Source organism: Vicia villosa, linkage group LG1, assembly GCF_029867415.1.
Source record: "Vicia villosa cultivar HV-30 ecotype Madison, WI linkage group LG1, Vvil1.0, whole genome shotgun sequence".
In the NCBI taxonomy this organism is placed as follows: domain Eukaryota; kingdom Viridiplantae; phylum Streptophyta; class Magnoliopsida; order Fabales; family Fabaceae; genus Vicia; species Vicia villosa.
Genome location: NC_081180.1, coordinates 109234861 through 109291897, shown reverse-complemented (window position 1 = coordinate 109291897; position 57037 = coordinate 109234861). Strand labels below are relative to the sequence as shown.

General features: G+C 36.5%; 4 protein-coding genes and 1 non-coding gene across 5 annotated transcripts in view; 3 read left to right on the top strand and 2 right to left on the bottom strand.

The window, feature by feature from the left end:
* LOC131643817 (uncharacterized) overlaps positions 1-4017 on the bottom strand; it is a 4808-nt gene extending 791 nt beyond the window's left edge. Inside the window, exons 1-4 of the mRNA XM_058914140.1 lie at positions 3864-4017; positions 3210-3773; positions 2812-2967; positions 2304-2666 (exon numbers count right to left, since the gene is read on the bottom strand). Of these exons, the coding sequence (XP_058770123.1) occupies positions 2319-2666; positions 2812-2967; positions 3210-3764 (1059 nt within the window). The 5' untranslated portion in view covers positions 3765-3773; positions 3864-4017 and the 3' untranslated portion in view covers positions 2304-2318. The remainder of the gene's footprint in view (positions 1-2303; positions 2667-2811; positions 2968-3209; positions 3774-3863) is intronic.
* A 19894-nt stretch (positions 4018-23911) lies between these two features.
* LOC131651232 (protein MAIN-LIKE 1-like) lies at positions 23912-25113 on the top strand. Its single transcript, XM_058920898.1, has 3 exons — positions 23912-24109; positions 24188-24865; positions 25048-25113. The coding sequence occupies exons 1-3, from the start codon at positions 23912-23914 to the stop codon at positions 25111-25113; spliced, it is 942 nt and encodes a 313-aa protein (XP_058776881.1).
* A 7177-nt stretch (positions 25114-32290) lies between these two features.
* Positions 32291-32770, top strand: LOC131651223 (uncharacterized mitochondrial protein AtMg00810-like). The gene has a single exon (XM_058920893.1). It carries the CDS (start codon positions 32291-32293, stop codon positions 32768-32770), a length of 480 nt encoding a protein of 159 aa, XP_058776876.1.
* A 1586-nt stretch (positions 32771-34356) lies between these two features.
* LOC131614169 (leghemoglobin 29) lies at positions 34357-36077 on the bottom strand. The gene is made up of 4 exons (XM_058885793.1): positions 35919-36077; positions 35690-35804; positions 34844-34951; positions 34357-34664 (listed from the first exon to the last, which is right to left on the bottom strand). Exons 1-4 carry the CDS (start codon positions 36011-36013, stop codon positions 34536-34538), a joined length of 447 nt encoding a protein of 148 aa, XP_058741776.1. The 5' UTR covers positions 36014-36077; the 3' UTR covers positions 34357-34535.
* A 15029-nt stretch (positions 36078-51106) lies between these two features.
* LOC131645379 (small nucleolar RNA R71) lies at positions 51107-51213 on the top strand. Its single transcript, XR_009297004.1, has one exon. It is a non-coding gene; the product is annotated as a small nucleolar RNA R71 (small nucleolar RNA).
* The last annotated feature ends 5824 nt before the right edge of the window (positions 51214-57037 follow it).

Sequence of the window (57037 nt, the reverse complement as noted above, 5' to 3'; positions counted from 1 at the left end):
ATATTGGGCCGGTTTGTTCAGCTTTACAAAAATGAATTTTTTTCTTGTATTTTTGAAAATAGATTTTACAAAACCGTTTTTTAAAATATTACAAGTTTTTTTTATATTCGTTTTTTCTAAATTAAATCATTACTTTTGACATCCTATGACATAAACAAACATAAACATAGTCAAAATCGCAATTTTTCAAAAAGTTGTATTTCAAAAATGACTTTTATGAAAATCTATTTGAAATAGCTTCAAAATGGACATTTCAAGGAAAAAATTGACGGGCATGCTTTAGAGATAGCAAGAGAGAACAGGGCCGGTCCTTTGAATTTGGGTGCCTTGGGCAAATCAAAAAAGTGGTGCCCCTATAATTTTAATAATAAATACATAAGAATAAAAGAAATGATTGGATAAAAAACACATTTTCATTTGACATTGTGCAAAAAGAATAGAAATATATATCTTTGAATCAATATTTATACTAATCAAAACATAAACCACTATAAAGAGACTTCTTCTTCTTCTTCTTGATCCCGTCTTTTTTCTTATAAAAAAATTGACCAAACCTCTAAAATTATTTAAATATCACCCTTTTAGCATTTTTTGTTACAAAATCGTTAATAATTTGTTCATAATCAAGGTTCTTCAAAAAATTATTTTTAATGGAAATCAACGCAAGACTATTTAATCTATCTTGTGACATAGTAGACCTCAAATAAGATTTTAATAATTTAAATTTAGAAAAACTTCTTTCAGCAGATGCAACACAGATAGAGATAGTCAATATTACTCTATAATTTATGCGTGCATTAGGAAAACAATTAAAAATCTTTAAAGAACTCAATATCATATAGCTTGATTTTGATTCAACTGTTAAAACTTCTCTAATAACTTTCGATTCTTCAAATAAAACTTCACCATCAAGATCAAGAGAATCGTCATATTTTAAACAAATTTCAAGATGTTTACAACATGCTTTCAAGTTCCTTTCAAATAATGATTTAAGCCTTTCAATACTAAACAAGAATCCAAAAATATTTTCATATGTGTTATACTGCTCAAATCTTGTGTCAAGTGAGCCAATTGTTTGATCTACAGTATATATGAAATAATGATTTCGAAAAGACTCTTCAGTAGACTCAAGATTCAGTTGTTTGGGTGTAGATCGATTTTCATCATAGTGTTGTTTTTCTAATAATTTGACGTTTTTGAATAAACTCACATTCAATCTCTATTTCATTCTCAATCTTTTCAGCACTAGCCTTAGCATTTACAAATCCAAATTCTCTATATTTTTTTCAAATACTTGATCAAACATTTTACTAGTTCTATAGCCACATCAATACACATCTATATTTTATTTATGAGAAATTACATTCTTTAATTAAGTAGTGCCCCTATAATTTTGTTAACCAGGATTTTTGTAATAAAAAATTCTCTTTTAATATATATAGGAGGTGAGAAAAAAACTTTGGTGCCCCTAAAATTATGGGGCCCTGGGCTCCCGCCCCGCGAGCCCGTGCTCAGGGCCACCCCTGAGAGAGAATGGGCATACAACATTAGTTGGAGCTCAAAATCAAAGTTGAGGAATCAGCAAGTTATTGCAGAAAATTGGAGGCAACAAGAGCCCATAACAGGAGAGAGTCCCCGGGTTTAATTTAGGAAAAGAGGGAAAGGTGGTAAACCAATAGTTAGTTATGTTAGTTGTTAGTTAGGGTTGTTTGTATCTGTAATTGTTAAACTGTTTTTCTTTTAGTCATGTTATAAATAAGACTAACTTTTCCTCAGGAGAGCTAGGAAGATTAATGTGAATTGTTGACTAGAGAAACACTCTAGTGTAGGGGGTGATAGCTCCTTTGTGTAACAATTTTCTTTCAATCAATAAAAATCACGGGCGAATAATCCCGTTTCCCTAATCCTTGTATGCTAATGTATGGTGGGATCCTAACAGCAGCACATCAGAAGTTTTTTCCAGCATACTCCCAACAGTGAGATTCTGGGGGAACAGATTTTGTTAGCAATAACTATTCAATCAAGAAACACAGTTCTGGTTCCTTAGTTGTATTTGTTAAAATGTTATTCTTATAAGTTTTAAGCAATGCAGTTAAGTCCCTCTTAACATATACAAAGCTTAAGTTAAAACAGAAAGGCCCACATGACTCAACAAATGAATTTAACTTGTCAGTATATATTGAAATCTCCCACCTAACCTTGACTATGCAACAGAAGTAAGAAATTCTCGACACTATACGACAGACATTTTATATAATTAACTGAAACTGAGTATAATTGTATGCACAAGGAAATTTGCTCACCTCAAGATTGAAAAATCAAACACTTCTGTCTACAAGACTATTTGATTTTGCCAAATTTGCTTCTCTCCATATGGCTTTGACTTCATCTGTTCGGAACCGCTGGGTGAATGTAGAATCCTCCAGTGCAGTCGACGCACCATGGGCAAATTCAAGAAGACCGGTATAAGCTATCATTGCACCATTATCAATGCAGTACCTATCATCAGTAGCAAACAACCTTCCACCACGTTCAGAGCACATTGTTCTCATCATCTCTTGCAAGCGCTCATTGCAACCTACACCTCCAACTATAAGAACGTCTTTTGTGTCACAATGAGCCATGGCACGCTCAGTTATCTCCACCAGCATGGCAAACAGTGTCTCCTGCAACATACTATGAAATATCAATTCTCAAATTCTAATTTATTTATTTATTTATTATTATTATTAATAATAATAATATCTATAATATGAATAGAATACAACTATACATCACAAGAGAAAGGTATCCAAAATAAATTAAACTTGCCTGCAGAGAGTAGCATAAGTCTGCGGGCGTGCATTCATTATTCTTTAGCTTTTCATTAGCAGTTGCTTCAATATAGCTCAATATTCCACTAAAAGATACATCCATCCCTTTGACAACATAAGGAAGGTCTATAAATTGCTCTCCTTTCTTTGCAAGCTGGAGGAAAAGAAAACTATATAAGACAAGTTCATACAGAGCAAATGATGTCTGCATTAGCCAGTTAAGCATGATCAAGCATGACAAGACCATATATTTAGGTACGTTCCATAGACAAATGTCAATAACCACCAGAAACTCACACCCATAATTGTGTGGTCTCGGGTTCGAACCCAAGACAAAGTGTCCAACCTAACAACATCGAAGACATAAACAAGGTAAAACAGAACTAGAAAAGTCACCTGCTCGATGTTATATCCCGGACTAGGATCATTCGAAAGCGTTAACACCCTAGCAAACCGATCCAAACAATTCCCAACAGCAATATCAATAGTCTCCCCAAAAATCCTGTATCTTCCTTCACTATAAGCAATAACCTGAGTATTACCCCCACTAACATACAAAACAACAGGGTCATCAGCACCCGTTACAACTCTACCCATTTCAATATGAGCCACACAATGATTAACACCAACAATCGGTTTCTTCCAAAGCAACGAAAGCACACGAACTACAATAGCAGACACTTGCAATGGAGCTCCCATACCAGGACCTTTGGTGTAACAAATGCAGTCTATATCTTGTGGAGTAACCTGTGCTGTTTCCAAAGCTGATTTGACAAGTGGAAGAACGTGTTGAAAGTGATGTTGTGCTGTTTCTCTTGGTAGAAAACCTTGACCTGGTGGAGTTATGTAAGTGTGGCGTGGATTTGAGAGAATTGTTCCATCTAGGGTTACTATACCAACGCCTATTTTGTTTGCTGAACCTTCAAACCCTATTGCTATCATTTTCTTCATTTTCACTTTCTAGAAGAAATAAACACGAAAATTATTGGTTTTGATTAGAGACTATGTTGTAATTTGAGTGTGTGAGGAAAGGAGGGAAACGATAGTTACCTTGACGGTTACACGGTGGAAGACAGCGAGGGGGACAGTGCTAGTTGTTTACAGGTTGAACGGCGACGGGGACTGAAATGAAACGGATAGTGTTGTTGGCTCCTCAAGTTTTGGAATAGGGGGTTTTGTTCTGTGATTGGGCCTACTAGTGAAAGTCCAAACCCGACAAATTATGGGTTATCTAATTAAGAGAATTTCTTTTTTTTTTTTAATTTCTTTATCCACCTCCCTACTTTCTTGGTCACCCCTGGTGAAATTCCTAAAATACCCCTTGTTTCGGAAATGCATTTCCGAAGTCATTTATTTTATGAGAAAAAAGGTGATTTCGGAAATGTACTTCCAAAAACATATTTTTTTTATGAAAAACACTGATTTCAGAAATGTACATCCGAAATATTGTTTTTTTCCAGAAAATAGGTGAACTCGTAAGTGCATCTCCGAATTCACCCCCCCCCCCTTTGAAGAATTCGGAGATGTACTTCCGAAATAAGGTCTGAGACAGAAGAAAAATAACAAACAACAACGATTCAATTTATTTAAAGGATGAAGATTACATCGATCACATTACATAAGATTAAAGTTACATATTGTTAAGCACAGGTAGGTGAGGATGAATCAACATTTTGATAACGTCAGCTCCCGATCTTTGAAGTTTCGCATCCAACTCGATCGGACCCTTCGAAGAAAATCGGTCGAAAGTTGTCCACAAAACCGCTAAATCTTCGTCGTTCTTGACCTCGAATGGGGTGAACTCAATGTCTCTGTCGTCGGTAAGCGATGGCGAGCGGTACTCAAGCTTGACAACCTTCCGATTTTCTGGATATTGCAATAGCATGTTGAGCGACGTTATCAATTCCGCAAACGGCGTGTTGCGCGAGAAGCGGAATTGGAACGGCATCGGGTAGCCACTGGTGAAGTAGACGAATGCTAGGTGGGGGTAGGTTTGTGTCATTTGTGTTTTGTAGTGTGAAGAGGATGAGAAAGAGTGTGTTGTATTTATAGACTTATTGGAGTAATAATGGTCCACCAAACCTTATCTTGCATTCAGTGGATGTTTCCGAAATAATACCTGACTGTAAAACCAACGTATTTTTTGAATTTTCATGCATTTCCGAAGTCTGAAAAAATCTTTAAAAAATTACTTCGGAGATACATCTCCAAAGCAGGGGCAAATTGGGGTTTTCGCTGGGGTTTTCTTCTTTTTTCACCTTAATAGGTTTTTTCTAACCTTAATGTCCCCAATTTTTGGAGATACATCTCCAAACGTATCATTTTCACATAAAATAAGTTTAAATTGCTGAGTTTCCCTCACTTTGTCAAAATTAGATGCATCTTTATATATGTTTTAGGGTTTTTTTGCAAATGCATCTCGGAATTAACCCTTATTTTTAAATTTTGGTTTTATTTTAGAGATAGATATATAATGGGCTCCAGACCCTCCCTCTTCTACTTCTTCATTTTCTGAAACTTTTGAAAACCCCCGTGGAGGCTCGTGAGCAACATTCTTCCAATGAATTTTTCAAGGAACGACAATACCTCTACTTTAATCTTTCCAATCCCAACTCACTCCACATACTACATTCAACATTTTTCATCCCCATCGACACTTTTTGAGTAAGTTTCTCATTTAACTTATTTTGAGTTTTGATTAATGTATTATGTAAAATAGTTTGTTTTAAATGCATTAGGTAGCAGTCATATTTGAAATAGGTAGTTGTTAGAGACATGCATTATGATTTGGTTGTATTTTGCGTTGTTAGGGCCAGATTGCTTCTATTTCTGCCATTGATGCAAACACGAGCTAATTTGGATATGCATCTTTGAATTGTGTCATTTCTAGTTTTCTGATAGGTATATTTGTTAATGGTTGTTATTTATATGTTTTAAACAAATTCCTGCAGCTGATATTATTATATTTTTTAACAAAATCACGATTGTTTGAAGTCTGTTAACCACGGTAGAAAGATTTTGAAGCTTTATCAGCTTAAGGATGATTGGTTCCAAAGTATCATCTGATACTCCGGTCTTGTCGGAATATGTTCTTCTGGGTACAAGACCATTTAGTCATGGCATGTAGGGGGCTTTTGTTGAGAGATGGCGTAAAGAAACGTCATCTTTACACTTCCTCATTAGCGCGATGATTATTACATTTGATCACGTCATTTGCCTTATCCATCTTCGCATCAGTGGGAAGTTACTTGATCATTCCAGGATCAAATGTGATGAAGCCCAGGAGATGATAGTAATTTATTTGGGAGCTGACTCAATGGATGCACGTATGTAGTGTGAGAGCACCATAGGTGCTCATGCCAAATTTTCATACTTGAAGGAGCTATATGAACAAAACTTGGAGTTGGTTGGTGATGTCGGCAATGATGAACTACATGTTACCTACCATCGGGAGTGTGCTTTGAGGTGTTTCCTCCTAGTCTTAGTTGGCACGTCTAAGTTTGTAGACAAAAATACAATCTACGTCGATGTGGCATACCTTAAGTACTTCATCGACTTATCGACCATTCACGAGTGGAAATTGGTTCGCATGTTTGGTAGACTTGTAATCCAAGCTAAGCAAAGGTTCTCTTCGGATGACAAAGCAAATGACAGGCTCATGCACCTTACTGACGCTAATTTCAATAGCCGATATTAATTTTAAAAGCACTTTTTTACACATATTACTAATATTTGTTTGTTACTCATTTTAAGGGGTGGATCTTATCCCACTTTCACCGCATACACGGGTTTGATAGTGTGATAGAGTATACGAAGGATTGCTCGTGTGCTTGCATGTATTGCCCCCGCAGAGGGAATGATGTTGTGCAGTCGTTCCATGTGTATATTGACCAGACTCAATATGATGAAATCGATTGGACACCATACACCACTCACCAGGACATTATTGCCTCCGACCCCATTTTATATAACCTCGTAATAGAGACTCCAATTGATGGTTGAATACCTATTTCCTAGGAGAATATGGATCAATATATTGGCGTTGGCTTACCTCTAACCGGGGAATGTCTTTTCCTATGTATCCTATGATTGGGCGTGTAGGGAGCGCACTTAGGGCGAGACAAGTCCTAATGGGGGTGATGTATAGGCTACACTCTTCCTAAGGGTTACCACCTTCTCGCCTTTACTAAGCTTTACAAATATATCTCCACAGAGTCCCTCAAGCATGAGGGTTTTAAAAAATGGCCAAATGCTTTTAATTCTATAGCATTTAGGTGTTACGAGTCCCTAAATCTACCGAGTAAGTTCATGTGCTAACCTTGATGACACTTTAAGTTCCTCATGCAAGGTTATATTGAGCCTTGGCGGTGAGACTTCAAGTCTCTTAGGTTATGTTATATTGAGCCTAGTTGATGAGACTTTAACTCCCTCAGGTGAGGTGTATGCCCTCTCAGACAAGCCTTCAGACAAGACTCTAGGTTAAGTGTCTTATGCGAGAATTTAGTTGCGCCTCTTAGGCGAGACTTATATGTCAGATCCCGCTTGAGTAAACTCCAAGTCTCTCAGGCGGGGAGTTTAGATAAGCTTGTTTGATGGGAACTCTTAGTTTTTATTACGAGGTTATATTGAGCCTATCTAATGAGACTTGAAGTGGAGGGATTTTATCAATTCTTGAATTCAACTTTGGTATAAAAGCTCAGTTGGTTCAAGATCATCCTAGTGTAAAACTTCATATAGGTCGTGGTCATCTCAATATTAAACCTCGTTTCAGTTTATAGAATAACCCGTTCAAAACTCCACCTTCATTTGAGATAAGTCTGTATGAAATTTCAGTTTATCTTATAGACTAACCGCTGTAAGCATTGTTCGTGTTTGACGTGAAGACTAATCGCTTCATTCTATTGTTCGTTGTTTTGTTGTAAGTAAACCTAAAACTTCAGTTTTCCTATTATAAGGGGATCCATGAGTTTAACCTTCTAAAAGTTCTCATGAATTTTTGGGTAGAGCGGTAGGTCACTTCCTTTGGACTGAAGCTCTATAAATCTCAAATGTCACATCTCTTACTTTAACTCTTTAATTTCTGCTTATTTTCCATATATTGATTTTTCGTTGAATATTCAGACACCTTATGAGAAAATGCTTTTAAACTCTAATTCTAAAAATAATTTTATTAAACTATCATTTTTCAAACCCCCACAATTTACCTCCCTCTTGTGTATCGAGTCACATGTTCAACAAGCGGCATCAGAACCTAACTCCTATTTAAATACTAATCGTCTCAGGAGGAGGATGACTTTGAACAAATCTTTGAATTATGGAAAGATAGATTTAAAATATTCATTCAAAGTTTTGATTCTGAATTGTGGGAAACTACAATATTCGGCCAGTTTATCCTTACTTATCACATAAATGGAGAAGTAGTAGATAAATCAGATTTCCTTTACACCATAGAGGAAAAGAGAAAGTTTGAAGTTGATTTCAAAAAATAGAATTTATTATCTAAGTATTTAGAATATAATCAATTTGTCTATTTCCATAATTGTAAATCCGCAAAAGAAATGTGGAACAATCTTGAAATTATATATGGAGTTTCTCCAAGTGTCGAACAAGGGAGAATGAACACACGAGGCAAAGAAGACGAATGTTTTATTAATAAATGCTTCTCTAAATTTAGAAATACTAGAAATAATGTTAAAACGCTTTTCACTAATAAATATCTAAGAATTAAGAATTTGAACCTAAAATTTGATCCAATCCTTAAATCGAGAAATGCAAATGTTTATGACTTTCAGGAAAAATCCAAGAAGGAAGAAACTGTCAAGAAGTTGAATGAAGTAATTCAACTACTAAAAGATAAAGGCAGAAGCTCAGGGCTAGAAGAATCCTTAGCCATTTCATCAACAAATTCCTGTGAAAGCAAGACAATTCTAGTAATCTCCTTCGAAAGAACAATCTCGATAGTTGAATGATCCTCGAGGGATTAAACAACTTCATCTAGAAGAGGATGTGAAGAAAAAACTTCATCTAGTGGAATCTCTGAAAGAATAAATAAGGAAGCCTCTATGAATAACAAAAATTCAACATCAAGAAGGAACCTTAAAAATTAACCTTAAGTAGATCCTTCTAAGAATCCTCATCCAACGAAGAAGGTGAAGTTTGATTGAAAGTATCTCTCGAAGAATATGATTATAAGGTAACAAAGTTATCATACAAGAATTTATTTAAATGAAGTGCCAAGTTAATTGAATAAAATGATAATATTAAAACTTATAACTTAGACCTTAAGGATTATCTTGAGTTTCTAGAAAAGAGTAATGAAACACTTAATCATAGAATAACTAATATTAGAAACCTATTTGGAACATGTGAGACTTATGTCTCAATGAAAAAGTAAGTAAAAAATTTGCATGAAAACCTAAGTAAATTTACTAAAGGAAAAGAAAACATCAACTTGATTTTATCAAGTGAAAAGCCTTCCTTAAATAAAACTAGACTAGCGTTTAAGTCTGATAAAACACACAATAAAGAACTGAATAGGAAGAAAGTGAATCGTATTGTTTATAAATGTTCTCATTGTAATAGACTTGTCCATTTAAAGTTGTTTTATTTAGATAAATTAAGAAGGTCTAAAGGAAGTAACCCTAGACCTTTTAGAACTACTAACGAACATGACCCAAGAAAATTTGGGTACCAAAGGTAAAAAGCTAGTTTGTTTTGCAGGTATGCTTTCCAAATTTAACTAAGCCTTAGCACAAATAAGATGAATTTGTGCAAACAAAATAGTATACTCTCGAGTATACAATAGTTTGAATTAATGTTTGAGATCTAAGTATGCTCACTAATTATGTATATTAACGATCATGATCAAGCAAGTGTTCGTTAAGGATGGTCTCAACATATCTAATATGTGATGATCATCTAATCTCTTAGTAGGTTGAGAAGATAAGTCTATAATGAACATATCTATCTCGTTCTGTTTAACCAGCTCTCGTATCAAATGATCTGTAGAGAAGGAAGTGAAACACTATTTTATCGTTCCCTCCAAAGGAGGAGTCTTTATTGAGGTTACTTGGTAACTAAGGTATTATACTATTTAAAGGTTGAACAAATAAGAAAAACTCTGATTAAAAATTTAAATAAGTGTGTTTAGTATTCAATCATCTTTTAAAATACTTTTACTAACAAAATATATGATTTTTTCCAGTGTTTGTCAAGAAAGGGGTCGTAACATTTTGGCCAAGGGTGCAAAAAGAAATAAGACAAGGCTATAGTTCACCACAAAGCCCAAAGATCCAAGAATGTTTAAAATGACTTAAGTCATCGATTGGACTCATGACCTAATAGATTAGATGATCTTAAAAATTCAATCGTCAAATGCTAGTGCACAAACTTATTAATTAGAGACATGGCCTAATAGGTTAGAACATTGAAACTCAGCGCAATGGCTAGCTCCAACGTCCACCTACTTGAATTGAATGTAACTAATCAATTAGAACGCACATCTAATCTATTAGATAATATGTATAAATAGAGGTATGGTTTCCATTCTTTCCTATCTCATCCCATCATATCTCCTGTTCATTGCATTAGTGCTTTTTCATCTCTTCATCATCTCCAAATAGCGCCCAAAAGAGATAGCACCTCTCAAGTATCTCCCTCATACCACTCCGACATCTTCACATTTCAAGAGCAAAAAACTAACTTCAATTGGTACTACACTGATAGAACTATTTTTCATTTCTTACTATTTGAACGAGGGACTCTTCAAAGAATGCACATTTGTTAAAACATTCTCCACAACCGGCTTAGGGGACTTTGTCTTCAAAGTACCTCAAGAGAGATTTCCTCACTTTATGAGATTTTCTACTCCAACCTCTCAAACTCAAAGGTTGTTCTTAGCTCTGAGGTCAAGAAACATCTAATTCAACTAAGCCTCGAAGAATTTGGTGAAGTTAACAACTTTCCCTTCACCAACCAAGCATATGAAGAAAATTAAGAAGGTAATGAATTTAATTATATTTCATGTGCAAATTCCTTTTTGATTGATCAAACCACTTTGATTCCTACTCCCTTCATCATTTGCTTGGCACACTAGATATTTGATTAATTCCCTATACGGTGAATCATGTTCTCTTCCCAAGAAAGAGAAGCTCTAGCCTCATAAACAAATTGAACATACTTTTGATTTGGTTTTTGGCAAACGGAGCTGAGAAAAAATGGGCTAACACTGTGATCTGTCACATGTTAGATAGAAAAAAGAGAAACACAAATTTACCATACAAAGAACTAATCTCAAAGATCATGACATGATATGGCTATGATATGGAGGAGGAATTGGAGATTCAAACGATCAATAATAGGAAATAGAAACTTGAGTTAGACGAGGTATGAAATTAAGGGTAAGGAAATCCTTTCTCTACCTCCAAAGACACCATCACGAGCAAGACAATAAACAACAGACAATGACTATCATTCTTCTTCCTCAAACATCTTTAACAACATTCATGAAGACCATAAATTAATGATAAGGATGCACGAGAGTATAAATTCATAGCTTGGTCACCTCATTGAGAATCACGAGAAAACCAATCACATATCTCCGATTGTGTCTAGTGAGGATGATGATTAAGAGGCAAGCTAGTCTCATGCTTAGTTGTTTTAGTTTCTACTTTGAGTTGTGCTTTTCTTTCCTATTTTCAATTTCCATATTTGTACTCATGTATTTTTCAATAATTTTTTTCCCTTCCTAAATGCTTAACTATGTGATATACATGCTTGCATATTTAAATTTTCCACCTTGCATCTTTACCCGCCTTATTGATTATGACAAAGGGAGATAAATATACTCTCAGAGGGAATAAAGTATACTTTGCACTCATGTGTTAAGAAGTTTAAACACAACAAATTTATCCACATGTATTTTCTTTTACCACCTTCCTTAGAGATGCATTGTCATCATAAATAAAGGGAGAATATGGAACTACGTGCATGTATGCTCAATCAGCAAGTGATCAAATCTAAGCAAGATATGCCTAAAATTGTCAAAACCATGGTTTTGATGATGACAACTCATGAAGATATAATATGAATTTGATGACAACAACACATAAAGACAAGAAAGTTCTAAAGCTGATTCAAGCGGTAAAAATGCACAAGATGGTTGATCAAGCTATTCCTCTGAATAAAGCCAAAGATTTAGCGTTTAACAATCACTAGTAACATCCTCTGATGATGGCGTCTGACTCATAGATATCTCAGGCATCGTATCCACGGAGATTTAAGTGAAGTTCTTATATGATTGGTGTATGCGATAAAATAATTGAAACTTTAGAGTGTGAAAGACATGAAGTGTGAAAGCTCGCTTGGTTGTGTCTGAGTGATCAGTATTTTGTAACAACACAGTGGTGTGTTCATAAAGTAATTTGGTTAAATCACATACTCACTAAAACTCTTTTTAAAGCCACTATATTTCAAAGAAAATCACCTAAAATTGTTTTTTTGCCTAGCTAGGTGAACTAGGAACCGTCAGATTGATTAGGGCAAGTTTTCATACTGTCTAATCGATTAGACCAAGAAACTAATCTATTATGTAAGGTATTAACTATTCTATAGTCAATTATAACAATGTCTTAATAAAAGGTAAAATCTTCCTATCTAAACTTTCCAAAATGGGCTCAAACAATTGATTATTTGTGTCATCTAATCATTTTTAGTAAATACTTGGTCGATTATGTCATTAATTTTTTCCATGGATTGTTTCATTTTTGAACCATCATTTGGCGTATAAATAGACGAGTTCCTTTTCATTAGTAATCATCCACAAACTTGAGATATCTCACCTTTCTCTCTCTTTCTCTCTAAATATTTTCAAGTTCTCTCACATGATTTTGGACATAGCGCTTTAAGAAAGGTTCTTATGTTTGATTGAGGAAGTTGTTATGGAAAGGGTAATATTGTAATTGCACCAAGAGTTCTTTTTTCTCTTGTGTGAATATTTCTTCCTTAAGAAATGTTTGTTTGGGATTAGAGCTAAAATTGTAAAAAGCTCTTTTTGCGGATTAGTGCTAAGTCTCCATTTAGTTTGTGAGTTAATCCACTTAAGGAAAAGTTATCCTTCTGGGTTCTTGAAGATAACCTATGAAAAAATTACTTATCGGTTCTTGAGCTCAGTCCGATATAAAAGCTCAGTTGGTTTGAGATTATCCTGAAGTAACAACTCAGTTCGATTTGTGGTCAGCCAGGTATAAAACCCTCAGTTCGATTTGGATGATAGCTAGTTCAAAACTCTACCTTGGTTTGAGACGAGTCTGTACAAAATATCAATTTAGCTTAGAGACTAATTGCTTGAAGATTTGTTCATGTTTGGTGCGAAGACTAGGGGTGTGCATGGTTGGTTATTTTTAAAAACCAAACCATAACCATTTTAAAACCATTTAAATGGTTTGGATCTATAACCATAATCACATTTTAATCAAAACTGGTTATAAAATCGGTTATATATTTGGTTATGATTATATAACCGGTTTTTAAAAAAAATCCAGTTTTAAAAATTATTAGTTCCGAATTTTTTTTTCAAAAAAAAATAATTTTTTTATGAGAATTAAAATATTTGAATTTGGATATTAACCGGATTATAACCAAATCCAAAATAATTTAACCGGTTAATAACCAATTAATTATATCCGGATTATATGAACGGGTAACCAAACCATTAATTGAAGGATAGAAAAACACTTAGAAAGGGGGGGATTGAATAAGTGTGACTTTAAATCTTGGACGATAAAAATAAATTGCACAATTATTTTTATCCTGGTTCGCTGTTAACGAAGCTACTCCAGTCCACCCCCGCAGAGATGATTTACCTCAACCTGAGGATTTAATCCACTAATCGCACGGATTACAATGGTTTTCCACTTAGTCCGCAACTAAGTCTTCCAGAGTCTTCTGATCACACACTGATCACTCCAGGAACAACTGCTTAGACAACTTCTAAGACTTTTCTAGAGTCTACTGATCAACCTGATCACTCTAGTTACAATCTGCTTAGTTCACTCCTAAGACTTTCCTAGAGTATTCTGATCAACACGATCACTCTAGTTCCTTACAACTTAATGTAATCTATTCAAGAGTTTACAAGTGCTTCTTAAAAGCGATAATCACAACTGTGATATTTCTCTTAATCGTTTAAGCTTAATCTCACTAAAATATTACAACAGCAATGTAGTGAGCTTTGATGAAGATGAAGATTCTGAGTTTAGATTTGAACAGCGTTTCAGCAAGTTTGATATAAGTTGTTTTGGTGCAGAATCGTTAACCTTGCTTCTCATCAGAACTTCATATTTATAGGCGTTGAGAAGATGACCGTTGAGTGCATTTAATGCTTTGCGTGTTCCGTACAGCATCGCATTTAATGTTATACGCTTTTGTCAACTACCTCGAGCCTTGTTCACGCTGTGTCTACTGACGTAGCCTTTAGTAGCTTTTAACGTTCCTTTTGTCAGTCAGCGTAGTCTGCCACCTGTACTTCCTTCTGATCTGATGTTTGTGAATACGACGTTTGAATATCATCAGAGTCAAAACAGCTTGGTGCATAGCATCTTCTGATCTTCTGATCTTGAAGTGCTTCTGTTGCGTGATACCATCTTCTGATCTTCAGTGCTTCTGATCTCATGTTCTTCTGATGCTTCCATAGACCCATGTTCTGATTCTGCTTCGACCATCTTCTGATGTCTTGCCAGACCATGTTCTGATGTTGCATGCTGAACCATTTGAGACACAACTTCTGAGCGCTGAATTATGCGTACTCTTTATATATTTCCTGAAAAGGAAATTGCATTGGATTAGAGTACCATATAATCTTAAGCAAAATTCATATTATTGTTATCATCAAAACTAAGATAATTGATAAGAACAAATCTTGTTCTAACAATCTCCCCCTTTTTGATGATGACAAAAACATATATAAATGATATGAATTTGCGATCAGAAAGAGTAGACGGCAAAAGACAAATTACACAGCTATAGCATAAGCATATGAATATGTCTCCCCCCTGAGATTAACAATCTCCCCCTGAGATAAATAATCTCCCCCTGAAATAAATACTCGAAGAACTTTGATAAAAGACTTCCCTGATTATTTCGGTAGAGACGATCATATAAGCTTCTGCCTTCAGAGAATTCATAGCTTCTGACTTCTGCTTCCATTGGACAGCTTCAGAACTTGAATTTCTTTAGATCCTTAGAACACTCACAGCTTCTGATTCCTGCTTCCATTCAGGACAGCTTCAGAACTTGAATTTCTTTGATCTTCAGAACATTCACAGCTTCTGATTTCTGCTTCCATTCAGGACAGCTTCAGAACTTGAATTTCTTTGATCTTCAGAACATTCACAGCTTCTGATTTCTGCTTCCATTCAGGACAGCTTCAGAACTTTGAATGTCTACCAACATCACTTCATGCTAGATTTGTATCAGAACATTGTTGAATGTACCAGAGCATCATCAGAGCATCTCTACATCCTGAAATGTTACAGAACAAAAACTAAACGACAAAAGTCAGCATGAACGAGTTAGAACATAAAATGTATGTTTGAACACATTATATGTATCAGAGCCATATAGGCTGAAATAATGTATCAGAGCAAATAATGTATCAGAGCCATAACATTATATGTATCAGAGCAAATAGAATTTTGTCAGAACAGGATAGACAATGATATTCAAATTCTATTATCAGTGCTTCTGATTCATTCTTCTTTCTTGCTTCTGATCTCTGAAGCTTGACAGCACTCAGCTTGCTTCAGTTTCCAAGAGCTTATTCCTTTTACAGAATAACGCTTCTTATGGTTTTGCTTCTAGTGTTTGCTTCTGAAGATTCACTTCACTTCTCTGTACCTGCAAAACACTTAAACCATATAGAACTTGCAGTTCTTGTTAGTGAATGTGTGGGAGCCTCTTTACCCAGCAACTGATAGATTTAATCAAATCATTTATCATTTATCTTCTCCCCCTTTTTGTCATAACATCAAAAAGAATATTTAAAAAGATTCAGATGCATAAAACGACAAATAGAATCACTGGAATGTAAATCAAAGAAACTTTTTCATTGATAATCAAAAAGGTTTACAGGACAGGAATGCAGGAAAACAGATGCAACAAGGAAAGGAAAACTACAAAGACCAAAAAACTAAGATCCTAGCCTACGCAAAATCCGCGCCAGAACATCATGAATCCCGTCAGTGCTTGTAGCTTGCCTTGTCATGAAGGAACGAAACTCAGCATTGGCTGCTTCTTGCGCGTCCAAACGAGAAGCCAGCATAGCTTGATTCTGATGAAGAGTTTCCAAGGTCTCCATCAGAGCTGAGGTTTCACCAGAAGAAGAAGCACCAGTATTTCTGCCCAGAGGGACAGCAATCTCAGCAGGGTGATCTTCTGGAAGATCTTCAGCTTGTGCATATTCCATTTCCTCATCTGAGTCTGACTCAGAAGGAGCCTTGGCATATTCTGGTTCAGGCAGCTCAGAAGTTCCATCTTCCAATGCTTGAAGAATAGCTGCTAGGTTTGTTGGAGGAGTAGGACCAGCAACTTCAGCACGATAAACCACTACTGGAAAGACCATGAGAGGTGCTTTTTCAGAAGGGTTCATTCTGAACCAGTTGAACAGCCACTGAAAATCTCCAGTCAGCACAGGAAACCAGAGCACAGAAGACCGGGGTTTCCACACCACGATATCTCTGCAGAGATTTTCTTCTTCCAACTCATCTGCAGGTATCTTCTCTTCAAGAACGCTTCTGTTCCTGATGAGACAGTGGTGGCTGCTTTCACCCACTTCCAACTGACGACCACGAGGACCAGGAGCTTCAGACAAGATCCTTCTCTTAGTGTCAGTAGCCTTCACCAGAAAGTCCTGAAGAAAGGTATCCCAGAGGTTGCTCATAGCATACATATCCAGATGGTTAAGGTAGGCAGCACCCAGGATCTCCAACCAGCCGTTTACATCAGAATGTAAACGCTCCAGAGAGGATTGAGTAGAAGGGGTTGGAGGGATTATGGTGAATCTGAAGTCTGGACGAACAACACTATAGGGATTAGGTGTTCTGGTGGGAAAAGGGTGTGAGAGAGGTGAAGAAATATCGGATGGAAGGGTTGAAGGAGAGGAGATATCAGATGGTGAAGAAGGTGGTTCTGAGAGGATGAATGAGGAGGAAGAGGTGGTGGAGGTCTTTGAAGAGGGGGTTGATTGAGGGGAACCGTCAAGGGGTTGATACACTTTGAGAGGGTCATAGGAGATCCTAACTCTTTTAGGTTTGGTTTCTGGTTCAGCAGATGCCTTTCTCTTTTGTTTCCTATCATTGTCTTGATTCCCAGAGCTTGACGATGGATTCATGATGAATTTTCAGATATTGGAAACTGCTAGGGTTTATGATATGAAAAGAGAGAGAGAGACGAAAAAGAAACCGAATGCAGAGAGAGAGAAATATGAGAGGGAAAAGAAACGTTTGAAGAGTATAAAAAGAAAACTGAAAGAGAGTAAATGATGAAAAGCATTTAATGTTACGTGACTTGAGGAGAGATAATAATGACAAAAGACGTGATTTGCACAGTTACCTAAGTAGACGTCCCCTCAACTGCACGCACGCTTGTCCAGAAATAGTGAACACGTGTTTACCATCTGGATAGCCAGTTATAGCTGTCTTGCTTTTAAAGAGATTCTGAATCAACTTAGACAATAAAACGTTAGTAATAACTGAATCACAATTTCTAATTGATTTCAACCAGAACTTCTTATAAAAGTAATTTCATTTCAGAAGATACTTATATATAAGAGTATCTTATCTTCTCATTCTGGGCTTGTTTCTGAAGATTTATTTTGTCCCGATTATATTAAATCCATCTGGTCTAGGAACAAGATCCCAAACATCATTCCTTGTAAACTGATTCAGTTCTTCTTGCATAGCAATTATCCAGTCTGGATCTTCTAGAGCATGATCAACAGAAGTTGGCTCGATCAAAGATACAAGACCTAATTGACAGTCTGCATTGTTCTTAAGGAATGCTCTTGTTCTGATTGGATCATCCTTCTTTCCAAGAATGACATCTTCTGAATGACCAGAGATGAGTCTGGATGATCTTCTGACAGATGGTTCTTCAGATATGCTTAGATCCTCCAGAGAAGCTGATACTTGATCTTCAGATTCTTTGCTTCTGAGAAGCTCTGCTTCTGATGCGTTGCTTCTTGGCTCAACAACTTCTGATATGTCAATATCACAATCTGCAAAATTATCAAACTGCTTTGGTTTTTCAGAACCAAGCTTATCATCAAACCTGATATTGATTGATTCTTCTACAACCAATGTTTCAGTATTGTATACTCTGTAGCCTTTTGAGCGTTCAGAATATCCAAGAAGGAAACACTTTTGAGCTTTGGAATCAAACTTACCAAGATGATCTTTAGTGTTCAGAATAAAGCATACACATCCAAAAGGATGGAAATATGAAATGTTGGGCTTTCTATTCTTCCACAATTCATAGGGAGTCTTATTTAGAATAGGTCTGATAGAGATTCTATTCTGAATATAGCATGCAGTGTTTATTGCTTCTGCCCAGAAATGCTTAGCCATATTGGTTTCATTGATCATGGTTCTGGCCATTTCTTGCAGAGTCCTATTCTTTCGTTCTACAACCCCATTTTGCTGTGGAGTTCTAGGACAAGAGAAATCATGGGCAATACCATTTTCTTTGAAGAACTCTTCAAAGGATCTGTTCTCAAATTCACCACCATGATCACTTCTGACCTTTATGATTTTACACTCTTTTTCAGATTGAATCTGAATGCAGAAATCAAAGAACACTGAATGAGTCTCATCCTTGTGTTTCAAGAATTTTACCCATGTCCAGCGGCTATAATCATCTACGATGACTAATCCATATTTCTTTCCTCTGACAGATGCTGTTTTGACTGGTCCAAACAGATCAATGTGCAAGAGTTCTAATGGCCTTGAGGTAGAAACAACATTCTTAGACTTGAATGCAGGTTTGGAGAACTTGCCCTTCTGACATGCTTCACAAAGAGCATCTGATTTGAATTTCAGATTAGGGAGTCCTCTGACAAGATTCAGTTTGTTAATCTGAGAGATCTTTCTCAAACTAGCATGACCTAATCTCCTGTGCCAGACCCACTGCTCTTCAGAAACAGACATAAGACAAGTCACCTTCTGACTCATAAGATCTTGCAGATCTGTCTTATAAATGTTGTTCTTCCTCTTGCCTGTAAATAGGATTGAGCCATCCTTCTGATTTACAGCCTTGCAAGACTTTTGATTGAAGATTATATCATAACCATTGTCACTTAATTGACTGATAGATAAGAGGTTATGAGTTAATCCTTCTACAAGAAGTACATTAGAAATGGAAGGAGAGTTACCAGACTTTATAGTTCCAGAGCCAATTATCTTGCCCTTCTGATCTCCTCCAAACTTGACTTCTCCTCCTGACTTAAGCACCAGGTCTTGGAACATAGACCTTCTTCCTGTCATGTGTCGTGAGCATCCAGAGTCCAGGTACCATGACATGTTGTGCTTTGTCCTTCTTGCAGCCAAGGATATCTGCAATAGGAATAATCTTATCCTTAGGTACCCACATTTTCTTGGGTCCTTTCTTGTTAGATTTTCTCAAGTTCTGATTGAACTTGGGTTTGACATTATAAGCAATAGGAGGAACAGCATGATAATTTTTAATATGAGTTTCATGATATTTCCTAGGTTGTGTCACATGCTTCTTGGTGTGTGTTATGTGAAAACTTTGTGCATGTGAAGTGTGCCTAATATCATGAGAGTGGCCATACTTGAACTGATCATACAATGGCTTGTATGTGAGTTTCATTTCATCAACAGGTTCAAGTTTGTATGGGGTTTCACCCTCATAACCAATGCCAACTCTTTTGTTTCCAGATACGGCATATATCATAGAAGCTAGCTGACTTCTGCCAATACTTCTAGATAAGAACTTCCTGAAACTTAAATCATATTCTTTCAGAATATAGTTTAGACTAGGAGTGGATTTTTCTGAATTAGAAGGAGATCCAACATCATTGGATAATTTTAAAAGTTTATCTTTCAATTCATAATTTTCCAATTCAAGCCTCTTTGTTTCAAATTCAAATAGCTTTTTCAGCTTTTTGTATTTAATACAAATCTGAGACTTGGATTCCAGAAGTTCAGTTAATCCGGAAACTAACTCATCTCTAGTAAGTTCAGAAAATACCTCTTCAGAATCTGATTCTGATGTAGATTCTGATCCGTCATCTTCTGTCGCCATCAGCGCACAGTTGGCCTGCTCATCTTCTGAATCATCTTCTGACTCATCCCAGGTTGCCATAAGACCTTTCTTCTTATGAAACTTTTTCTTGGGACTTTCCTTCTGAAGATTTGGACATTCATTCTTGTAGTGTCCAGGCTCATTGCATTCATAGCACATGACCTTCTTCTTGTCAAATCTTCTTTCATCAGAAGATTCTCCACGTTCAAATTTCCTTGAACTTCTGAAGCCTCTGAACTTCCTTTGCTTGGTCTTCCAGAGTTGATTTAGCCTTCTGGAGATCAGGGACAGTTCATCTTCTTCTTCAGATTCTGATTCTTCAGGATCTTCTTCTTTGGCCTGAAAAGCGTTAGTGCATTTCTTGATATTTGATTTTAATGCAATAGACTTACCTTTCTTTTGAGGCTCATTTGCGTCCAGCTCTATTTCATGACTTCTCAAGGCGCTGATAAGCTCTTCCAGAGAAACTTCATTCAGATTCTTTGCAATCTTGAATGCAGTCACCATAGGACCCCATCTTCTGGGTAAGCTTCTGATGATCTTCTTTACGTGATCAGCCTTGGTGTATCCCTTGTCAAGAACTCTCAATCCAGCAGTAAGAGTTTGAAATCTTGAAAACATCTTTTCAATGTCTTCATCATCCTCCATCTTGAAGGCTTCATACTTCTGGATTAAAGCTAGAGCTTTAGTCTCCTTGACTTGAGCATTTCCTTCATGAGTCATTTTCAAGGACTCATATATGTTATAGGCCGTTTCCCTGTTAGATATCTTCTCATACTCAGCATGAGAGATAGCATTCAGCAAAACAGTTCTACATTTATGATGGTTCCTGAAATGCTTCTTTTGATCATCATTCATTTCTTGCCTTGACAGCTTTGCGCCACTGGCATTTACTGGATGTTTGTAACCATCCATCAGAAGATCCCATAGATCACCATCTAGACCCAGAAAGTAACTTTCCAGTTTATCTTTCCAGTATTCAAAGTTTTCACCATCAAATACCGGCGGTCTAGTATAACCATTGTTACCGTTGTATTGCTCAGCAGAGCCAGATGTAGATGCAGGTGTAGGTGTAGACTTTTCACTTTCATCAACCATCTTTTACTGAAGCGTTTTTCTCTTCCTGAATCTTTTCTAAACACGGTTAAGTGCTTGCACCTTAGAACCGGCGCTCTGATGCCAATTGAAGGATAGAAAAACACTTAGAAAGGGGGGGATTGAATAAGTGTGACTTTAAATCTTGGACGATAAAAATAAATTGCACAATTATTTTTATCCTGGTTCGCTGTTAACGAAGCTACTCCAGTCCACCCCCGCAGAGATGATTTACCTCAACCTGAGGATTTAATCCACTAATCGCACGGATTACAATGGTTTTCCACTTAGTCCGCAACTAAGTCTTCCAGAGTCTTCTGATCACACACTGATCACTCCAGGAACAACTGCTTAGACAACTTCTAAGACTTTTCTAGAGTCTACTGATCAACCTGATCACTCTAGTTACAATCTGCTTAGTTCACTCCTAAGACTTTCCTAGAGTATTCTGATCAACACGATCACTCTAGTTCCTTACAACTTAATGTAATCTATTCAAGAGTTTACAAGTGCTTCTTAAAAGCGATAATCACAACTGTGATATTTCTCTTAATCGTTTAAGCTTAATCTCACTAAAATATTACAACAGCAATGTAGTGAGCTTTGATGAAGATGAAGATTCTGAGTTTAGATTTGAACAGCGTTTCAGCAAGTTTGATATAAGTTGTTTTGGTGCGGAATCGTTAACCTTGCTTCTCATCAGAACTTCATATTTATAGGCGTTGAGAAGATGACCGTTGAGTGCATTTAATGCTTTGCGTGTTCCGTACAGCATCGCATTTAATGTTATACGCTTTTGTCAACTACCTCGAGCCTTGTTCACGCTGTGTCTACTGACGTAGCCTTTAGTAGCTTTTAACGTTCCTTTTGTCAGTCAGCGTAGTCTGCCACCTGTACTTCCTTCTGATCTGATGTTTGTGAATACGACGTTTGAATATCATCAGAGTCAAAACAGCTTGGTGCATAGCATCTTCTGATCTTCTGATCTTGAAGTGCTTCTGTTGCGTGATACCATCTTCTGATCTTCAGTGCTTCTGATCTCATGTTCTTCTGATGCTTCCATAGACCCATGTTCTGATTCTGCTTCGACCATCTTCTGATGTCTTGCCAGACCATGTTCTGATGTTGCATGCTGAACCATTTGAGACACAACTTCTGAGCGCTGAATTATGCGTACTCTTTATATATTTCCTGAAAAGGAAATTGCATTGGATTAGAGTACCATATAATCTTAAGCAAAATTCATATTATTGTTATCATCAAAACTAAGATAATTGATAAGAACAAATCTTGTTCTAACATTAATAACTAAACCGGTTAATAACCATTCAAATATATCCGGATATTTAAAATTGGTTTAGGTTTGGTTATGGATTTGGGCATCACAACCGGATATTTTGCACATCCCTAGCGAAGACTAACCGCTTCATTCCACTATTGATTGTTTGGTTGGAAGTAAACCTGAAACTTCATTTTTCCTTATATAAGGGGTTCGTAAGCTTAACCTTCTAAAAGCTCCCAAACATTATTGGAAATTCTCAAGATTAATTCTTTAGGAGAGGAGTATGTCCCTTCCTTTGGACTAAACCTCTATAAATCTTTGGTGCCATCTCCCTTCCCTTAACTATTTATTTTTCACTTATTTTCTTTACAATGATATTCTACTTCATATCTAAACATATTTTTAGAAAATGCTTTTAAACTCTGATTCTAAAAATAACTTTATTTTAAACTATCATTTTTTAAACCACCACAATTTACCCTCTATTTATGCGTTGAGTCACATGTCCAACACTACATTTCCCATACATCGTAAGAAAATGCCATCAACTCCTTTATCATAAAATTACCATTTATCAAAACATAGTTTATTATTATTTATTTTAGATTAAAATCAATTGTGGTAGATGGATATTTCATATAATCATCTAGCTCATTAATTTACGCGTCAATCACTTATGTACATTCCTCCATATTATATTCCTCATGTATAAGTTGATAAGTTGTATCTTTTATTGGTTGATATGGTGGATATTATAATCTTTAGAGGGTTAATATATACAATTCAATCAATTGCATGTTTTTCAAGAAAATATCAATTGGAATGAATATTGAGCTTAATGATCAATTATATATTGAAAACTTGATATATGAAAATAAATTTTTCAACAATTTCAATTAGTTTAATCCTTCAATTTAAATTAGAGATTATTTGGGCCAGGAGAATATTTGAGTAACAGAATCACGAAAATTTTACTTCCCATCCCTACAATTGCTCGTGTACCCCTACAATCAAAAAATTTGGACGAAATTACCCTCATATAAATAAGTAAATTTTTTCTCATTTTCAACTTTTTACTGGTTGTGAAGCAAACACTCTCCATTCTCTCCACGAAATACAAATCGGAACGCTTCAGAAAACTCTTCCAGTTCACAAATCTTTCAAACCGGAACACATTTTGTAAGTATTCCGGTTTACAAAATTTTCACCGGAACGCATTTGAAAATTGTTCTGGTTCGTTGCTTTTCTCACAGGAACGCTTTCCAAAACTCTTCCGGTTCGTTGTCATCCACACCAGAACACTTTTGTAATCTGTTCCGATTCGTTGAAATCCACACTGGAATACATTTGAAAACTGTTCCGGTTTGATTTTTTTGTGATATTTTTTTAATTTTTTTTCAGGAACATGCGTACATTAGGACCAGACGGGAGGCATACTACCCGCCGCCGCCGCGATGAAGCTGGTCCCTCTAACCCACCACAAGATCCAGCACAGCCACCACCGGAGCCACCACAACTAGCTGGATATCCTGGTGGACCATCAGATCTATCTTTACTTGTTCGATACCAAGACCATGTTGCTCGCCGTTTATGGTACGGACAGGTAAGTAAAATTAATTAATTTATTTTAAAAATAATTCATTATTATATTTTCTAATGTGATTTTTTTATTTATTTTCAGGAAAGAGGTCCTAAAAAGGAGCTTAAAGTCGCTGGACATGGGACGAAGCTCCAGGACAGAGTGCCTCAGATGCTCCCACCAGAGATTGAGGTTATCGTGAGTGGGTCAGGTCTGGCTTCTCTTCAGAGAACTAGCCTGACCAAGATAGACGTTAACCTCGTCTCAGCATTTGTGGAGAGATGGCATGTTGAGACATCGTCATTTCACATGCCATTTGGTGAGATGACGATTACATTAGATGATGTTGTCAGCCTGCTGCATTTGTCTATCGGGGGTATGTTCTGGTATCCTCATGAGCATGTCACAGAGGAGATGGTTGTTGATCTTGGCTGCGAGTTTTTGGGAGTGGATAGGGATGTCATGGCTGAGCATGTGCGTTCATGCAGGGGAGCTTATTATTCGCTGCAGTGGTTGTTTGACAGATTCAAGGAGTACCGTGCTGCTGGTAGCTGGGCTTTTGCGACCAGGGAATATCTGATGATGTTGGTAGGTTCTACTATTTTTGCGGACAAGACATTTACTCTGGTCGAGGCCCGGTATTTGCTACTATTTAGAGACCTACGTGGACTTAGTTCCTACAGTTGGGCATCTGCTGCACTGGTCACTCTTTATCGCCACCTTGGGGATGCATCTATGTTTAGTTGCAAGCAGCTCGGTGGATATCCTACTCTGCTACAGGTATTTATGTTATTTTTAATTAATTGTATATTAATTCATATATCCTCTTCTGCAATGCGTCTCAAAGCAGCTCTCGATACTGAACCACGCAAATTATCATAAAATGGACTAATGTGTGCGTGCTCAAGATCATAAAAACTTTTTTGAAACGAAGCTCGAATGTTACCTATTTGTATTTTTAGGTTAGAATTCATAGCTTCCCAAACTTTGACCATGTCACCAAGGCTGTTCCCTATCATCTGCTTTAGCTTCCAATGTGCAGATTCAACCCTAAAATAAACAAAGTATAAATAAATAATACTTTAAAAATTAATACATATTAAAAATACTAAGAATTATGACATACCGATTAGTCGTAGTGTTACCAAAATGAAGCACTCGATTAATCCATGCGCCTACAAATCTTTGCCTATGGGATCAACCAAGTGTTCTTCACGTAATCGAGGAAGTCACTACAAGCAAAGCATGTTTGCTCAAGATATCACTAGCAGCACGCGGCGCCACACAATGTTCGCGACGCGCTGCCAGGAAACGACGCCTTCGCGGCGCCAACAAAGGACGCGGCGCGAACTGAGTAAAATAATTTTCCTTAAGCTTTCTGCCAAACAGTTCGCGGCGCCAACACATGGACGCGGCGCGAACTGGCGATTTCACAGATTCTTAATCGCAAAATGACGGCATACAAACTTGAATCCCAAATTCCTCAACCTCGACCAAATCGATTCAAGTTGATCAAACACCACAAAACAGCCACACAACATATATCATACACACATATAACATATATTATGCATCATCAAACATCATACAACACCAAATTCATGGAGATTCATCAAAACAGATAATTATCAACAAACATCCCCAAAATCCCAACTCTATCATACGACTCAATTGACATGAAATAATATATCTATATCAGTCCTATTATCCATAACCCGATAATAGATGTTAATCGGAAGAGTCCCCCCTTACCTTAGCCAAGAATCTGGACTTTTCCCCTTCTTCTTCATCAAACCCGTAAGCCTTTTTCCCTCAAATTCAGCAAGAATCTCCCATCTTCAAACTCGCTTATATCCCTCATCGAGAACCTCCCTGACACGAATTAATATATCAAATCGAAGGAAATTTCGTGTAGAATCCGAATCTTCGAGAATTACCTAATTTGGAGTTACGAGCCGAGAGTTATGACCCATTTTGTGAAGGCTGCACCATGAATACGAAAATGGCTTTTGTATATGGGTTCTTCTTCTCCCCCTCTTAGGTCTTTCTCCTCTCTTTCTCAATTTTCTCTTATTTTCTTGTTTTATCAAAACATAACATAATTTAGTAATGGGCTTCTTCACACTAACACCCCCACATTACTAACTCCACAAATGGCCCAACACTACATTTTATTATTTCTTCCCCACATAATTCCAATAAAATGTTAATTCAAATTAATTAATTTAAAACTTAATTAAATTAATTAAATAATAAATTTTGGGATGTTACAGCAAGGACACATGGCTAACGATCCACACATCAAGGAGCTAAGGAGAGGATTGAGAGCCAGGGGTCCTAATAGAAAATATTCTGAGGGATATGTTAAATAAACAAATGATTGACAATAATGGGGTGGAATTATTTGGTAGAAAATCCAGATCTTCTCTTCCTCTAAGCTAATAAGTTTTCATTATTTTCATTGTACTTGAGCTGTAATTTCCATAGCAGATTAATGATTCAATACTACTATTTGTATTGCTACATTGAAAGTCAGTGCAAATTATCCTCTTCATTCTCATTTATTATGTGTTGTTAAGTTGAATCATAACACTATGGTATAGAAAATAATTACTATATCAAAACAACTTTAAAAACAATTCTTATTGCAATGTGAATTTGACAAATTAGATTTTTGCTTTATATTTGTATTAAAAAATATTAACATTTAAATCAAGATATTTAAAAAAAGGGATTTGTTCAGAATTATTTGCAAAATTAAACTAAAACCTCATTCTAACATATTCAATATTTTGTATAAATTAAAACAAGTAATGTATAGAAATTGAGGAGAGATAAAGCAAAATCGAATTTATCATGGTTTATCTTCTTTGTCCTTGCTTGCATCCTACTCCAGCCCTAAGTAATATACATTGGATTTTCTTCCACTAACTTGATGGTGCACTCACATCCTAATACCATGTTTTTTCAAAAAAGAAATATTCCTTCAACTACATAATTACTACCAAATTGCTGACATTTTTTTCTAATATTGAACAGCAAACAAAAGTCCTTAAATGATTTGTCCTAGAAATTTGGTGAACACAAGATCTTTAATAATTCTCCATTATTGATCTCTTTAAACGATCTAATTTATGAGATCCTTTAAGTTGTAAGAAATTCCTTCGTATTCCCACAATACCCAACCTTTGAAAAATTCCTTGTTAAAGCTATTGGGCCTCACTGCAGCCCAACTCCAAAGGCCCATATCTTTTCTTTCCTTTTCTGTAATTACATAACTGTCAATATATAAATGTATAAGACCACCTTGTATTCACAATAAGATATTGTACATTCTTTTCAATAATGAATAACTTTTCCTCTTCTCTTCTATTGTCATGCTTCATTCTCTGTTAGTTAACATGGTATCAGGAGCAACTCTCTAAGCGCCATTGCTATCTTCTTCTTCCTTTCTCCTTTCTCTTTCTTCTGCAATGGCCAACCCTTACTCTGATTTCTCGACCAATACGACGAATCCCTACTATCTTCACACCAACGAAAACCTAGCTTTAATTCTCGTTTCCCCTCTTCTTGATTCCAAGAATTATCACACATGGTCTCGTTCTATGAAAATCGCTCTGATCTCCAAGAACAAGCAGCATTTCATCGATGGCAGCCTTCCCAAACCACCACCCACTGATCCTCTTCTTGCGCCATGGACACGATGCAACACAATGGTTCTTGCGTGGCTTTTCCGATCCATCAATGAATCAATTGCAAAATCCGTGCTCTGGATCCAAACTGCTGCTGGCGTCTGGACAAATCTACGCACGAGGTTCTCACAGAGCGATATCTTCCGTATTTCTGATATCCAAGAAGATGTTTATCGTTTCAGGCAAGGCACTCTCACTGTATCTGATTATTTTACGCAGTTCAAAGTGTATTGGGATGAATTGGAATCCTATCGTCCTCTTCAATCTTGTTCGTGCGCCATCCCCTGCACATGTGGTGCGATTTTATCTGTCAGAACGTATCGAGAACAAGACTATGTGATACGATTCCTCAAGGGTCTCAACGAGAAATTTGCAAATTCTAGGTCACAAATCATGATGATGACCCCGCTACCCGATATTGATCGTGCATTTGCTTTGATAATTCCGCAAGAACGCGAAATTGATCCTTCTACGGATTTACCTCCTGCAGATTCCGCTGCCCCTGTTTCTATTTTGCAGGTTAATTCTACTCCTTCTTAGGGAAATGGTAAGCCATGGAACCCTAACTACAAGGGCAAAGCTCCTTCATCAAAACCTAATCGAGTTTTTACTCACTGTGGTTGCACCAATCACACGGTTGACACTTGTTTTGTCAAGCATGGATACCCCCCTGGATTCAAGAACAAGCCCAGAAATCCATCCTCTGCCAACACTGTCTCTGACCAAGGAGCCTCCTCTTCAACAACATCAAGTTATGGCTTTACACAAGATCAGTATGACAGCATCATAGCACTCCTCCAACAATCAAAAATCCAACCTTCCACAAACTCTATCACCAGCACACCTCTTGCCATGACAACAAACTCTACTGTGCAAAGTGGTAAGTCCTCCAATTTCTGGATCCTTGACACAGGAGCAACCGATCACATTACATATAGTCTTACTTACTTTACAAGTTATCACAACATTAACCCTATTTCTGTAACCCTGCCAAATGGCTCACACATCACTGCCACTATATCCGGCAGCATAGACCTTTCTCCATCCCTCACCCTTCACAATGTTTTACACATACCTAGTTTTAATGTTAACCTCATATCTGTAGCCAAATTAACAACTGATCTTAACTGCCACCTCTTATTTCACTCTAATACCTGCCATATTGTGCAGAATCCCTCCCAGCTCACGATTGGTATAACTGATCTTCAGAGAGGACTGTATATCCTTGAGTCTCAGTCCCATCCAGCCCTCTGCAATGCCACTGAGATTGATTTTTACACTCTTTGGCATTCCAGGTTAGGTCATGTATCCGACATAGGTTTAAAATGTATTTCTAGAATTTTTCCTTTCATCAATTGTAAGCCAACTATGGCTCCTTGTGATTCCTGCCATAATGCTAAACAAAAGAGACTTTCTTTCCCTTTAAGCACTACTTCAACTTCTAAAGCTTTTGAACTATTACATGCTGACTTATGGGGTCCTTACTCCACTACTTCTATTCTAGGTCACAAATATTTTTTAACTCTTGTAGATGATTATACTCGATATACATGGGTTGTTTTTCTTAAAACTAAAGATCAAACTAAAGGTAGCTGATCAGTGCATTTTAATGCACGTTCTTCCATGTTTGTACTCAAGCATTTCTTCGGTTTGTTTTATTTATTTTTATGTTTTAATATGTTTTTATATTTTATTTTATTTTTGCACTTATTTGTTTTTCGTATTAATTTTTCAGCATTAACAGCCTGCACGAATAAATTCATAACTGGAGCTTGGAGTATTAGATTAAAGCGTTCTACCAGTCGTTGGAAAGCTAAGAAAAAGATCTACGATTTTTGTTCAGAAGTCAGAAGCAAATTCGGACTCCAACAAGGCCAGAAAACTCGTACAAGCTGCTGCATTATTTTTTGTATTTTGTTTGGGTTAGTTGTATTGGGCCTGGATCACACATTTGACCCAGTTAAGTTGTGAAACGGGTCGTGCTAATTGCTCCTAGGGTAGCAGCCGAAAAAAACAATAGTTTTAGACCATTCACGATTTTTCACGATCATCCATCACTATTCACGGAATTTTCGAAGCTTTTGTACGATCCCATGGCGAACTAATCCTATTGAGTTGATCTGCTGTAATTCGGATTCCAAGACTTGAGGTTAATATTATTTTGCAATATAATTACTATTCATATGAATCTTATTTTGTGTCATTCGTTTGCTTAATCCGAATTATCATAGAATAACATTGTTCATTCGATTGATTTATGTTTCCTGAATTTATATGCGTTATATCGTCTGCTTAATTCGTTATTCCGCTAATTGTTGAACCGTTTGCTTAATCCGGTGAAAGAGGATCATAATTCTTATAATTCCATTCTCGCTTGTTGAATGTTTTTGTGCTTCGAATGTGAATAAAATCCGCAGAATTATATTTATCGATGATAGTAGGAACCGAAACAGCAGATTAGCTTAACTCTATAATCACTTATTTTCAAAACAGCTTATTTTATAATCACTTTTTATAATCTTTTTTTTTCGACCAAACCAACCCCCCCCTTAATCGATTTAGCTTTTAGTTAATAAAAATCAAGAATCCTTGCGATACGACTCGAGCCATTGTCGCTATACTACGTTTTGAAAACTACTCGTTTTGACCCGCGAGCGACAGCGGATCAGTAGCCTAACTGATTTTATAGCATACATTGAAAACCAATTCACAACTACCCTTAAATGCCTTAGAACTGACAATGGCACTGAGTTCTCAACCCTCACACCCTTTCTTCAATCCAAAGGCATTCTCCATCATAAATCCTGCCCTGAAACTCCCCAACAAAATGGTGTTGTGGAAAGAAAACACCAGCACATCTTGAATGTTGCTAGAGCCCTCCACTTTCACTCCAATACACCCCTATCCATGTGGAACTTCTGTGTCCAACACTCTATCCATCTCATAAATAGACTGCCTACCCCCCTTCTCAACTCAAAAACCCCATATGAACTGCTCTTCCATGACCCTCCCTCTTATATGCACCTCAAAGTCTATGGCTGCTTATCATATGCAACATCTATGCAAGCTCATAGAACAAAATTTGACACAAGGGCCAGAAAAGCAGTCTTTTTGGGTTACAAAGATGGAACCAAAGGATTTATCCTCTATGACCTATCCACACATCAGCTCTTTGTATCCAGAAATGTCATCTTTTATGAGTCTTTCTTTCCCTTTAAACTACCTAACCCTCCTCCTATCTCCCATCCTAATCCTTCCAACCCTGTTGTACCTTTAGATGACATTACCTACCCTAATCCCAACCCAACACAAAATCAGCCTAACACTGACATTGTCATTGTTCCAGCCCCTAACAACCCTCCTACTCCTCTTAATCTAATGGATAATGACACAAATCCACCAGTCACTGAGCCAACTGCCACCATAGCTGAAAATGTGCCTACCCCTGAACATCATACTCCTATATTACCCACCAGACAGTCCACTCGACCCTCTAAACCACCCTCTTATCTCTCAGACTACCACTGTCTACAAACCTCAACCTTATCCCCTATTAAAACCACAAATAAACCCTCCACCATTCCTTATCCTTTATGCTCTGTTTTGTCCTACTCTAACTGCACCCCTGCTTACAAACAATTCTGCTGTGCCATATCCTCCAACCCCGAACCTAAAACATTCACACAGGCCAGTAAACTTGATTGTTGGGTTAGTGCTATGGATGTTGAATTACAGGCTCTTGTGGAGAACCAAACTTGGTCCATTGTTGATCTTCCACCTGGTAAAATACCAATTGGTTGCAGATGGGTCTACAAGATAAAATACAATTCTAATGGCTCTATTGACAAGTACAAAGCCCGTTTGGTTGCAAAAGGCTATACACAACTTGAAGGCCTTGATTATTTCGACACATTCTCACCGGTTTCTAAAATTACCACCATCCGTGTTCTTTTGTCTTTGGCAGCAATCAAAGGCTGGCATCTCGCACAGTTAGATGTCAACAACGCTTTCTTACATGGGGATCTCCAAGAGGAGGTCTATATGACACTTCCCCCTGGTTTTACAGCTCAATCATCCTCCAAAGTGTGCAAGCTTCATAAGTCCATCTATGGTTTAAAACAAGCAAGCAGACAATGGTATTTTAAGCTTTCCTCTATTCTTCTTTCCATTGGTTTTATCATGTCTGAAGCTGACCATTCTCTATACACTAAAGCCACTGCACACACATTCACCATTATCCTTGTTTATGTTGATGATCTAGTTCTTGCTGGTGATTCTGTCTCTGAAATAAATTCTGTCAAAACTGCCTTAAACACAACATTCAAAATCAAAGATTTAGGCCACCTCAGGTACTTCCTAGGATTTAAAATTGCAAGAAGCTCTTCTGGAATTTTTCTTAATCAGAGACAAATACACATTAGATCTTCTGCAAGAAACTGGTCTCCTTTCTTCGAAACCTGTCTCCACCCCTTTTGATCCCTCCCTTAAACTCACTATTTCAGAAGGTGCCCCTATGTCTGATCCTACTTCATATAGAAGCCTCATTGGTAGGCTCATCTACCTAACTAACACCAGACCCGATATTTCGTATACTGTCCAACACCTAAGCCAATTCGTATCTCAACCTCTCTTGCCGCATTACAATGCTGCCATTCGTTTATTACGCTATCTGAAAACATCTCCTTCTTCTGGCATTCTCTTATCTGCTACCAGCTCACTCAAACTTAATGCATTTGCTGACTCTGATTGGGCTAGATGCCCAGATTCTCGAAAGTCAATTACAGGTTTTTGTATCTTGCTTGGGTCCTCTTTAGTCTCATGGAAATCGAAGAAACAACAAACAGTTTCTCGATCGTCAACCGAAGCAGAGTACAAATCCCTGGCCAGTCTCACTTGTGAGCTTCAGTGGCTACAACATCTCTTCAAAGACCTTCGTATCACATTTCATTCTCCAGCTTCCGTATACTGTGACAACCGACCTCCATCTACTTAGCCCACAATCCAACTTTCCATGAGCGCACCAAGCATATTGAGCTTGATTGCCATGTTATCCGTGAGAAAATCAACTCAAAATTACTGCATCTTCTGCCTGTTTCAAGCAACAATCAACTAGCCGACGTTTTTACGAAGCCTCTGCATCACCCAGCCTTGTCCTCTATTCTGTCCAAGTTAGGAATTTGCACTCTGCACAGTCCACCTTGAGGGGGGGTGTTAAAGCTATTGGGCCTCACTGCAGCCCAACTCCAAATGCCCATATCTTTTCTTTCCTTTTCTGTAATTACATAACTGTCAATATATAAATGTATAAGGCCACCTTGTATTCCCAATAAGATACTGTACATTCTTTTCAATAATGAATAACTTTTCCTCTTCTCTTCTATTGTCATGCTTCATTCTCTATTAGTTAACATTCCTCCAAGTCCACTTAGAGGTGAAACGATACCCCTTATCTTACCTTTAGATTTTCAACAACTTTTTTGAAATCCTTGATGAAACATGTGTTACAATATCGTATTGTATCCCTATAAACTTAATTATTTTTAAAGAAATATAACTTCAAAAAAGGTTTAATAAATGTTTTTGGGAGAGAAAGTGAGAGAAGAGAGAATGTATAAGTTTCATAATGAATGAAGTGAACGAGGTTTGTATTTATAGTAACAAAGGTTCGATTCAAAAATATGTATAAAAACAATGCAAAAGATTCAAATCTAATTTTTATTAATTCAAATCATTTAAAAAATAAAATACGGGTTTTGTCGAGCGTCAATCAAATTTGATGAATATTGATTTAATTCTGATGAAGATTGAACAAAGTTAATGCAAACTTACACCAGTAAATCAATTCAAACATCTTGTGATGAAATTCAAATGATTCGATTCAGAAGTCATCTGAATCGATTCAATTAATTAGGAAGTTTTACTTTTGAAACAAACACTATGATTAGATTCATTTGACTGGAAAGTTGAAAAAAAGTATTATGCATATAATGTTTTTCCAAAATATATACAAGGTGATATAGACTTCGGCGGAGGGATACATACATAAGAAGAAAAAAAATACCTATGCAACTTAGTAGTCTTTTAGATTTAAAATATAGTTGAGATATGAGTTTTCTATAATAATGCGTTTGCATCTTAGTAGTCTTTTAGATTTAAAATAATTTCTTTTATAAATTACATAAAGTGGAAGTCATTAATTTGATTCAAATTTTAGACAATTTTATTACCCATTGTAATGGTCGATAATATAGATGTTATAAATAATATGGGTGTTGATTATTTATTTCAATATACTAGATTCAAACCATTCCACCTGATTGTTAATAAATGGATGGAATAATTATAATTTATAATCCATAGTTTTTCTTAAACACATAATTTATTTTGAATTTATTTTTATCCTTAAATCATATTTTAAAATTCAAATAAACGACTCTTTTCAAAAGTTTAAAATACATTTTAAAAAATGTTTTAAAAAAATAATAATTAAAGTGGCATACTAGTGACTCTCACTGTATTACAATTATTCTGAAAAGATTTAAACTACGTCTCTTGAAGTACAAATATAAACTCTTGGTATTGAAATAATAATTCAAATGCAAATTTAAAATAACTTATTATACAAACATATTGAGGGTATACCTCAAAGGTTCTTAACAAATTAGTTTCAACAACATTTATTAAAAAAACTTAATTAAAGTTTTAGGAAAATAAATTTTATTTATCGATCTTACTTATATAAGTAATAGATCTAATGTTCAACTCATTTCCTTCATAATTGCAACTGCCAATCCATCATAAGCAATTTCCCAAGCATTACTTAACTCCTCGCTCCATTTATCCCCAACAGCTTCTTTTATTGTTTTTAGCAATGCTTCTTTCACAACCTGCAAAACAACAATATCTTTAGTTTCAAAAATGTAATATTTTAATTTTTTTATAAATTTATAATTTTTAGTATATGTATATAACTAAAGTCGAAAATGTTTATTTATTATGTATTATTCCAGAATAAAGAGTTTTAAAAATGTAATTTTAAAAGTGCATTGTTTATAATATTATGTACCATAAAATGGAGGCCGTGAACTCTTTTTTGAGTGTGAACAACTCCCATTGTAGCATCTCCCAATACTACTTGTCCAGTTGTTTGGAGTTGAGTGGCTGCATCACGCACCTAAAATTTTAAAATTATTATAATCTTATGACATAGGAGTAGTATGATAAAGAAAAATTGCATCAATATAAATAATAATACTAATATTTGAATTTATTGTTTGTACTATTGGTAGTTGTATTTTATAAAAATTATTACTACTCATCATTAAATGTTTTTTCTGAAAATATTTTTAATTAGAGAAAATAAAATAAAATTTAAATACTATATTGATTTTATTATTTACATTATCAATAAAATAATATAAATTTATCTATTTCAGTGGGATGAATCAAAATATGAGCATTCAGTGTTGTAAAATTGCTAATATTGTATTTTAATAACTTTCATCCCTTAACTTTTCACACTATCCTACATGCATCGTATATTTTGTCTCTTTTTTTTTATATATTGTATTGTCTTTGTTGTTTTTTAAATATATTTATATATATATATATACAATAAAGCATGAATTCAACATTAATAATAAAATTAAAATTGTTAATAAACTTTTTTATTAATAAGAATTATTGTTTCATTTTCACAAGTTAATGATATATGATTATGATGTAATGTATATTAATTTTTTTGGTTGGTGAAATTTTTTGTTTCCTTTTATAATATGAAAGTGCAAAAAGGAATATAAATATTGGTTTGTAAAAAAACAAGGTGAGTTCAATAAATTAATTAGAAAATTTAAATATAAAGTATCAACATGATAAATAAAAATATAAAATATATTATTAGGATCTGACTCACCATTCCAAAAACCATTTCAGTATGAGCATTGATACTAGGGTTGGCCAGAGGTACTTCATTGTCGTCTTTTAGAACAGAAAACATGTTTTTGGCAGCAGGTGCTTTCTCCAACATACTATTTTAATAAAATAAAAGTTATTCATGTTTACAAGATTTCTTTTGAAAAAAAAAACTCATAAAATAAAAATATATATAAGTGTAAAAATATATTTGAAACTATAAAACTTACAAGGTGTAGAACAAAACGCTGAAGAGAGGAAGATTTTGATTGAATGCTTCCCATGAGCTATTAACTAAAGCCTCTTGCCTCATAGTAAACTCCATATTTCTTTGTTTTCTTTTGTTTAATTAGAATTCAATATTTTCAATGCTATAACTTTACGCCCATCAAATGTTTATATAGAAGGTTTGGTGAGTGAAAAATGAAGAATTTCTTGTAATGATTTATTTAAGAAATATATTGGTATTTGATTTAGAGATGGCTATTGGCATTGCTAAGAGACAATTACCCTTTAAAATAATAACCACAAAATTTTAATTAATTAAAGTAAAAAATAATTTTAAAAAATTAATACAAACTTTGTCTAATTTTAATTTTTTAAAAAAGTTTCAATTTTCATTTAATTAATGTAAATATTAATCTATTAGAACATGTGAATATTGAATCGCATAACTTTGTTAAAATACTTTTTTTGAATAAAATTATTGTTGCCCTTATTTACACATAATATACTAAATATGTGAGTAAACATGTGTTGTATTTGTGCTATTATTAGGGAATCATATGTCAGTGTTCACCTCGTCTTTTAAAGACATCTCAAATTAAGAAATGACTGAGATTTTAGGGTTTTATGCTAGGATTTTTTTTATGTCAAATATAAGATTTTTTCGAGTGATGATTGAAGTTGGTTCACTTAATATAATCTTTGGTTTTTATAAGTCATCAATGAAAACACCAATTATAGATTATACTAAAGTTAAAATAGATCTAGATTGCAAAGGAAAAAAAATTATAAAACAAATTTTAAGCTTTCATAAAATAAACTTTACCAAATAATATACTTTAAACAATTGGGATTTTCTAAGCTTAATGAACCAAAACCACTTGTAGAATGCAAAATATTTAATAAATTTAGAGAGAATTGCTAATGCACATCCTTAATACTGATGACAAATCTTTAAGTAAACCGATCTTTTTTAAAAAAAAAAAATTTTGACTTGAAAGTTGATCCACTATCATCTTAGTTCTCTTTTAAATTATTTTTCTGAGTCATATTTAATGTTATGCTAATGTAGTAGTTTATCTTTCAGTTAAATTTATTTTATATATTTGTATTGATTTTTCAGTTGTAGTTGATTTGATTAACATTGCATAGTATTTTGTTACAAATTGCTAATTTTGCATTAATAAGCACTAATAAAAGGTATTATATGAAAATTTTAATTTTAACATATTCAATATTAAATAATTTGACTTTCAGTTATTTTACAAATTGAAAAATCAAAGAAAGATAAATGCAGTTTTGAGAGAAAAATGAATCATTTGAATGCGGAATATGAATTACATAGAGAGAGACAAACATGCTTATATAGTTGGAAAAATAATAATCAACTAACTAAGTATAACATACAAGTTGTAATTTTGCTTATGTTGCAAACCACACATACACCACGTTGATACTGCCATTAAAACCCCTTCTTAATTCAGATTTCCTAAGTTTCTCATTCCCAATATCCCTATGAGTCCTTCAAACATTGCTTTGGTTAGAATATCTGCAAGTTGTTACTTAGTCTTGCAATATTCAATTTTCAACCTTTCTTTTTCAATTTGGTCTATTAAGAAATGGTATATTATCTCTATGTGTTTGCTCTTACCATGGCTCATTGGATGGTTTTCTACATCAATTGCAGATTTATTATCCACTAGCAACTTGATCTTCAAAATGTCACTTACATTCGACTCATCCAATAGCATTTCAATCCACTTGACTAGCAACATAAGAGGTTGTGACATACTCTGCCTCACATGATGATAAGGCCATAAACCCTTGCTTCTTTGAGCTCCATAAAATTGAGTTGCTTCAATCATGAATAAATACCCTGTTGTAATTTTCCTATCATATTGATCTCCACTCTAAGCTGAGTTAGAATAATCATAGACTTTGGCCTCCATATTGATTCTCTATTGATGAGGCATGAATATTTCATGAATTTCATTGCCTCTAATGTACCTCAGGATTCTCTTGACTGTAAGCAAATGGCATTACTTTGGTTGCTCCATGAATTTGCATAAATACCTTAATGAGTCTATTATCTCTTTGTATAATATTCCATATGCAATTTCATCCTCTAATTCCTTCCTTAGTTTGATGTTAGTTTCCATTGGTGTAATTTTAGGATTGCAACTACTCATTTTGAACATCTTCAAAATATCTTCTACATATTTCTTCTGATGCAAGAAAACTTCATGCTTTGTGTTCATAATTTCCATAGGAAGTATGCTAAATTCCAAGTTATTATCCATGTTGGACTTTAACTTTTCCAGTTCAACCTCGTTAGAACTTGTCACCAATAGATCATCCATGTAGAGACTTAGGATGATGTAGTCTTGATCATTTGATCCTTGCAAATATACTTCATGCTCAGATGATCGCTTATTAAAAACTAGCTTTAGTAGGAAGCTATCAATCCTCTTTTCCATGATCTAGGTGCTTGCTTCAATCCACACAGTGCCTTTCTTAGCTTGTACACCATTTTATCTTGGCCCTTTACCTTAAAACTTAGTGGTCGATTGACATAAATCTCTTCTTCTAATGGTCTATTGAGAAAGAAGGACTTCACATCCATTTGAAACATTTTCCAACCTCTATATTCTATAATGAACACCAAAATTCTTATTGTTTCAAGTCTGGCCACCAGTGCATAGACTTCATTGAATTTAATTCTAGCCTTATGAAGAAACCCTTTTGCCACCAATCTCGCCTTGTACTTGGAAATTTCACCATTTGTAAACCCACATTACATTTATAGCTTTCTTACCTAGGTGCTTAACTAGTTCCTAAGCTTTATTCTTCCCAATTAGTCTGAGCTCGTCCTTCATGTCACCTTGCCACTTCTTATAATTCATGGCTTGATTATGATCAATTGGCTCTGAATCAACCATCATGGCTTCTTCAATCAGATCACCATTATCACTTATGAGTTGATTAGGGAATCTTTCCTAATCAATTAATATTACTAATTGAGTTCTTGCTTTTGTTGACCTTCCTATTTCTTAAGTTTTTGTAACCTCAATTTATTGTTTATCTTATGGAGTGATATTGACGTGGCTTGGACTTTTGCTTTCCTGTATTGGATTTCTAGGTCCCTTTAACCAATTCCATCATATGCATTCATCAAATTATACATCTATGCTTATTAACACCTTATTATAATTTGGTGATAATGATTTGTAGGCACTTATGGAGTGGTAACCAACCAAGATCATGGCTTGACCTCTATCATCTAGTTTATTTTCTGAGATGCTTAGATACATGTCTATAATACAATGATAAGGCAATTTTAAAGTGTCCAATACTTGGTTTCTAGCCTAACCAAGCTTCATAGGATGCCTTTTTGCCCAATTTCTTTGTTGGACATATTTCAATAATGTGACTGTAGTTGATGTAGCCTCCCCTAGAAATGGTTTAGCGTCTGTTTTTCCTTAAGCGTACTTCTTTCCATGTTTAAGATACTCATATTCTTTCTCTCAATAATTCCATTACATTGAGGTGTGTAGGGTGCTACAACTTCATGCTTGATTCCATCTTTTTCATAAAATTGAGCAAATTAACTTGAGATGTAATCACCACCACCATAAGTTCTAAGCTTATTGATGGCATGTTTGATCGCGACTTTACGTGTCTATAAATCTGATAACTGCAAGTGCACAGTCGTGTCGTGTAGTTTTAAAAGATATCGAATCCACAGGGACTATGAATCGATCTACCGTTATCTAAGGTTACTATGTAAAGCTAGGAGTACTAAAATTTTCGATTGTTCCTAAGGGAAAGTGATTGTGAGAAAATAAAGAATAATAATGAAAGACAGGTATCAGTATGTATTTCGTTTAACTAAAGGTAATCCGAAGGTTCATTGGCTTTTACATAATTAAATTAAAAATCTTTACTAATTCCAATTGATTAAAAATCCTCGTCTCAAACTTTCGCTCTGTTGATTTAGACTACTATCCTAATCCTAATGTACGCTTTCGCCATCCCATTAGATTTTAGAAGAGCTTTTTGAAAACAATGTAATTAATAAAATGCCTATTTTACGAGGTTGTTATCTATTTAAATATCCTAATCTCAAACTTTCGCTCTGTTGACTCGGAGCAAGCTAATACCCCTAACGTACGCTTTCGCTATCCCACTCGAGTGTAAAAACAATTTTTGAAAATAAATAAGTTCCAATTAGTTTTAATACGCTTTCGCCATCCTTAAAACTAATGTCCTATGTCTACTATCCAGTTAAAGGCCTCAAACTTTCGCTCTATTGGTTTTAACCTTTGACCGTCCTAATCCCTCAAACTTTCGCTCTATTGGTTTTAAGACTTACTAATTAAACTAGACATATAAACCAAAAATAAGTGATAATTAATAAAACCTAATTTAAGCCAATTTATTTCGGATCCCTACGGTTAACTTACTTTACATACCGATACCTTTAGTATTTTAGCCAGACATATTAATACGGTTAAACATGCATAAATCGGTTTTGTTCATAATAATAAGCATATTAAATGGCATATAATATAGATATATCATGCAATAGTAATATAAATAAAAGCGGTAAATAAAAACCTGAATTAAATAAATGGCAAATAATTCTTCAAGTATCGAACTTCCACCACAGCTTGGCTGGATCGTTCTTCGGAATTTAAATGGCAGAAAATAAAAACAAGGAAAATAAAGCGATAAATCTAACGTAAGGCTAGATCTATGAAAAGTTCACAACAATTTCCAATGTAGAAATCGTTGTGAGAAAATAGAAGGTTAAATGGAAACAGAATAATGAAAAGCAGTTCGCGGTACAATTTCGGCAGCACTTCGTTGGCAGGAAATCGGACACTTTGGACTGAAGTGGCTGCCTCTATTTATAGGTGAGGCTTTGCAGTTGCTTTGCGTGAAAAACGGGACTTTTTGCAGACCGGGACTTGGAGACGTGCGTCTCCTATTCTTCAGGGAGTGGCCTTGACTGACTTGAGACGTGCGTCTCAAGTGGAGATTCTTTAGGGAGGTGGAGACGTGCGTCTCCCCTTTGCTGAGGTGGCAGAGACGTGCGTCTCTGCTTACTAGTGTGGCCTGGGTTGCTTCCTTCGTGGGCTGGATTGCTCTTTTGGGCCTTTTGGGTCCTAATCGCACCCCTCTTTCGTTTCAGCACCCCTTTTCGTCTCTTAAGCATAAATATTGGTCATTTAAGCTCGATTTTCTTTCCTTTTCGCAAATAGTCGTAATTGAAGTGTAAAACCTGAAACAAAGCAAATACACGCGTAATATCATAATAAACTGACATAATAAATGGAAAATGCTATAAATATCTATGGATTTTAGGCTAAATATACGATATAAAATCGTGTTATCAAATTCCCCCAGACTTGAACCTTTGCTTGTCCTCAAGCAAAATAAGAAGATAAAGATAAATGAAACACACTTCCACCACGTCGTTCAGTCATACTTAGCTACATAGTGTTCTTATTCGGAAGTAATGAATCTTAGCAATAAACCTATAGTAACAACACCAAACAACTCCCAGCATGCATACCAATCCGAATCATGCCATTATAGCTCGACCTATTTGACTTGTCATCATGTTTCACCCTTTTCATTCGCGCGCAATCACATTAAGCCCATTATCTTGACACGCACATAGCAGAGTAGTCGGTTAGTGACTATGATCCTTCTCATGGAGTTCTGGCACAATATGTGGTATACTCCTTAGCATTCACTTGTAGATTGTGGGGAATCGGACAATAGTCCTTCCTACCAAGTTCATTACCAGATGACTTCTGAACCAATCGACAGTGAGTTTTTAAATTCTTTGTATATGAGATTTGCGACCGTTAGGTTAAATGATCTTGTGAGGATCACCTTACTTAGTAGGCACATTTCTTCTTATAGTTGAACACATAATTATTATGAGGATCATACACTTATATTCATCGACTCTCTGCGTAGTTTGTATCTAAGACGGTGCCGACTGCTAGAATAAACTACTAAGGGTTATTTCAAAACTTAAAGTCGGTGGTTTTGGTATAACGGGTATTCAAATCGGTTATGTATACTCGGGGGTTTTGGAGTGTTGTGACAATAAGGATATTGACTAATTCAGTTTCGGTGCGTTGAGTGATTGAGTAGCTTCGTATTTCTTGAACGTGTGGGGTTTGCGTTTATCGTTTAGGAGCAAAAAATTTTTGTTATGGCTCAAGAAAATGGAAGAAATTGAAATAACTACGGAATTATACATATAAGACTTAAATTCCATAAATATTCTTTATTGAATTAGAAAAACATTACAAGGAAGGGAAATAACTGAAGGGAAAAATAAAACTAAAGGAAATAGGAAATAGAAATAATACGACTCCCCCAGACTTAGATGATGCAATGTCCTCAGTGCATAAGAACTACTCCTCATTGTTGCGGTTTCGAGAACTGCTCGCGCCTCTTGTACGAACACGGCGACGTCTATCAGGAGAGTCATTAACACGAATGTCAAGATCATGCAAATATGTGGCAATTTCAGCGTATTGACTTTCGTTCCTAATAGCATAGTCACGGTGCTCCTGTTGCATCTCTCGGATGAGCCTAATTGTTTCAGTTTGGTTTGTCTGCATAGCTTGAACGAGTTGATCTTGGCGTTGAATAGCAGCATACATGGCTTCAAGAGTGATAGGCGGAGGGTTGTTTGGAGGAGGTTGGTTGACATCAGCTTGCCCTTGGTTGAGTTCTTCTTCATTTGCATCCATTGGTTCATTAGGATGTTCTTGTTGGTCATCTTGAGGATTTTCTTCAATAAGCCTCCAACGTTGAACATAACGGATGTTAATTCTTTCAGGACAAGGAAGGATGACATAAGGAATGGGAACTTTATTGACGACCAAAGTGTATCGGCCATCATGTCGGGGTGAAACCAAGTGGGAATCGCGGCAGTAAGTGAGATCGAGTGACTGAGCAGGCTTCATGAGATGAGAGAGTGATAGGAGCTCGTCACCAAGACCTAAAGCACAGGCCAAGGTTGTAATAATGCCTCCAAGCAAGAATGGATTTGTAGCGGGGGCGTTGACTAAGCCTTGGATGTGTTGGAACATAAACGGTGCGGCATTGAAACGGATATTGTTAAGCGCACAGTAAAGGAAAAATAATTCATTTTGGTTTACCTTGTGGTTGTTGGATCTTGCAAAAATAATATGCCCCAAGACACGTTGAAAATAACGTATAGCGGGGTTTTGAATGTGAGAAGCATGAAGAGCTCTCCAACCGGTAGGATTTTCTCCAGTGAGATGGAACCAAAATTCAAAAGCGAGATCCTCCCAGGATCGACCATTGAGTTCTTGAAAGATTGAGCGGTGAGCAATTGGAGCATGATTAAAATGCAAATATGAAGCTACGACATCTTGATCAAGAGCATATTCACGGTTGAACATCCGGAATTGGATGGTACCGGTTGAGAATGGTTGAGTAGAGGGAGTGTCGTAGTTGAAGGAACTCAAAAATTCTAAGACGAGCGGCTCATAAGTAGGTACGGGTTCGGTACAAAGATGGTGGAGGCTAGATTTAGTGAGCAAACGGGTGACACCATCAATGAGACCCAAAGTTTCTAGACACTCGGTGTTCACAAATTTTGTGGGAACAACCGAACGTTCGTAGAAAGCAACATATTTTGTTCGTTGAGCATCATCTCGGAAGATAATGTTTGAAAGGTCGGGAGGTGGTCGCTCGGGACGCTCGCTACGGATTAATGAACGTGGAGGCATGGTGAGTATGGAAATGGAAAATAGATATGATAGTAGAATGGTAGAAGAGAAATGGTATGAAGGTTGTGAAGAATAAGAGTGGTGGTGGTGTGGTTTTATAGTGAGGTTTGAAAATGGGGTGGTTAATGGAGAATTAAAATGGATTAATGGTGGTGTTTGAAGTTTGAATAGAATAGAAGAATGGGAAATGAATGGAGTTTAAGAGGTGAATGATGGAGGATGAATGAGGTTAATGGGGTTTAAATGGAATAAATAGGGGAAGAATGAGGAGAATGAATTTTGAAATTCAAATTCAAAATTCAAGAGGGAGAGAAGAGTGTCTGCGTGGTCAAATGCAGACTGCTAGCCTTGGGAGACGTGCGTCTCAGGCAGCCAGTCTGCTGGGGCAGAGCATGGAGACGTGCGTCTCCTGTCCCCTGTTTCGTTCCAACTGGTCCCACACAGATGGAGACGGGCGTCTCCTGTGGCAGACAAGTGGGTCACGCATGCAGATGACCAGCCAGTGTTGACTGATACCATTAACAGCAAAAAGTGTCCATCAGTTCAGAACAGTGTCTTATTTTAATACTATTAACAGCAAAAAGTGATAGCCAGGAAAATATATATAGCAGTTAATAGCAGTGTATTATAACACAACAGCAGTAGTGAATAAAATATTGCATTTAAAATTAAACCAGTACTGAGTGTTAACAATAGCAGAATGGAAAAGTGCAGAAAAATGTAAATCTAAACTAAGAATAGAAATTACTAAAACTAGAAATAAAAATCTAATAATCTAATATGGTAACATCTAGCCACGTCTATTGTTGTTCTGATTGGACTGAATGTGTTTGAAAACTTCGTCGAACTGAGCATTTACGGTGTCGATGAAATCGAAGAAATGCATTTGCAAAGTGTGAAGCTCGTTGCGCACATGTTGTACATCTTGTTGTAGGGCATTGATTGCTTGTTCGTGCGTGTTCAGAGTGGGCATCCTTTGATTTACCGATGCGGTAGATGTAGCGGGTTGTTGTTGCTCGACCTCGACATCAGTCATATCAACAGTGTGATCTTCAACGGAATCTTCAGAACGAGTTTCAGGTTCATACTCAGATATAGGTTCATCAATAGGAAGAGGTTCATAATCAGGAATGGGTTCATCGACAGGAAGAGGTTCATAATAACCAGGAGGTGTTTCAGGTTCAGATTCAGATGCAGGCATTTCCTCATCAAAATGTTCATAAGCTTGAGGAGTTTCAGGTGATGGCTCTCTCTCAGGAATCTGACCATAGTAAAGCCAGTTGGTAGGGTTGTGCACACTTGTCCTAGGATTCGGTAAGGTGAACTGATACCAAACTTTGTTATCAATGAGCAATTCAAAACGATCAGGTCCAAGATTACCGATGATACCTCGATTAAAGCAGAAATTGATGTCCATAGAGGTATGGGTACCAAAAGGTGTCAATCTAAGCAAAGGCACTCTCATTCCTATGGCATTAGCGATCATAGTGACAAATCCGCCGATCCTAATGGGTGAAACTTCGTCTTGCGTGATGCGCTCGAAGTTTGTTAGCATGAATGCGATGGCATTGACCGGGCGATTCTGAGATGTACAGAACATGATGAACAGCTCTTCTCTAGTAACTTCAGTGACATTATCAGGCTTTCCAAAAATGTAGTGAGCAAGGATCTTGTGAAAGTAGCGGAAAGCAGGATTGTGGATGTTCTCAGATTGAAATTCATTCTCTTCAGGGTTGTCGTTTCCAGTGATCTTGCCCCAGTATTTTTCCAACTCCCAGTATGGAAGATTTTCTTCAGCTACTTGGGCGTATGCATCGGGTCCATGAGGTAGTTCTAACATTTCAGCAAAATCTCGGATGCAGAAATTAAACTCCATACCAAAGAGTCTAAAGAGAATAACTCCTTTTTTCAGTCCTTGTCCACAGTTTGGAAGATAGGTCAGGGAGCTCAGGAATTCCAGAGTGAGCTTCCGATATGTGCTAAACTTGCGGAACAAGTGAGAACCAGTCCAACCGATTTGGTTAAGCAGGTGTAGGATGCTTTCTTCGATACCAAGCTTCACCATAGTTGGTTGGTGAGGATAGCAAGTCAATTCCATGTGTCTTTCAGCCAGCTTGTTAAATCTTGCTTCTTGTCCTCTACCACGGAACACAACTTCCATATTGTCAACTTCTTGCATCGTAGTTAGTAATTAAATGAAAAACCTAGAAGTTGAAAATATTAAGATTGAGTTAGAATTAGGCTAGTGTTTATTTAAAATAGAATAAAAAGTTAAAATTAAGCTTAGGTAACAAGTTATAATAATAAATATAATTATAACGGAAATATTTTCTCAATTCATAGATAGTAGTTATAATTATAATAATTATTATAAGATGTATGGAAAATAAAAAATGATTAAAATTAAATTAAAAATAGAATAAAGTTTTAAAAATAAAAAAAATAAAATTAACAAATAGAAAAATTAAAGTTTTAATAAATAAAAATAAAAATAATTAAATGTGGGTTGTCTCCCACCAAGCGCTTTGTTTAATGTCGTAAGCTCGACGATTTAAAAACAGAAAAACTATTTTTTCGAAAGAGCGGGCAGTTCGTCAAGTTTAAAAACTTCGATGTTTTCGTCGTATTCGAGATGATGGTAATACTTAAGACGTTGCCCATTTACGACAAAAGGTTTGACGGTTTCTCCTTTGATTTCTATCGCTCCACTCGGAAATATGTTAGTTATTTCGAAAGGGCCAGACCATCTAGATCGTAACTTACCAGGAAATAATTTTAGTCTAGAATTAAATAAGAGCACTTTATCGCCTATGCTAAAATTTTTCCTAGATATACGCTTGTCGTGCCATTTTTTCGTTCGCTCTTTATAGATTTTGGCGTTTTCGTAAGCGTCTTGTCTAAGTTCTTCTAATTCGTTTATGTCTAGAAGTCGTTTCTCACCAGCGGCAGTGTAGTTTAGGTTTAAGTTCTTAATAGCCCAATAGGCTTTATGTTCTAACTCTACTGGTAGGTGGCATGATTTTCCATAAACGAGTTTGAATGGAGTAGTTCCTATTGGAGTTTTGAAAGCTGTTCTATAAGCCCATAAAGCTTCATTTAGCTTGGTTGACCAATCTTTCCTCGATATAGCAACAGTTTTCTCCAATATTTGTTTTATTTCGCGGTTAGATACTTCTACTTGACCGCTTGTTTGAGGATGGTATGGTGTGGCTATTCGATGATTTACTCCATATTTTCGAAGGAGTTTCTCAAGTATTCTTGAAATGAAATGGGAACCACCATCGCTAATTACCAATCTTGGCACACCGAACCTAGGAAATATGACGTTTTTGAAAAGTTTAATAACTACTCGTGTATCGTTCGTAGGAGAAGCAATAGCTTCTATCCATTTTGAAACGTAATCGACGGCTACGAGTATATATTGATTTCCAAACGATGATGGAAACGGTCCCATGAAGTCTATTCCCCAGACGTCAAATATTTCTACTTCTAGAATGCCTTTTTGAGGCATTTCATCGCGTCTTGAAATGTTTCCAGTTCGTTGGCATCTATCACAGCTTAGTATTGCAAAATGGACGTCTTTCCACAGGTTAGGCCAGAAAAGTCCAGATTGAAGAATTTTGGCGCAGGTCCTAGATGTGCTATGGTGTCCTCCACACGGTGCAGAATGACAATGTGTTATTATGCTTCTTATCTCTTCCTCGGGTACACAACGTCTAAAGATTCCATCGGGGCCTCTTTTGAAAAGGAGTGGGTCGTCCCAATAGTAATGTTTTAGGTCATGGAAGAATTTCTTCTTCTGTTGGTAGCTTAGATCAGGAGGAAGCACACCAGCAGCTAGGTAATTTACGAAATCTGCATACCAAGGTGTGTTAGATCGGGCTAAAGCTATTTCAGCTAATTTCTCGGTTTTAGAGTTTGGACGGTATGGTTCGAATTCATTTGCTTCTAATTGGGCGATGAGTCTTTCATAAGGGAAATCATCGTCAATTGGTACTTGTTCGGGTTTCAGATTTTCCAATCGAGAGAGGTGATCTGCTACGACATTTTCAGTGCCTTTCTTATCTTTAATTTCCAGGTCGAATTCTTGTAGTAACAAGATCCATCTCAAAAGTCTTGGTTTAGCGTCCTTTTTGGTTAGGAGGTACCTAATGGCGGCGTGGTCAGTGTATATGATTATTTTGGCTCCTACCAGGTAAGAACGGAATTTGTCTAATGCGAATACGACAGCTAATAATTCTTTTTCTGTCGTGGCATAATTCATCTGAGCTTCGTCTAGGGTTCTACTCGCATAATATATGACATGTAGTTTCTTATCCTTTCTTTGTCCTAGAACGGCTCCTACAGCATAATCACTTGCGTCACACATTATTTCGAAAGGTTCATTCCAGTCGGGAGGTTGCATAATTGGCGCAGAGATCAATGCTTGTTTAAGCGTTTGAAATGCTTCAGTGCATTTATCGGTGAAAACAAATTCGGCGTCTTTCATGAGTAGTTCAGTTAAAGGTTTGGTTATTTTAGAGAAATCCTTAATGAAGCGTCGGTAAAAACCAGCATGTCCCAGAAAACTTCTTATTTCTCTAACGGTTTTGGGAGGTTGAAGGTTTTCGATAATCTCGATTTTTGCTTTATCAACTTCGATTCCTCTATCGGATACGATGTGTCCAAGTACAATTCCTTGTCGAACCATGAAATGGCATTTTTCCCAATTGAGGACTAGGTTTACGCTTACGCATCGTCTAAGCACCATTTCAAGGTTTTCTAAACATGTTTCAAAACTTCCTCCACAGACAGAGAAGTCGTCCATAAAGACCTCCATTATTCCATCTAGGAAGTCGGCAAATATTGCCATCATGCATCTTTGGAAGGTCGCGGGTGCATTGCAGAGTCCAAAAGGCATTCGTCTATAAGCGAATGTACCATAAGGACAGGTGAATGTGGTCTTCTCTTGGTCGTCAGGGTGGATAGGAATTTGGAAAAATCCGGAGTATCCATCCAGATAACAAAAATGTGAGTGTTTAGCTAGGCGTTCGAGCATTTGATCTATGAAAGGTAAAGGGAAATGGTCTTTTCGGGTAGCTTTATTTAGCTTCCTATAGTCAATGCACATCCTCCATCCAGTTTGGGTACGTTGTGCTACAGATTCTCCTTTTGCATTAGTGATTACAGTGACTCCTCCTTTCTTTGGTACGACGTGAACGGGGCTAACCCATTTGCTATCGGATATAGGATATATTATTCCAGCTTCTAGCAGTTTTTGGATTTCCTTTTTAACCACATCGCTCATAATAGGATTTATTCGCCTTTGATGTTCCCTAGAGGTTTTACTATCGTCTTCGAGCATAATGCGGTGCATACACAGAGAAGGGCTTATACCTTTTAGATCTGATATGTTGTATCCTAAAGCGGTAGGGTATTTTCTTAGAACATTAAGTAGTTTTTCAGTCTCGGTTCGTCCTAAGTTGGCGTTCACTATAACTGGTCGGTTTAGTTCTTCGTCTAGAAATTCGTATCTAAGATCGGTAGGAAGTGTCTTCAGCTCTATAGCAGGTTTCTTAGGTCCAGGTATAGGATCAGGGGTTAAAGCTAAGCATTCACTCAGGTGGTTATCTTGATATTCCTCACGCCAGTTGTCATCTTCAAAAATTGGCGGCATAGGAATTCTTAGGGTTTCGGTTTCCTTATTTGGTTCGGATTTTATTTCCTTGACACATTCGTCGATTATATCAGCAGAACAGCATGTGTCAATTATAGAAGGTGCTTTTAGGAATTGGGAAAGGATAAATTCTATTTTCTCTTCTCCTACTTCGAAAGTAAGCTTTCCTCGCTTTACATCTATAATTGCACCAGCGGTCGCTAAAAATGGTCTTCCTAAAATGATCGGGATGTTAGAATCTTCTTGGATATCCATAATGATGAAGTCAGTTGGGATGTAGAATTGACCTACACGAACAGGGATATTCTCTAACATTCCTACAGGATATTTAACTGAACGGTCTGCTAGTTGAAGAGACATTTTTGTTGCTTTAAGCTCACCTAGATTGAGTTTCTTACAGGTCGAAAGAGGCATCAAACTAACACTAGCTCCTAAATCGCACAAGGCTTTCTCTATGATGGTTTTTCCAATTACGCAGGGTATAGAGAAACTACCAGGGTCTTTCAGTTTTGGAGGCATGTTGTTTTGGATGATAGCGCTACATTCAGCGGTAAGCGTTATAGTTTCGTTATCCTCGAGCTTCTTTTTGTTTGATAAGATTTCTTTTAAGAACTTAGCGTACGAAGGCATCTCAGTTATGGCTTCTGTGAATGGTATGGTTATGTTTAATTGCTTCAGAAGTTCTACAAATCTTTTAAATTGCGCTTCGGTTTTTGATTTAACTAATCTCTGAGGGTAAGGAATTGGTGGCTTATAAGGTGGTGGTGGAACATAAGGTTTCTCCTTTTCGGGTTCCACTTCGTTATTGTTCTCATCAGTCTTAGCAGTTTGTTCGTCGGTTGGTTTCTTTTGGGTTTCCTTTGGCTCTTGTTGTGACATGGGTACGTTTTGGGTTCTAGGATCTATGGGTCCATCGTAATTAGTTCCACTTCGTAGTGTTATCGCGTTCGCATGTCCTTTAGGATTAGGTTGTGGTTGAGCAGGAAACGTGCCAGCAGGGGCAGCAGTAGGTGCTTGTTGTTGAGCTACTTGTGAGATTTGAGTTTCTAACATTTTGTTATGCGTAGCTAAAGCATCTACTTTGTTCGATAGTTGTTTTAGTTGCTCGCTATTGTGGATGTTTTGATTCAGGAAGTCTTTATTGGTTTGTTGTTGGGAAGCTATGAAGTTCTCCATCATGATTTCTAGGTTTGACTTCCTAGGGGTGTTTTGAGCAGCTACAGGCGCTTTTTGGTAGCCAGGTGGTACAGCAGGTGCTTGTCCAGGCGCGTACAACGCATTGTTGTTCTTATAAGAAAAGTTCGGGTGGTTTTTCCATCCAGGGTTGTACGTGTTAGAATAAGGGTTTCCTTGAGCGTAATTTACTTGATCAGATGGGACTCCAGTCAAGAGTTGACATTCAGCAACTACATGCCCAGTCAATCCACAAATCTCGCAGTTAGGTGCTACGGCGGCAGCGGTGGCTGAAGGGGTGATGGTCAAATTCTCAATCTTTTGAGTTAAAGCGTCTACTTTAGCGTTAACGCGGTCTATACCACTAATTTCGTACATTCCTCCTTTGGTTTGGGCTTTCTCTAGGGCGGCGCGTTCTCCTCCCCATTGGTAATGGTTTTGTGCCATGTTCTCTATGAGTTTGTATGCTTCATCATGGGGTTTGTCCATTAATGCTCCGCCAGCAGCGGCATCTATAGTCATTTTAGTGTTATATAAGAGACCACCATAAAAGGTATGGATGATCAGCCATGGTTCGAGTCCATGATGAGGGCATATCCTAAGCATGTCCTTGTAACGTTCCCAAGCTTCGAAAAGCGATTCGTTATCTTTCTGGGTAAATCCGTTGATTTGACCTCTAAGCATAGCAGTTTTGCTAGGCGGAAAGTATCTTGCTAAGAATACTCTCTTCAATTCGTCCCACGTAGTTATGGAATTGGAAGGCAGGGATTGAAGCCACGCTCTCGCTCTATCTCTCAAGGAGAAAGGGAAAAGGCGTAATCGAATAGCTTCGGAACTAACATTGTTGGCTTTGATAGTGTCGGCGTATTGCACGAACACGGATAAATGGAGATTGGGGTCGTCTACAGGGCTTCCAGAGAATTGATTCTGTTGAACAGCTTGGACCAGTGAAGGTTTCAGTTCGAAATTGTTCGCTTCAATCGCAGGTGGTGCGATACTTGAATGCGGTTCAGCGCGCGAAGGAGCGGCATAGTCTCTAAGAGGACGAATAGCAGCCATCTCTAACTTCGGGGTGATTTGATTGATTTGATCAGTAAAATTCAATTCCTGATTAATCGGAATTTCTGCTACTTCGGGAAGGTTGCGAGCTCGACGTTTAACGTTAATGAAACGTTCGATCTCGTTAATTCGTTGTATTAAGTCTCCTCCTTGTGAACGAGTATTTGGCATACAATCGTTCAAAAAGATAGGGAAGAATTTTCCTAGTCTCTACGGTGTAACAGTGAGTTACGATATCGACTTAAATAGTCCCCGGCAACGGCGCCAAAAACTTGATCGCGACTTTACGTGTCTATAAATCTGATAACTGCAAGTGCACAGTCGTGTCGTGTAGTTTTAAAAGATATCGAATCCACAGGGACTATGAATCGATCTACCGTTATCTAAGGTTACTATGTAAAGCTAGGAGTACTAAAATTTTCGATTGTTCCTAAGGGAAAGTGATTGTGAGAAAATAAAGAATAATAATGAAAGACAGGTATCAGTATGTATTTCGTTTAACTAAAGGTAATCCGAAGGTTCATTGGCTTTTACATAATTAAATTAAAAATCTTTACTAATTCCAATTGATTAAAAATCCTCGTCTCAAACTTTCGCTCTGTTGATTTAGACTACTATCCTAATCCTAATGTACGCTTTCGCCATCCCATTAGATTTTAGAAGAGCTTTTTGAAAACAATGTAATTAATAAAATGCCTATTTTACGAGGTTGTTATCTATTTAAATATCCTAATCTCAAACTTTCGCTCTGTTGACTCGGAGCAAGCTAATACCCCTAACGTACGCTTTCGCTATCCCGCTCGAGTGTAAAAACAATTTTTGAAAATAAATAAGTTCCAATTAGTTTTAATACGCTTTCGCCATCCTTAAAACTAATGTCCTATGTCTACTATCCAGTTAAAGGCCTCAAACTTTCGCTCTATTGGTTTTAACCTTTGACCGTCCTAATCCCTCAAACTTTCGCTCTATTGGTTTTAAGACTTACTAATTAAACTAGACATATAAACCAAAAATAAGTGATAATTAATAAAACCTAATTTAAGCCAATTTATTTCGGATCCCTACGGTTAACTTACTTTACATACCGATACCTTTAGTATTTTAGCCAGACATATTAATACGGTTAAACATGCATAAATCGGTTTTGTTCATAATAATAAGCATATTAAATGGCATATAATATAGATATATCATGCAATAGTAATATAAATAAAAGCGGTAAATAAAAACCTGAATTAAATAAATGGCAAATAATTCTTCAAGTATCGAACTTCCACCACAGCTTGGCTGGATCGTTCTTCGGAATTTAAATGGCAGAAAATAAAAACAAGGAAAATAAAGCGATAAATCTAACGTAAGGCTAGATCTATGAAAAGTTCACAACAATTTCCAATGTAGAAATCGTTGTGAGAAAATAGAAGGTTAAATGGAAACAGAATAATGAAAAGCAGTTCGCGGTACAATTTCGGCAGCACTTCGTTGGCAGGAAATCGGACACTTTGGACTGAAGTGGCTGCCTCTATTTATAGGTGAGGCTTTGCAGTTGCTTTGCGTGAAAAACGGGACTTTTTGCAGACCGGGACTTGGAGACGTGCGTCTCCTATTCTTCAGGGAGTGGCCTTGACTGACTTGAGACGTGCGTCTCAAGTGGAGATTCTTTAGGGAGGTGGAGACGTGCGTCTCCCCTTTGCTGAGGTGGCAGAGACGTGCGTCTCTGCTTACTAGTGTGGCCTGGGTTGCTTCCTTCGTGGGCTGGATTGCTCTTTTGGGCCTTTTGGGTCCTAATCGCACCCCTCTTTCGTTTCAGCACCCCTTTTCGTCTCTTAAGCATAAATATTGGTCATTTAAGCTCGATTTTCTTTCCTTTTCGCAAATAGTCGTAATTGAAGTGTAAAACCTGAAACAAAGCAAATACACGCGTAATATCATAATAAACTGACATAATAAATGGAAAATGCTATAAATATCTATGGATTTTAGGCTAAATATACGATATAAAATCGTGTTATCAATGTTCAGTTTGAATCTTTTGAAGTTGGTGAATGCTTCAATTTTTTAGTGACTTTACTTCAAATGATCCACACACATCTGAGAGCATAATTTCTAACTTCTACTTTTTCTTCACAGGAAAGTCATGTATGAATTTCCTTATTGCTTGTTTGGAAATGCAACATTCCTGACACAACTTCTTTGGCCTCTTAATTTTGGGAAGTCCATACATCATCTTGTTCATATGCATCAAAGTGAGACTTTTAAAATTGAGATGGCCATATGTCGTATGCCATATCCAATTTCGGTCTTCAATAATGGTTGATGCAAGACATTGATGGTCTAGCATATTAATGGTAATCTTGAATGTTCTGCTATTTGATAGAGGTGCCTTCAAGATCAGTTTGGCACTTGTATTAAAAACCTTAAGATCCCTATTTTCTAACCTCATAGTATAGTTTTTGTCAAGAAGCTGACCCAAACTTATCATGTATCTTGTCATTGAAGGAACATACATAACATCACCTATGATTGCTTATTTTCCATCCTCTCTCTTTAGGAGAATATTTCCCATCCCTTCTAAGGAAACCATGCTATTGTTTGCAAATATAATGAATCTTATTATTGATTCATCAAGCTTGATAAATCAGTTCTTGTTACCTATCATGTGATTATTGCAGTAAGTATCAACATACCACACATTGGCTTTGTCTCAAGTCGTGTGTGTCAGACTTCAAAATTACCTCCTCGGAGTCACTAGTCACTACTTCTTGCATGTGTGAATTGTGCTTTTTCCTTGTCATTACCATTGGCGTCTTTGTTTAACTAGCAGTATCTAGCATACTATTCAAACTTTTAACAACAATAGCATTACCATTCCTTCATATTTGGTTTCTTCTTGAACTTTTTGTTATAAGAGGCACCATTCTTGCTTCCCTCTCCATGACTCCTTGTATTCTTACCAACATCACCCTCATGCCACTTCTTCTTCCATTTTTCTTTCCCTTTTGTTAATTTTTGAAGAATCTTCTTTCATTTTCTTGAAGAACATAGCCTGCAATGTCTGCTCTTCAAATTTTTATGAATTTCTTAGTTTACACCTCAATTCATTTGCCTCAAGAGATTCTTTCAATTCTTCAAGATTTTTTTAAGATAGGTCTTTACACTCTTCAATGGCCACAACTATGTGATTGATTTGGTCGTTAACGATCTTAGAACCTTCTCAACCTTTTGCACTTTAGTTATATTCTCTTCGCATGAAATCGTTTGATTGGTCAACATCACAAATATTGATAAGAACTCAAAAATTATTTCACTACCATTCATGTGTGTGTTCTCATATTGTTTCTTCAAAGATTGTAGTTTGACCTTCTTCAATTTCTCATCATCTCTATACAACTTCTTAAGTGTATCTCATGCATCCTTAGCCATTTTGTCCTCAATTATCTTTTCAAAGATGTTTCAATCCACACACTGATGGTTCAAGAAGAGAAATTTCACATCCTTCTTTCTCATTCTACGATGAACAATTCTTTGCGTCGTAGTAGCATTTTCCTCTAATGCCCAAAAACCATCATTCACGATTTCAAGTATATCTTGAAATATGAATATGAGTTTTATCTGTGCACACCATGTAACACCTGAGGCCGAAGAAGGCGAGGGGTGGTTACACCGCATGTAACACTCGAAGCTGAATATGGCAGGGAGTGGTCGCCACATCGGAATGAGAGGGATCCTAAAGCCGTGCAGGTATGGGACTACATGGTTGAAGGAAAGCTTATAAGGATTGATGGGTACTACCTATACCAAACAAGATGCATCTTCTTTTCGGTAGCTCATTCCATAAGAACTCCACAGTTAAGCGTGCTTGACTTGGAGTAGTATTGGGATGGGTGACCTTCTGGGAAGTTTCCCAGAAAGCGTGCGAGTGAGGTCAAAGCATGCTGAAAAGACTCGTGTTGGTTTGTGGGGTCAGTCGATCATCCCGAAAGCAGTCTGGGGCGTTACAAATGGTATCAGAGCCTGGTTAGTAACCTCTAAAACCCTATCTTTTCCCTCTTTTCTCTTCTTCCTATCTTTTCCCCCAAATGAAAATAGTAACCTCTAAAACCCTAACCTTCTCTTACTATCTCACTTATGTCAATTGGGCTTAACCCACCAATCCATCCATTATGTTTCTATCACTTAGGCCCATTTAGTTATATCTCTCTAATAACTCAATTAAGTCAAACAACACAAACACTCACATAATTAAATACTTAAATAATTATTATATCACATAATAACTAAATAAATAAGTTATTATTAAAAACACCAAACAATATAATTACTAATATAATTAATAAAAATATTAATAAAAATCGGGATGTTACAACTCTCCCCCACTTAGAATATTTTCGTCCTCGAAAATACCATCGACACAACCATCTCATCTCCAAAACTACACTTACTCTCCCCAGAATCACACGAACACAAAGGCGTTCCACACCTTCAACCATACAAAGCTTCAAAATACAAGCTCTCAAAAGATCCTCAAGTTACTGAATCGTCTTCTCCGTTTGACCATCAGCTTGCGGATGATAAACAAAACTCAAACACAACTTAATAATCAAAGTACTCTACAAAACTTTCCAAAATCTAGAAGTAAACTTCGTATCTCTATCAGAAACAACACTCGATGGAATACCATGCCAACTCACAATCTTTTCAAAATACAACTTTGCAAGTCTCTCCATCGGATAATCCCTGCTTATCGGAATAGAGTGAGCAAAATTCGTCAATCCATCTACAATGACCTAAATTGCCTCACAATTAATCGATTTCCTAGAAAAACCCAAAACAAATCCATAGAAATGCTATCCCACTTCCACTCAGGAATGGACAACGGTTGCATCAAACCAGACGGTTTCTGATGTTCAATCTTTGACTTCTGACAAGTCAAACACGAATACACAAATTCCGCAATATCCTTCTTCATACCTCGCCACAAAATAACTTTCTCAAGTCTTGATACATCTTAGTAGCACCAGGATAATTACTCAACCACTTTGATGCCCTTCATCCCAAAAATTCTTTTTCAAATCCGAAACATCTGGAATACAAATTCAATCACGACATCTCATGACACCGTTCTCGTCAATCCGAAAATTATCACCTTATCCTCAATCAATCAATTTCATCTTGTCAACCAATTTCAAATCCGATTTCTGACCTTCTCTAATCTCATCAAGAATACCACAAGTAAGCTTCAACATACCAAACTCAAATCTCGAAATTATTCCAACAATTCCAATTCTTGAATCATCAACATAGACATATGCAATTATTTCCTACTCAATGCATTGGCTACAACGTTCGCTTTTCCCGGATGATAATTCAAAGCAAAATCCTAGTCCTTCAAGAACTCCAACCACCTTCTCTGTCTCATATTCAACTCTTTCTAATCAAGCAAATACTTCAA

Bases quoted from the DNA above. Each gene is read 5' to 3' on its own strand.
- LOC131651232 (XM_058920898.1), top strand. From the start codon at position 23,912: ATGCGTACATTAGGACCAGACGGGAGGCATACTACCCGCCGCCGCCGC. The intron at 24,110-24,187 runs GTAAGTAAAATT...ATTTATTTTCAG, and splicing joins GCCGTTTATGGTACGGACAG to GAAAGAGGTCCTAAAAAGGA. The intron at 24,866-25,047 runs GTATTTATGTTA...TTGTATTTTTAG, and splicing joins GATATCCTACTCTGCTACAG to GTTAGAATTCATAGCTTCCC.
- LOC131651223 (XM_058920893.1), top strand. From the start codon at position 32,291: ATGTCTGATCCTACTTCATATAGAAGCCTCATTGGTAGGCTCATCTAC.
- LOC131614169 (XM_058885793.1), bottom strand. From the start codon at position 36,013: ATGGAGTTTACTATGAGGCAAGAGGCTTTAGTTAATAGCTCATGGGAA. The intron at 34,952-35,689 runs GTGAGTCAGATC...TTAAAATTTTAG, and splicing joins CTGAAATGGTTTTTGGAATG to GTGCGTGATGCAGCCACTCA. The intron at 34,665-34,843 runs GTACATAATATT...GTTGTTTTGCAG, and splicing joins TTCACGGCCTCCATTTTATG to GTTGTGAAAGAAGCATTGCT.